This window comes from Leucoraja erinacea, unplaced genomic scaffold (assembly GCF_028641065.1).
Source record: "Leucoraja erinacea ecotype New England unplaced genomic scaffold, Leri_hhj_1 Leri_141S, whole genome shotgun sequence".
Taxonomy (NCBI): domain Eukaryota; kingdom Metazoa; phylum Chordata; class Chondrichthyes; order Rajiformes; family Rajidae; genus Leucoraja; species Leucoraja erinaceus.
Window position 1 is genome coordinate 179,934 of NW_026575693.1, and position 72,089 is coordinate 252,022.

Consider the following 72,089-nt stretch of genomic DNA (forward strand, 5'->3'; position numbering starts at 1 on the left):
ATGGAGAGAGGGCAGGTACAGGATACTGAGTTGGATGATCAGCCATGATCATATTGAATGGCGGTGCAGGCTCGAAGGGCCGAATGGCCTCTACTCCTGCACCTATCGAAGTCTATGTTTCTAAGGAAGGAGGCGTTTCTATGGTTCCCCAGACCGGCACTGCATCCTGAGCTTCCAGTACTTGGTCCTTCCTGATGCCCCCTCTTCAACTAGGCTCAAAGTCCCGATTTACCAAAGGCTGATTCGGGTATGGTCACCTGTTTGGGGGTGCAGTCTATTTTGGTGGAGTTTATAAAGTACAGCAGTGGTTGGAAGGTGTGTGAGAGTCAAGATCTCTGAGTCAGGACAGGAGATGTGAAGATAGCATTTTCCTTACAGTTAAGCTCTTGAGTTTGGCCACATTGAATTCCTCAGCTATTATGAATAAGGCCTCGGGGCACTTTGTTTCAAGACTAATGGTAATGGTGTGCAGTTCCTCGAGTGCAAGCTTAGCATCAGCATGGTGTGGAAGGTAGACTGCGAACAGGATAGTCAACATACATTTCTATGGCAGGTAGTAGGAATGGCATTTCACTGTGAGGTATTCTTGGTCTGGGGAGTGGCAGTTCACTAGGATGGTAGGCATCCTTGAGGATATTTCCAGCCTTCCTGGTGCAACACACTGTATATGAACTGGATGCAAGGAATGATGAGCCTGTGGTGGACTGGGCTGCGTTCACCACTCTCTGCAGTTTCAGGCAGTCAACAGCAGAGCAGTTGCCATACCAGGAACAGGTGTATCCCGTCAATATACTTTCTGTAGCGCATCTGTAGAAATTCGAGAGAATCCTTGGGTAAGTCTTCTCATGCACCTACTGTAAGAAATTAAACGTGCTGATTCACTTTCTTGACCACGAGATCAGTATAAAGGGACCTGGTAAAGTTGCGCGTGACTGGGATACCGAGAAAGCTGAAGCCGTTAACCATTCTGCTGATGCTTTGTACCCATTCCATTAATGAGTACATATTGTGTTCACCCTCACACTCCTTGAGTCAACAAACGCCTTTTTGGTCTTTCCGATGTTGAGGGCTAGATGAAAAAGCATGAAGCAAGATTTCAGTATAAAACATTATTAGGAAAAGCAAATCCATAGTAGTGCATGGAGTGGTCCTTGTATTCCATGCTGATTTATTAGCGTTGTGCAGATTAGTTTAAGAAGCTAGAGTAGACGCTGCTTGACCTGTCGAGCAAATCCACCGTATTTTATTTTGCTTCCGATCTTCAGCTTCTGCACTGTGTTGCTCCAATGAATCAGTAATATCTACGGACTAATATTTTTGAGTAAGTTTATTTTCTTTCACGTTTGCGATTTTGAGAAACAAACACCGCATTTTCACATGGACAAAGTGCATTAGCTGGACACAGGATAACAATATAATTAATTAAAGCAAAAATAATTGGTAAACCCGTCAAGATTACTGTCATGTTTAGTAAAGCACAGTTTTCACATTATAGCTCCAGATGAAAACATTCCAGGCACAGACACAGAGAGGTTATTTTGGAAAAAAAAGCAGGAATGCCAGGAGAATTCATCCAGTCCGACAGGTTCTGTGGTATTTACTGTTTTACCCTCAGATCAGATGAAAGGAACATAATTATAGATCAATAGCAATATATTTTAAAGAATGCAAATTAAAAAAGTGATGCAAGCATGGTAATGTGAAATGAAGTTGGGGAATTTAGTCCATTTCTGAGGGTTGCAAAGTGCCTAGACTTTGCTGAGGTGTTGTTATTCTAGTTTATTTTCGGTTCACAATGTTGCAGTGGAGGAGGTGCAGACAGACAGGTGGTGATGGGAGTGAAATTGAGAATAAATGTGGCAGGCTACAGGAAATTCAGGTCATCTTTGCCGACAGAGTGCAAGTGCCCAGCAAAACGACCACTCAATTTGCGTTTCATTTCTCTAGTATAAACAACACAAAACTGTGAACACCGAATGCACTGCACCTGATTGAATGAAGTGCAAGTGAATCGCTATTTGATTTAGAATGATTATTTCAGGCTCATTTTGTTTTTCCTGGGTGACTAGGGTAAGTACTCCTGTTTGAGTACGGATGGGGGTGACAGCCTACCTGGGGGTAGTGACAGCGGACGGGCCTCCAGCACAGAGACCGGCCCTGTTGCTCCAAAAGGTAGGGAAAAAAAGAGGGCAATAGTAATTGGGGACTCTATTGTTAGGGGGTCGGATAGGCGATTCTGTGGACGCAGTCGGGAGACCAGGATGGTGGTCTGCCTCCCTGGTGCCAAGGTCTCGGACGTGTCTCAACGCATCCAAGATATCCTTAAATCAGAGGGAGAGGAGCCTGAGGTCATGGTACATATAGGTACAAATGACATAGGTAAAAATAAGGGAAGAGGTCCTGAAGGGAGGATTTAGGGAGTTGGGAGGAGAGTTAAGAAAAAGGACCAAAAAGGTAACAATCTCAGGATTACTGCCTGTGCCACGCGACAGTGAGAGTAGGAATGGAGCGAGGTGGAGGATAAATGTGTGGCTGAAAGACTGGTGCAGAGGGCAGGGATTCAAGTTTCTGGATCATTGGGACTTCTTTTGGGGAAGGTGGGACCTGTACAGAAAGGATGGTTGCACTTGAACCCGAGGGGGACCAATATCCTGGTGGGGAAATTTGCAAAGGCTACAGAGGAGACTTTAAACAAGAATGGTTGGGGCGAGGGACCCAAATAGAGAAAGCTAGAAACACATTCTGTAAATGGGCTGGATGGTTTGGAGTTTGTAAAATGTGTGCAGGATAGTTTTTTGCAGCAATACATAGAGGTACCTACTAGAGGAGGGGCAGTGCTGGACCTCCTGTTAGGAAATGAGACGGGACAGGTGGCTGAGGTATGCGTTGGGGAGCACTTCGGGTCCAGTGATCACAATACCATTAGTTTCAATATAATTATGGAGAAGGTCAGAACTGGACCTAGGGTTGAGATTTTTGATTGGAGAAAGGCTAACTTTGATGAGATGCGAGATGATTTAAAGGGAGTGAACTGGGACATTTTGTTTTATGGGAAAGATGTAGAAGAGAAATGGAGGACATTTAAAGGGGACATTTTAAGAGTACAGAATCTTTATGTTCCTGTTCGGTTGAAAGGGAACAGTAAAAATTGGAAAGAGCCCTGGTTTTCAAGGGAAATTGGACATCTTGTTTGGAAAAAGAGGGAGATCTACAATAATTATAGGCAGCATGAAGTAAATGAGGTGCTTGAGGAGTATAAGGAATGTAAAAAGAATCTTAAGAAAGAAATTAGAAAAGCTAAAAGAAGATATGAGGTTGCTTTGGCAAGTAAGGTGAAAATAAATCCAAAGGGTTTCTACAGCTATATTAATAGCAAAAGGATAACGAGGGATAAAATTGATCCATTGCAGAGACAGAGTGGACAGCTATCTGCAGAGCCAAAAGAGATGGGGGAGATATTGAACAATTTCTTTTCTTCGGTATTCACCAAGGAGAAGGATATTGAATTATGTGAGGTAAGGGAAACTAGTAGAGTAGCTATGGATACTATGAGGTTCAAATTAAAAGAAGTACTGACACTTTTGAAAAATATAAAAGTGGATAAGTTTCCAGGTCCTGACAGGATATTCCCTAGGACATTGAGGGAAGTTAGTGTAGAAATAGCCGGGGCTATGACAGAAATATATCAAATGCCATTAGAAATGGGAATAGTCCCCGAGGATTGGCGTACTGCGCATGTTGTTCCATTGTTTTAAAAGGGTTCTAAGAGTAAACCTAGCAATTATAGACCTGTTAGTTTGACTTCAGTGGTGGGCAAATTAATGGAAAAGATACTTAGAGATAATATATATAAGCATCTGGATAAACAGGGTCTGATTAGGAACAGTCAACATGGATTTGTGCCTGGAAGGTAATGTTTGACTAATCTTCTTGAATTTTTTGAAGAGGTTACTAGGGAAATTGACGAGGGTAAAGCAGTGGATGTTGTCTATATGGACTTTAGTAAGGCCTTTGACAAGGTTCCTCATGGAAGGTTGGTTAAGAAGGTTAAACTGTTGGGTATAAATGCAGGAATAGCAAAATGGATTCAACAGTGGCTGAATGGGAGAAGCCAGAGGGTAATGGTGGATGACTGTTTGTCGGGTTCGAGGCAGGTGACTAGTGGGGTGCCTCAGGAATCTGTGTTGGGTCCTTTGTTGTTTGTCATGTACATCAATAATCAGGATGAAGGGGTGGTAAATGGGAAGGGAATGGAGGGTTATGGTATGAGTGCAGGCAGGTGGGACTAAGGGAAAAAAAGTTGAATCTGGATGAAGGTGTGGTAAATTGGATTAGTAAGTATGCAGATGATACCAAGATAGGGGGTGTTGTGGATAATTAAGAGGATTTCCAAAGTCTACAGAGTGATTTAGGCCATTTGGAAAAATGGGCTGAAAGATGGCAGATGGAGTTTAATGCTGATAAATGTGAGGTGGTACACTTGGCAGGACAAATCAAAATAGGACGTACATGGTAAATGGTAGGGAATTGAAGAATACAGTTGAACAGAGGGATCTGGGTAATAACCGTGCATAGTTCCTTGAAGGTGGAATCTCATATAGATAGGGTGGTAAAGAAAGCTTTTGGTATGCTAGCCTTTATAAATCAGAGCATTGAGTATAGAAGCTGGGATGTAATGTTAAAATTGTACAAGGCATTGGTGAGACCAAATCTGGAGTATGGTGTACAATTTTGGTCGCCCAATTATAGGAAGGATGTCAACAAAATAGAGAGAGTACAGAGGAGATTTACTAGAATGTTGCCTGGGTTTCAACAACTAAGTTACAGAGATAGGTTGAATAAGTTAGGTCTTTATTCCCTGGAGCGCAGAAGGTTAAGGGGGGACTTGAAAGAGGTCTTTAAAATGATGAGAGGGATAGACAGAGTTGATGTGGACAAGCTTTTCCTTTTGAGAATAGGGAAGATTCAAACAAGAGGACATGACTTCAGAATTAAGGGACAGAAGTTTAGGGGTAATATGAGGGGGAACTTCTTTACTCAGAGTGGTCGCGGTGTGGAATGAGCTTCCAGTGGAAGTGGTGGAGGCAGGTTCATTGGTATCATTTAAAAATAAATTGGATAGGCATATGGATGAGAAGGGAATGGAGGGTTGTGGTATGAGTGCAGGCAGGTGGGACTAAGGGCAAAAAAGTTGTTCGGCACGGACTTGTAGGGCCGAGATGGCCTGTTTCCCTGCTGTAATTGTTATATGGTTATATGGTTATATGGTTACCGTGGGGAAACCCTACTCTATTTCCAACTACAAGTTTGTAGATGACACCACTGTGGTGGGGTGTATCATGCACAATGAAGAGACAGAATATGGAAAGGAGGTAGAGAGCTTAGTTAGAGGATGGAGGACAATATCCATCCCCTCAATGTCAGCGAGACAAAGAAAATATTTATCAACCGCAGAAGGCGCGGTGAAGTATCAACCCCAACCAGCACCAATGATGCCAAAGTGGAAATGGTTGAGAGCTTCAAATTCCTTAATGTAAATGTTATCAAAAAAGCTGTCGTGGACCAACCTCATTGAAGCGACAACCAAGTAGCCACATTAACACCTCTGCTTCCTCAATAGACTGAGACAATTCAGCATTCTCCAATGGCTCTTACAAACATCCACATATGCACCAATGAAACTGCCGGAGGATTGCATCACAGCTTGGTTTGGAACAGCTCTGCCCAAGACCACAAAAAATTGCAAAGTGTTGTGGAAGAAGCTCAGACTATCGCACAGACCAGTCTCCCCACCATTGACAGTTCATTATACCTCAGGACAGTAGTCAACATAATCAAGGACCCTAGCCCCGCTCTCTGTTTAGGCAGGAGATATAGAAGCTTGCAAGCGCGCACCATCAGACTCACAAATAGCTTCTTCCCCACTGTTATTAGGCTTCTGAATGATAACCATATAACCATATAACAATTACAGCATGGAAACAGGCCATCTCGACCCTTCTAGTCCATGCCGAACACATAATCTCCCCTAGTTCCATATACCTGCGCTCAGACCATAACCCTCCATTCCCTTCCCATCCATATAACTATCCAATTTATTTTTAAATGATAAATGATCCATTCATTAGCTAGATTACAGTTCCAATTCTTCAACCTACGCCAATCTGGACAATGCAATTTTCTCTGGAACATGTGTTAGATGAGATTGGAGAAGCCAATTTCTCTTTGTCCTACTTATTGTACTTCAGTTTAGCTCGATTGTACTCATGAGTGCACTTTGATTGAATAGCATCTAAATAAACCTTTTCACTTTACCTCTGTCCAAGTGACAATCATTATCCTGAAATATTTGTGTTTCTTTACTACCTTCTGGGACAAGACACAGGAGCTTGAAAGCCTATCGTGCAGACTTAAAAACAGCCTAATCCCCTGAACCAACCACCTATTTCACACTCCCTTCCAGGGGTGCTGACATTTTTACTCTTAACACTACCTGATACAGTTATTCCACGATTGCACTTTGATTGTCTTTGCTCTACTTCACAGAGTACAACAATATTTTCCCCAATCTGCTGCTTTGCATTTGCTGTTGTATTTATAGGTGTATCTATCATTGCCATATACTGCTTGCTGTGTAAACTTCATCTGAACAACGAAATGAATTGCAACCTATAAATATATAACCGTAAACTAATCTGAATTTGACTCATTTATTTTATTCACATAAAATATATGTGAGATTATCCATTTTGGTGGCAAAAACGGGAAAGCAGATTATTATCTAAATGGTGGCCGATTGGGAAAGGGGGAGATGCAGCGAGACCTGGGTGTCATGGTACACCAGTCATTGAAGGTAGGCATGCAGGTGCAGCAGGCAGTAAAGAAAGCGAATGTAATGTTAGCTTTCATTGCAAAAGGATTTGAGTATAGGAGCAGGGAGGTTCTACTGCAGTTGTACAGGGTCTTGGTGAGACCACACCTGGAGTATTGCGTACAGTTTTGGTCTCCAAATCTGAGTAAGGACATTATTGCCATAGAGGGAGTGCAGAGACGGTTCACCAGACTGATTCCTGGGATGTCAGGACTGTCTTATGAAGAAAGACTGGATAGACTTGGTTTATACTCTCTAGAATTTAGAAGATAGAGAGGGGATCTTATAGAAACTTACTAAATTCTTAAGGGGTTGGACAGGCTAGATGCAGGAAGATTGTTCCCGATGTTAGGGAAGTCCAGGACAAGGGGTCACAGCTTAAGGATAAGGGGGAAATCCTTTAAAACCGAGATGAGAAGAACTTTTTTCACACAGAGAGTGGTGAATCTCTGGAACTCTCTGCCACAGAGGATAGTTGAGGCCAGTTCATTGGCTATATTTAAGAGGGAGTTAGATGTGGCCCTTGTGGCTAAGGGGATCAGGGGGTATGGAGAGAAGGCAGGTACGGGATACTGAGTTGGATGACCAGCCATGATCATATTGAATGGCGGTGCAGGCTCGAAGGGCCGAATGGCCTACTCCTGCACCTAATTTCTATGTTTCTATGTTTCTATGTAAAATGGCATAACCTCTGTACTCTCTTACACAACTAGTTATATTTTAACTTTTAACTGTATCATTCAGTCTGGCGCTAATCCCAAATCACTTGAAAGAGTTTGTGGCCATCTTTAAGGGCGGTCAATCCATTGTGCAGCCCCTTTCAAGATGTTCTTTGGGAAAGAGACTTTTATAATTGGTTTCTTCTTTTTTTTTTTCATTCAAATGAAGAGTCCTTGACCTGAAAAGTCAATTTTGTTTCACTCCCTGATCACCTTAAACTTTCTTTGGTTTAAATAGATTCAGCATAATATATTGAGAAAGCACCTCGACTGATGGTGTGGCAATTCCAACACCGGAGGTTGCAGAGGGTGTTGACCTCATCCCGATCAATCAGGGGAACAACACATCTCATCACAGAAAGCATCTATATGAATCATCTCAAGTATATGCCATCTATCATCAAGTCCATGCCCACTCCTTACTGCTTCCGCCAGGCTGAAGACTCACACAATCGGCTTCAGACCAGCCGCTTACCTACAACTTTCAGGTGTTTGAAGCAACCCGCATAACCCTAATCCTATAACCATATAACCATATTACAATTACAGCACGGAAACAGGCCATCTCGGCCCTACAAGTCCGTGCCGAACAATTATTTTCCCCTAGTCCCATCTACCTGCACTCAGACCATAACCCTCCATTCCTTTCCCATCCATATACCTATCCAATTTATTTTTAAATGATAAAATCGAACCTGCCTGCACCACTTCCACTGGAAGTTCATTCCACACAGCTACCACTATCTGAGTAAAGAATTCCACCCTCATGTTACCCCAAATCTTCTGTCCCTTAATTCTCAAGTCATGTCCTCTGGTTTGAATCTTCCCTACTCTCAATGGGAAAAGCTTGCCCACGTCATCTCTGTCTATCCCTCTCGTCATTTTAAAGACCTCTATCAAGTCCCCCCTTAACCTTCTGTGCTCCAGAGAATAAAGACCTAACTTATTCAACCTTTCTCTGTAACTTAGTTGCAGAAACCCAGGCAACATTCTAGTAAATCTCCTCTGTACTCTCTCTATTTGTCGAGTTATTTGTATAATAAGGCTCGTACCACGACGTAACCGGAGTATATCTTTATTTAGCAACTCTGTACAGCAGCCACCTGCACCATCGAGAGCATCCTTACCAACTGCATCACAGTATGGTATGGCAACTGCTCTGTCTCCGACCGGAAGGCATTGCAGAGGGTGGTGAAAATTGCCCAACGCATCACCGGTTCCACGCTCCCCTCCATTGAGTCTGTCCAAAGCAAGCGCTGTCTGCGGAGGGCGCTCAGCATCGCCAAGGACTGCTCTCCCCCCAACCATGGACTGTTTACCCTCCTACCATCCGGGAGGCGCTACAGGTCTCTCCGTTGCCGAACCAGCAGGTCCAGGAACAGCTTCTTTCCGGCCGCTGTCAATCTACTAAACAACGTACCTCGGTGACTGCCAATCACCCCCCCCACGGACACTTATTATTTATTTTTTTAATTCAAAATCGTTTGCTATGTCGCTCTTCAAAGGAGATGCTAAATGCATTTCATTGTCTCTGTACTGTACACTGACAATGACAATTAAAATTGAATCTGAATCTGATCTGAATCTGCTCGTGTGCATGCCCGGGCAACTCCATACTGCCACACCCCCGGGTTCCCACATCACCTCTGCCAACGCATTCCTTACACTATTATTCCCATAAATACCACACTCTGTACTCTCTCTATTTTGTTGACATCCTTCCTATAATTGGGCGACCAAAATTGTGCACCATACTCCAAATTTGGTCTCACCAATGCCTTGTACAATTTTAACATTACATCCCAACTTTTATACTCAATGCTCAGAGTTACAAAGGCTAGCATACCAAAAGCTTTCTTTACCACCCTACCTAATCCTGATTTGGCAGCGGAACATTTCGTACCACTTCTTGCAATAACATGAATTTGTTTTGCTCATTGTGAACACTGATGTCGTGCCTTTTAAATATTTTATTATTGTTCTTGGCTTTCACCTCTTGAGGGGGAAGTCAGAAATGTTCGCATAATAGTTTTATTCCGTGCTGTTCATGATGTCAATGGCCAAACAAAATAACTTTTACTGAATACTTTCATTTTTATAAAAATGAGTGTAAAGTTTATTTCGTCTAATGAAGGGTCTGATTACTTGTTGCGCACGGAACAGGAGTGCGTGGCGAATGTGTAATGGGCGTGCCATTATGTAAGGACACATGTACAGAAGGACAGCGAAACTGGGAGGAGACAACTTCCCAATCAATGTTTGAAGCATTCATTGACCCAGGTAATACCAACAACAATCTGTCTCCTGCAGGTAATTTGAAAGCTTCTCGACATCAATGAAAAGAAAATAATTGCAAATCGCAGGTAATTCAACGTCGTCGCGAACTCGTTTATGTTATTATGTTTTAGAATCAAATAAATTGTTCGTGCCTGAAAAAACACCCTCGCGATAAAAGCTGATACAAGGAACCGCAGATGCTGGTTGACAAAGTAAAAGACACGAAGTTCTGGAATAAATCAGCGGGTCCGGCAGCATATCTGGAGAACATGGATAGGCAATGATTCTGGTCGGGACCCTTCTTGTGACTGATTGTGGCGTGGAGGGCTTTTTTTGAGGGGTAGATATTGGTGCCCCTAGAAACAGTATCAGCCCCCACCACCACAATCAGTCTGAAGAAGGGACTCGACGACAAACTCCATCTTATCGATGTTCTCCAGAGATGCCACCAGATAAAAGCTGCGGCTTTGAACTCTCGGAAGTAAACTGGTCGATGGGGGGCTGATTCATAGAACTATTATTTCATGCGTTTTTGACAATATTTAAAGCACGGGGCAGATCATAGATTGACTCACGATGAATGGCGTAACGCTAAATCAATATCACAGGTTGATCAATAAATCCGATGACGGGCGGAAAATTGCGGATGATGCGTGCGGATGTTTACCCGGGGTCTTCATGGGTTCAGGGACTAGAATATTAGATTATATTGACATTGGAACCAAGTGCTAAACTTGACAGCTTCAGCAGAAGTCATGTAACGCGACGGCCGGGTGACCATTTTGTAACAAGACACTGTACTTAACGTAGTGAAGAGACAATTACATACGAAACGTAACTAACTTCATACTCCAGTTCCTTTGCCACAGTTTTACTCCCATTGTCGTTTTGTAAAGTTAACGTGTGAAGCCACGGGCGGAAACCCTCGAGCTCTTAATTGTTTTCTTCGTTGTAGATGTACACGGGATTGCGGGGGCCTCCAACATGGACAAACAAACTACAAACAAACCCACTCGTGTCGGACGATTCCTGATTGTGGCGTTGCTGGCACTGGCATTGGTGTTTCTAAACTTACGGTATATAAAGGTGCGTAGAGAGATAAAACTTACGCTCATGGCTCCACGCAATGAATTGATAACTGTGTGAAATAGAAAGTTTAAACGAGAACTTACCGTTTAAAGTTTGATTTTGAAGTGCCAGATGGGCAACAGCTTGGGGTGGGATGTAGACCGCGGTCAGGTTGATGGAGGTGAATTCGCTTGGAAGGTAGAAGGGGCGGCACTTCACCGCCAGATGTTTGAGGTGTGGAGAGCAGGAGTTGGATAGGACTGCCACGTCTGAGCACCATAAGCTGGATGGAGAACCTTTCAGGCTGCAGTGCTGAGTCTGGGGAGCTGGGGGTGAGCCATGTCTATGGGAAACAGAACACAGAGCATTCTCTCGGCTCCCTTTGTTAAAGCAGCCTTGCCCTTAATGCTTCCACTTTATTTTCAAGGGACTACACATTCGTCAGTAGGAAGTAGGGAGAGGGGAAGTCTCCTGCGCTTCAGTCTGATCAGAAATCCTGCCAGTCGGCCACGTTTCCAGGACACAATTTAGCAATGTTACAAAACGTTGAGATTTTAAAAATCAAGTCTGCAATGTATCCCATCAGATAAAGCATTAAAAGGAGGTTTAATTTGACACCCTTGACATTCCCTTTCAGATTTTCTATATTAAAAACATTATGGCCATTTTCATACTCGGAAATTAACATCTTGCTTTTGCATTGACAACACAAAAGTTGTGATCGAGGACAGTCAAAAGCCCATAACTTTCTTAGAAAATAAGAAAACTGAATGAAATTTTCAGTTATTATAGATTGAAGCATTCTGATACAAATATAAAACATCTTACTTGGTTGATCTGAAATTAAAGCATATAATTAGTTAATTACCTAATTGTAGTCAATTATAAAATTGACCGTTGTGACGGAAAAGATAATAAACACCCAGACTGCCTTGAAAATTCAAAAATGTGATATTCTCCAGATCAGAATTTTAATATTATTGTATTATATGCTGTAAGTCCGTAACAGATAGGTAAATAATTCCAATTTCTAGCAAAAGACCAAGTCTTTATGGAGAAGATCAGTTGCTAACTGGTACATTGGCCTATCATAATCAGTAGCATCATCATACCTCTCAGACTGTAACTGTACACCTTGTTTTTCCTCACCTTTTCAATTTTGGTATTGTAAACTACAAGTTTTTGCTTTTCAAACGACGCGTGACATGCCTTTCTGCCCACTACTTCCCCATTAAGAATGTCCTATAGATTCCATTTCTTAAGAAAAGGATATATTTTTTAAATAGCCTACGTATCCAAATAACAAACTAATCCCATTCGCACAAGAATTCACAATATAACATGATTTTTAAATCTCACTGTCATGAAGTCATATGCCAGATGGAAGGAATTTGATGTTCAATTCCCATAATCCCTCACTATCCCCACTATTATTTGCTCTTGCAATCGAACCCCTAGCAGAAAGCGTTAGCACCCATTCAGGAATATACGGATATAACACTAGAGAAACAAGGAAGAAAATTTCCTTATATGCAGATGATGTACTAATATATATTACAAAGTTAGAAACTAGTATTCCAAATCTATTAAATTTAATAACTCAATTTGGTCACTTCTCAGGTTATAGAATTAATTGAAATAAAAGTGAAATCATGTCAATAACAAAACTCAATCTACATACATTACAACAATCCCCTTTTAAAATAGTTAAAGATAAATTTAAATACTTAGGAATCTATGTAACTAAGACATATACCTCTTTATTAAAACTAAATTTTCCACCCTTACTGAATAAACTACACAATAATATTCAATACTGGAAAACACTTTCCATTTCAATGCTTGGTAGAATTAATGCTATAAAAATGACCTTCCTACCGCAACTACTATAGCTATTTCAATTAATCCCGATATATATCCCAAATACTTTTTTCAAAAGGTCGACTCCATTGTTACAAGTTTTATCTGGGATTATAAGAATCATAGAATAAGTAAAAAACATTTATACAAGTCAAAGATAAATGGAGGTTTGGCTTTGCCAAATTTCTTGTTTTATTTTTGGGCAGTCCATATTAAAAACATGAATTTCTGGCTGGAAGAAATGGATCAACAACCAGATTGGTTAAGGATGGAAAAGGAAGACTGTTTACCTTTTGAAATTGGACCGATCATATTTTCTACCACAAAACTGCACAAAAAAAACCTATAGGGAAAACCCCATAATACATAGTGGAATATGAATTTGGAAACAATTTTAAAAAGTTTTAAAATTGAATAATATACCACTATGCCTTCCCATTGTAAATAATGCCTTATTCAAACCATCCTTTTTGGATAAGGGTTTTACACAATGGAAAAATTATGGAATTAAAAATATTGGACATCTTTATGGGAAAGGCACTTTTCTTTCATTTCAGGAGTTACAACGGAATCATGGACTGCACTCAAATAATTTCTTCAGATATCTACAAATTAGAGATTATGTTAAATCTAACACACACGTCTACAGGACTAGGGAACCAGAAATCCTTGATGAATATTTGAACAAGCATCCTAAAACTGAAAAATTAATAGCTTATATTTATAACACCCTACTAAACAACGAGGTACCACCGTCCGAACCATATAGATACAAATGGGAAAATGAATGAGGTCACCCTATAACAAAAGATTTGTGGGACGAAAGTTTACAACATATACATCAATGTTCGTTAAATGCCAGACATGCTTTAATACAATTTAAAGTCTTACATAGACTACACTCTAAAATAAAACTAAATAGAATCTTCCCACAAATCTCTCCTATTTGTGATAAATGCCTATATCTAGATGCTAATTTAACACATACGTTTGCAAATTGTATAAAAATTAAACATTTCTGGACTGATATTTTTGAAATAATTTCAGAAGTTATTAATACAAAACTGGATCCAAACTCAAAATTAATAATACTTGTAATATCAGAGAAAGGTTTAACACTCACAACAAGCCAAAGAAATTTCATCGACTACAGTATAATAACCGGGAAAAAATTAATATTAAAAATTTGGAAAGGCCCTATGATCCCCACAATTAAAATGTGGGTTGTGGAACATGGAGAGGCCCGGGACCATTGGAGAGCAGTGGAGGAGGGTCAGGGCGGTGAGTACTTAAATGGGGCGCGGGGCTTTATTTCACAGAGGCCCGGGACTGTTGGAGAGCAGTGGAGGAGAGTCAGGGCGGTGAGTACTTAAATCGGGCGCGGGGCTTTATTTCACAGAGGCCCGGGACCGTTGGAGCAGTGGAGGGGGGTCAGGGCGGTGAGTACTTAAATCGGGCGCGGGGCTTTATTTCACAGAGGCCCGGGACCGTTGGAGCAGTGGAGGAGGGTCAGGGCTTTTACCAAAATCCGTAACGTTCCACACTCCATAGTGAGGGTTCTGGTGGAAGCCGCTGATTGATGGAAGCAGACTAGAGGAAGCAGCTGATTGGGTGCAACATCAGGTTAGCATTTGTGCTTTCTGGTTAAAGGTACAGTGCTTTAGTAAAGGTACAGTGAGCTAAAGGTACAGTGGGTTAAAGGTACAGTGGGTTAAAGGTACAGTGCTTTAGTAAAGGTGCAGTGAGCTAAGGGTACAGTGAGCCAAGGGTACAGTGGGTTAAAGGTGCAGTGCTTTTTGTTTATATAATAAAGGTGCAGTTTAAAGGTCACGAGGGAGCAGCTGTTGTGAGTCAGATACCTGCTGATTTCTCCCAGCAGTTTCTATTGTATTATACTGGTATCAGATACAGGGTAAGGCGAGAGAATGACAGCCAGAGCAGTGTACTGTTCTGGATGTCAGATGTGGGAGGTCATGGTGTCGGATGGCTCTCCAGACATCCACATCTGCACCAGGTGCAGCGAGATGGGGCTCCTAAGGGACTGTATTAGGATCCTGGAGCAGCAGCTCGATGACCTCTGTCTGATCAGGGAAAGTGAGGTCATAGAGGGGAGTTATAGAGAGGTGGTCACTCCAAAACCACGGGAGAGAGACATGTGGGTCACGCTAAGGAAGGGCAAGGGGCAGAGGCAGGAACGAGTGAGTACTCCAATGTCGGTACACCTCGCAAATAAGTACTCCTGTTTGAGTACGGATGGGGGTGACAGCCTACCCGGGGGTAGCGACAGCGGACGGGCCTCCAGCACAGAGACCGGCCCTGTTGCTCCAAAAGCTAGGGAAAAAAAGAGGGCCATAGTAATTGGGGACTCTATTGTTAGGGGGTCGGATAGGTGATTCTGTGGACGCAGTCGGGAGACCAGGATGGTGGTCTGCCTCACTGGTGCCAAGGTCTCGGACGTGTCTCAACGCATCCAAGATATCCTTAAATCAGAGGGAGAGGAGCCTGAGGTCGTGGTACATATAGGTACCAATGACATAGGTAAAAAAAGGGAAGAGGTCCTGAAGGGAGGATTTAGGGAGTTGGGAGGAGAGTTAAGAAAAAGGACCAAAAAGGTAACAATCTCAGGATTACTGCCTGTGCCACGCGACAGTGAGAGTAGGAATGGAGCGAGGTGGAGGATAAATGTGTGGCTGAAAGACTGGTGCAGAGGGCAGGGATTCAAGTTTCTGGATCATTGGGACTTCTTTTGGGGAAGGTGGGACCTGTACAGAAAGGATGGGTTGCACTTGAACCCGAGGGGGACCAATATCCTAGCGGGGAAATTTGCAAAGGCTACTGGGGAGACTTTAAACTAGAATGGTTGGGGCGAGGGACTCAAATAGCGAAAGCTAGTAGACAGAATGGGAGGCAGGAAGCAGAAAAGGGAAGCACTCGGACACAAGAGGAGAAAGAAAAAAAAGGAAATAAACAGAGAATAAGAGACGGGGGGGTTTCTTAAATGTGCATATTTTAATGCTAGGAGCATTGTAAGAAAGGTGGATGAGCTTAGAGTCTGGATAGACACCTGGAAGTATGATGTTGTGGCGATCAGTGAAACATGGTTGCAGGAGGGCTGTGATTGGAAACTAAATATTCCAGGATTTTGTTGCTTCAGGTGTGATAGAATTGGAGGGGCAAGAGGTGGAGGTGTTGCATTGCTAGTCAGGGAAGATATTACAGCAGTGCTTTGGCAGGATAGATTAGAGGGCTCATCTAGGGAGGCTATTTGGGTGGAACTGAGAAGTGGGAAAGGTGTAGCAACACTTATAGGGGTGTATTATAGACCGCCAAATGGGGAACGAGAATTGGAAGAGCAAATATGTAAGGAGATAGCAGATATTAGTAGTAAGCACAAGGTAGTGATTGTGGGAGATTTCAACTTTCCACACATAGACTGGGAAACACATTCTGTAAATGGGCTGGATGGTTTGGAGTTTGTAAAATGTGTGCAGGATAGTTTTTTGCAGCAATACATAGAGGTACCTACTAGAGGAGGGGCAGTGCAGGACCTCCTGTTAGGAAATGAGACGGGACAGGTGGCGGAGGTATGCGTTGGGGAGCACTTCGGGTCCAGTGATCACAATACCATTAGTTTCAATATAATTTTGGAGAGGGTCAGAACTGGACCTAGGGTTGAGATTTTTGATTGGAGAAAGGCTAACTTTGATGAGATGCGAGATGATTTAAAAGGAGTGAACTGGGACATTTTGTTTTATGGGAAGGATGTAGAAGAGAAATGGAGGACATTTAAAGGGGACATTTTAAGAGTACAGAATCTTTATGTTCCTGTTCGGTTGAAAGGAAATAGTAAAAATAGGAAAGAGCCATGGTTTTCAAGGGAAATTGGACATCTTGTTCGGAAAAAGAGGGAGATCTACAATAATTATAGGCAGCATGAAGTAAATGAGGTGCTTGAGGAATATAAGGAATGTAAAAAGAATCTTAAGAAAGAAATTAGAAAAGCTAAAAGAAGATATGAGGTTGCTTTGGCAAGTAAGGTGAAAGTAAATCCAAAGGGTTTCTACAGCTATATTAATAGCAAAAGGATAACGAGGCATAAAATTGGTCCATTGGAGAGACAGAGTGGACAGCTATCCGCAGAGCCAAACGAGATGGGGGAGATATTGAACAATTTTTTTTCTTCGGTATTCACTAAGGAGAGGGATATTGAATTATGTGAGGTATGGGAAACTAGTAGCGTAGCTATGGATACTATGAGGTTCAAAGTAAAAGAAGTACTGACACTTTTGAAAAATATAAAAGTGGATAAGTCTCCAGGTCCTGACAGGATATTCCCTAGGACATTGAGGGAAGTTAGTGTAGAAATAGTCGGGGCTATGACAGAAATATTTCAAATGTCATTAGAAACGGGAATAGTCCCCGAGGATTGGCGTACTGCGCATGTTGTTCCATTGTTTAAAAAGGGTTCTAAAAGTAAACCTAGCAATTATAGACCTGTTAGTTTGACTTCAGTGGTGGGCAAATTAATGGAAAAGATACTTAGTTGAACAGAGGGATCTGGGAATAACCGTGCATAGTTCCTTGAAGGTGGAATCTCATATAGATAGGGTGGTAAGATAGCTTTTGGTATACTAGCCTTTATAAATCAGAGCATTGAGTATAGAAGCTGGGATGTAATGTTAAAATTGTGCAAGGCATTGGTGAGACCAAATCTGGAGTATGGTGTACAATTTTGGTCGCCCAATTATAGGAAGGATGTCAACAAAATAGAGAGAGTACAGAGGAGATTTACTAGAATGTTGCCTGGGTTTCAACAACTAAGTTACAGAGATAGGTTGAATAAGTTAGGTCTTTATTCTCTGGAGCGCAGAAGGTTAAGGGGGGACTTGATAGAGGTCTTGAAAATGATGAGAGGGATAGACAGAGTTGATGTGGACAAGCTTTTCCCTTTGAGAATAGGGAAGATTCAAACAAGAGGACATGACTTCAGAATTAAGGGACAGAAGTTTAGGAGTAATATGAGGGGGAACTTCTTTACTCAGAGAGCGGTAGCGGTGTGGAATGAACTTCCAGTGGAAGTGGTGGAGGCAGGTTCATTGGTATTATTTAAAAATAAATTGGATAGGCATATGGATGAGAAGGGAATGGAGGGTTATGGTATGAGTGCAGGCAGGTGGGACTAAGGGAAAAAAAGTTGTTCGGCACGGATTTGTAGGGCCGAGATGGCCTGTTTCCGTGTTGTAATTGTTATATGGTTATATGTTATATGGATTGTGGAAATGTCGGAGACCCTATATCTAGAAAGAATTAGACTTGTCTTAATGGACAAACAAGAACTTTTCATATAATATGGGCTCCATTCATTAATTATCTGACGGGATAGACTGGCCCAGCATGCAAACCCAACTGAAACTTGAAGGATTAGATGAAAAGTCATACTTTATAATCTATGAACCCATCTCCAATGACGTATTATAAGTTAAGTAATCCTTTCCACCATTTAAAAAAAAAATATATATTTGCAATATATTCACAATTCACAATATAACATGATTTTTAAATCTCACTGTCATGAAGTCATATGCCAGATGGAAGGAATTTAATATTCAATTCCCATAAATTAATCTAGAAACATCCACTCAATATAATCAATTTTTTAATTATGTTGCACAATACGTGACTAAAACTGATATTTAGTATAAAAATATTGGCTATAGGCAGACAATAAGACAAAATATCAACGATTTAGATGCTCTTGTGACATGATTGTCAAAAAAAACAATTTAAATCGTCTTGTGAGTGGGTTTATCTGGAACGCGATTGATTGGAACGTTGAATTTATGGTGAATTTGAACCCCATATCAGCAAGAAAAACACTGCCAGTTGGTATGGGGCCCAAATCACATTTTTGCAATTTAAAATTTGATTAATACCATCCCAAGAAGCAAGATTATATGTAAAACTAGACCAAGTGCAGACCCATTGGGTCTGTTCCCCAAACGTGCGGTTGTGGGGGGGGGGGAGGTGGCATGCAACGTCGCGCACTATCTCTCATCCCCCACCACCCCCCCCCGTGCTCACGCTAATTACCCCCTTGATATTATATTAATATTAATAATTTGCTCCTTTTTAGAGGAGGGAGGTAGAGGGTGGGGGGGGGGAGGGAGATGGAGGGGAGGAAGGGAGAGAGAGAGAGAGGGGGGTGGGGAGGGAGAGAGAGGTGGGAGGGGCGATAGGAGAGAGGGACGTGCTGAGAATGGGAGGAAGAGAGTGGGGAGGAGGGGGGGATGGGAGGGGGAGAGGTGGGGAGCAGGGGCGGAGGAGGGAGGGGAGGGGGGGAAGGGGGTGGAGGGTGTGGGGTGGGGGGAGGGGGGTTTAGGGGAGGGACGGGGGGGGGAGGGGATGGAGGGGAGGGAAAAAGAGGGGAGAGGAGAAGGGGAGGGGGAGAGGAGAGGGGGGGTGAGGGGGTGAGGAGAGGGGGGGAGGAGAAGAGGGGGAGGAGAGGAGGGGGGGGAGGAGGAGGGGGGGGGGGGGGGGGGGGAGGGAGGGGAGGGAGGGAGGGGGAGAGGGAGGAGGGGGGAGAGGAGGAGAGGGGGGGAGGGAGGGAGAGGGGGAGAGGGAGAGGAGGGAGGAGGGGGAGAGGGGGGGGGGAAGAGGAGGGGGAGGGGGGTTTAGGGGAGGAGAGGGGGAGGGGAAGGGGAGGGCCTGAGGGAGGGGAGAGGAGGGAGGGGGGGGAGGGAGAGGGGGGAGAGGGGGAGGGGAGGAGAGGAGGGGAGAGAGGAGAGGGGGGAGGGAGGAGGGGAGAGGAGAGGTGGGTTGAGGAGAGGGGGGAGAGGGATGGGGAAGTGGAGGGGGGAGAGGAGGAGGGAGGAGAGAGGGGGAGAGGAGGGGGGGGGGAGGAGGAGAAAGGAGGGGGAGAGGAGAGGGAGGGAGAGGAGGAGAGGGGGGGGAAGAGGGAGAGGGGGGGGGGGGGAGAGGAGAGGCGCGAGGGAGAGGAGAGGGGGGGAGAGGGAGGGGGGGAGAGGAGAGGGGGGGGGGACAGGGGAGAGAAGGGGGAGCAGGGGAGGAGAGAGGGGAGGGGAGAGGGAGGGGAGGGGGAGAGGAGGGGAGGGAGGGAGATGGGACAGAGGAGGGGGGGAGGAGAGGGGAGAGAGGAGGGGGAGGGGGGGAGGAGAGAGGAGGAGAGGAGGGGAGGGAAAGGAGGGGAGGAGAAGAGGGGGGTGGGGGGGGGGGGGGAGAGAGGGAGGAGAAAGGGAGAGGAAAGGAGGAGAAAAGGGGAGGGGGGGGAGGGAGGGAGGGGGGAGAGAGGGGGAGTGGAGGGGGGAGAGGAGGGGGGGGGAGGGAGAGGGGGACAGGAGGGGGGAGGAGAGGGGGAGAGAGGAGAGAGGGGGGAGGGGGGGAGAGGGAGGGGAGGGAGAGGGGGGGAGAGGGAGGAGGGGGGGAGAGGGAGGAGAGGGAGGAGAGGAGAGAGGAGGGGGAGAGGGAGGGGGAGAGGAGAGGGAGTGAGAGAGGAGAGGGGGGGAGAGAAAGGGGGAGAGGAGAGGGGGGAGAGGAGAGGAGGGGGAGGGGACAGGAGGAGGGGGGGAGGGGGGGAGAGGAGAGGGGGAAGAGGAGAGGGGGAGAGAAGAGGGGGGGGGGGGGAGAGAAAGGAGGGGAGGAGGGAGGAGAGGGGAGGGGGGGAGAGGAGGGGGGAGGAGAGGATTGGGGAGAGAGGGGAGGGGAGGTGAGGAGAGAGGGGGGAGGGCGAGGAGAGAGGTGGAGAGAGGAGAGAGGAGGGGAGGGAGAGAGGAGAGGGGGAAGAGGAGAGGGGGGAGAGAGAGAGAAAGAGAGAGGGATAGGGAGGGAGAGAGATTCAACCCAAACAACCATTTGCCGGCAGTGCGTTTTTACTTCAAACTAACTAAATTTTCGTTGTCAAACAAAATTAAGGGTATTCACAGTGCTGTAGACATTTGTTAAGTGTCATTCAGAGCTCAGAGTGACAGAGACTAATTGACAGAGCTCCAGCTTGCAGAGACTATTTGAGGCACACCACTTCCTGGTTTTATAGCCCCTTCCCCTGCCTCCAGCGGGGGCAGCAGAGAGAATAGGGAATTTTGTAAAAACATTAATATCTCTGTCATTTTTCATCGACAGGAAAAATCGTCGGCACACATACGGTGGAGGGGGGTTCTGAGAAAGGTGGCCAAAAAATGACGGCCGTAGGTGGCGGCGTTCTCTCGGAAATCGCAGCACAGATGGCCAAAACCGGTTAAGAACAGACTTTTAGTAATATAGATACACGACTTACCTGGGGTTTTGTCCCGTTCATGCGATTCGTCATGCTGTAGGTGCTGAGGGCGTTAGAAGTCGCATTTTATTTTATTCCAATCATTAAATTGTCTCGCGATTAACAAAAAAAAAGACCGGGAACGCAAGTCTGATCTAATTTTCTTCATCAGCTAGCAGCCCGAGGAAGTCCGCCTCCGACAGCCCGGAGAAAACAGCATTTTAATCCCCCCCCCCCCCTTCTCTCAAAATGGCGCTAAAGTCACGCACACGGCCAGTGGCAGAACTGCAGCGCCGCTGAAGGTAAGTTTTGTAACATCGCTCCACAATGGAAGTCTCTCCGGTGTGTCCAGGTACTGTGCATACTGTACCTGCCGTTTTTGTGAAACTGCGCTGGAACAGGGATTCCCTTCCTGACAGCAGCTCCAGCTCCGTCGCGATCAGGGATTTTCTCACAGTTGGCTGCTCCAGCTCGGTTGCTCCTGGGAGATCCTGCCCGTCGGATCCGGAGGTCCTCCCGCTGTTTCCACGTACAGTGCTTGTGAACCTCAGTTGGGTCGGGTGATCGAGGGATCGTTTACAGTCGGGGGCTGTCGCAGCTGCGGGAGATCTTGATATCGCTAGTGCCTTCAAATGCACAAGCAGCTTATCCGTTACGGCACTGATTTCTGCCGTTTCTCTGATCCAGGTGAGTTGAGTGAAGCTATAAATAATTATCTTCTGTTGAGCTGCTGGCAAAATGTCGCCACAGGCAGGCGTCATCGTTTATGGGTACCTTTCAGAATGGCAGGCAGTGACTAGTGGGGTACCGCAAGGCTCGGTGCTGGGACCACAGCTATTTACAATATACATCAATGAATTGTATGAAGGGATTAAAAGTAACATTAGCAAATTTGCATCTGACAAAAAGCTGGCTGGCAGTGTGAACTGTGAGGAGGATGCTATGAGGATGCAGGGTGACTTGGGCAGGTTGGGTGAGTGGGCAGATGCATGGAAGATGCAGTTTAATGTGGATAAATGTGAGGTTATCCACTTTGGTGGCAAAAACTGGGAGGCAGATTATTATCTAAATGGTGTCGTTGGGAAAAGGGGAAGTATAACGGGATCTGAGGGTCCTTCTTCATTACTCACTGGAAGTAAGCATGCAGGTACAGCAGGCAGAGAAGAAAACAAATGACATGTTGGCCTTCATAACAAGAGCAGTTGAGTATAGGAGCAAAGAGGTCCTCCTGCAGTTGTACAGGGCCCAAGTGAGACCAGACCTGAAGTATTGTGTGCAGTTTTGGTCTCCAAACGTGAGGAAGGACATTCTTGCTATTGAGGGAGTGCAGCGTAGGTTCACAAGGTTAATTCCTGGGATGGCAGGACTGTCATATTTTGATAGATTGGTGCGGCTGGGCATGTATACTCTGGAATTTAGAAGGATGAGAGGTTATCTTATTAAAACATATGATAATGTGGGTTTGGACACATTAGAGGCAGGAAACCTGTTCCCAATGTTGGGGAAGTCCAGAACCAGGGGCCATAGTTTAAGAATAAGGAGTAAGCCATTTAGAACGGAGATGAGAAAAAACTTTTTCACACAGAGAGTTGTTAGTGTGTGGAATTCTCTGCCTCAGAGGCGGTGGAGGCTGGTTCTCCGGATGTTTTCAAGAGAGAGTTAAATAGATCTCTTTGGGATAGCGAAATTAAGGAATATGGAGAGAAGGCAGGAACGGGGTACTGATTGTGGATGATTAGCCATGGTCACATTGAATGGCGGTGCTGGCTTGAAGGGCCAAATGGCCTACTCCTGCGCCTATTATCTATTGTCTATCTTTGTTTGTCTGTGGGGTGCCACAGGGATCTGTGTTGGGTCCACTGTTGTTTGTCATGTACATCAATGATCTGGATGATGGTGTGGTAAATTGGATTAGTAAGTATGCAGATGATACTAAGATAGGTGGGGTTGTGGATAATGAAGTAGATTTTCAAAGTCTACAGAGAGATTTATGCCAGTTGGAAGAGTGGGCTGAAAGATGGCAGATGGAGTTTAATGCTGATAAGTGTGAGGTGCTACATCTTGGCAGGACAAATCAAAATAGGACGTACATGGTAAATGGTAGGGAATTGAAGAATGCAGGTGAACAGAGGGATCTGGGAATAACTGTGCACAGTACCCTGAAAGTGGAATCTCATGTAGATAGGGTGGTAAAGAAAGCTTTTGGTGTGCTGGCCTTTATACATCAGAGCATTGAGTATAGAAGTTGGGATGTAATGTTAAAATTGTACAAGGCATTGGTGAGGCCAATTTTGGAGTATGGTGTACAATTTTGGTCACCTAATTATAGGAAGGATGTCAACAAAATAGAGAGAGTACAGAGGAGATTTACTAGAATGTTGCCTGGGTTTCAGCAACTAAGTTACAGAGAAAGGTTGAACAAGTTAGGGCTTTATTCTTTGGAGTGCAGAAGGTTAAGGGGGGACTTGATAGAGGTCTTTAAAATGATGAGAGGGATAGACAGAGTTGACGTGGATAAGCTTTTCCCACTGAGAGTAGGGAAGATTCAAACAAGGGGACATGACTTGAGAATTTAGGGACAGAAGTTTAGGGGTAACATGAGGGGGAACTTCTTTACTCAGTGAGTGGTAGAAACATAGAAACATAGAAAGTAGGTGCGAGAGCAGACCACCAGGTCCATCGAGCCCGCACCGCCATTCGCTCATGGCTGAACACTAAACAGACACAACACCCCACAAACAGTAGACACAAGACACACACAGAAACACAAGACACTACCCTCCCCTTTATACCGCTATCACCCCTCTCCACCCCAAGCACCTCGTGATCTCCTGGGGGAGGCAAAACACCGGATAAAAACCCAGGTCCAATTCGGGAAAAAAAATCCGGGAAATTCCTCTCCGACCCCAATCTAGGCGATCGACACTTGTCCAGGAGATCACTCAGGTCTTACTATACTAACCATACCTAGGTCCATATCCCTGCCCTCTCCCCGTAGCCCCTTATCCCCTTGGCAGCTAAAAAACCATCTATTTTAGTCTTTGTGTGGGTGGCTGTGTGGAATGAGCTTCCAGTGAAGGTGGTGGAGGCAGGTTCGTTTTTATCATTTAAAAATAAATTGGATAGTTATATGGACGGGACAGGTATGGAGGGTTATGGTCTGAACGCAGGTGTATGGGACTAGGGGAGAATACGTGTTCGGCACGGACTAGAAGGGTCGAGATGGCCTGTTTCCGTGCTGTAATTGTTATATAATCATAACAATTACATGGTTATATGTTTATGATTTAATCGATTGAGTACTGTGTTGCAAACCTGTTGTGCTGCTGCTGCCAGTAAGAATGTCATTATTCCGTTCTAATACATATGACAAGAAAACACTCTCGAATCTTGAATAATAATATTCTAATCATGTTGTAAAAATTCTATGATTGAAACTGAAATTTGAAATTTTTAGTCTTGAGGATTATCCTGATAAATCCTGTAAAATAATTGAGAAAAAAAATCATTGACTTTGCTGTTTTCCATAGTTTGCGCAATTTTCAATTTCCGGAGCAAAGTCAGTGTGGATCAGATACCCAGCTCCGAAGAATCATTCCACATTACTGCAGGAAGTAAAAATGCCGAAGACTGAATGGATCCACAAGCTGATGCAGTATGGCTATCAGACTCATAGTTTCACACTTGAAGAAAGAACAGAGGGGACAGCACTGATGAAAATGATTGAATGGCCAACGCCTCCCGATCCTAGTGTGCCCTATAGGAAAAGCAGCGACCCATTGCATACTTGCTTTAGCATTTTAAATCCTGAGACGACTTTCCACGTTGGAGATAAATTGCAGGTGATGCTGCGAATGTTTGACTTTGACGGAAATCCAAAACAATATGGAGGTGACTATCTGCAAGCGCGGATTCACACCCCAGAGTTAAAGGCTGGTTCAGCAGGGACAGTTATAGATAACCAAAATGGATATCATTACATTAATTTTACTTTATCCTGGCCGGGAAAAGTCCAAGTGTCTGTTTCCCTAATTCATCCCAGTGAAGGGATCAAAGTACTAAAACGGCTACGTGAAGAACGGCCAGATCGAGTTTATATGAAAAGCACTTTCAAAGCTGGAGCAATTTCAAAGACTACTGTTTGCCATCTGTTTAGAAATCCAACTAAACCCCTATGTAACTTTACGATCTCAGGACAGGTGAGCCTTGGTTCTGTTACAAACCAGAAAAATCTTCCATGTTCTACTCGAATCAATCATGCTGGACGTGGATATTTGAGAAATGTTTTAATTGGAGAAGAGAGGCTGTTTATACAAAGGTATTCTATGTACATTTTATCTTTTATATTTTTATATTTCCATTTAGTGTTTGCTGGTTTTATTTCAGATATCTAGCATCTGCAGCTTTTTGCTTTTAAGCTACAATTCATTTTGGTTCTTTATTTATTGATGGGGGGTGAGAGAGGGGGGAGAGCTGAGGGGGGGGGGGGGGGGGGGTGAGATGGGGGGGCGGGGGAAAGATGGGGAGCAGGGACGGGGGTAGGAGCGGGGAGGGGAGGGGGTTTAGGGGGGAGGGGAGGGGAGAGGGGTGGGATTGGGGAGAGGGGGGGGAGGAGGGGAGGGTATGGAGGGGGGGGAGGAGAGGGGGGGGGATGAGAGGGGGGGAGGAGGGGAGGGGAGGAGGGGGTGAGAGGAGGGGGGGTTGAGGAGAGGGGGAGAGTAGAGGGGGAGAGGTTAGGAGAGGGGGGGGAGGAGGGGGGAGAGGAGAGGGGGGAGAAGGGGGGTGAGAGGAGGGGTGGAGAGGAGAGGGGGGGAGGAGGGGGGGGAGGGGGAGAGGGGGGGAGAGGAGAGGGAGGGGGAGAGGAGAGGGAGGGGAGAGAGGAGATTGGGGGGAGGGGAGGAGAGGGTGGGTGGGAGAGGAGGGGGGGGGGGGGGGGGGGGGTGAAAGAAAGAGTGCCCTTTTTACTTCAACCGAAACCCAAAACAACCATTTGCAGACAGTGATTTTTTACCTCTAACCGTATTTTCATTTTCATTTTCAGTGCTGTAAACATTTGTCAGTGTGATTCAAAGCTCTGATTGAGGCACACCACTTGCAGAGACTGATTTAGGCACACCACTTCCTGGTTTTATAGTCTTTCCGCCTCCCTCCAGCAGGGGCAGCAGAGAGAATGGGGAATGTTGTAAAAACATTAATATCTCTGTCAATTTTCATCGACGGGAAAAATCCTCAGCACACATGCGGCGGAGGGGGGCTCTGAGCGAGGTGGCCAAAAATAACAGCCGTAGGTGGTGGCGTACTCTCGGAAACCGCAGCACAGAAAGCCGAAACCGGTGAATAACTGAGTTTTAATAATATAGATTAACATTAAAAAAAATTTAGGTTGTCCAGATTCCTCTCATATCCCAAGTACACGCTGGTTGGTAGGTCAGTTGCTTATTATTAAAGCTGTCTTAAAACACATAAAGGTGGATAAATCCCTGGAGCTTTACCCAGTGTATCCTAGAACATTGTGGGATGGGAGGAAATAAATTGCAGGGGTTCGGGCAGAGATATTTAATTCATTGTTAACCATAGGTAAGGTACCGGAAGATAGGAGGGTGGCTAAAGTTGTGCCTTTATTTAAGGAGAGGATAGGCTAGGGAACTAATGGCTGGAGAGCCCAAGATCAGTGGTGGGAAAATTGCTGAAGGGATTTCTGAGAGATTAGATCCACCAGCATTCTGAAAGTCAAGGACTGGTTTATGGATAGTGAGCATGGATTTATGCATGGGAAATCGCATCTCCTAAATTTGATCGAGTTTTTTCAAGAGGTGGCAGAGGATTGACAAGGACAGGTTAGTAGATATTGACTGCAGGGTATTTAGTGAGGTCTTTGATGAGCTCCCACATGGTAGGCTTGTCTTGAAGGTTAGATCACATAGGATCCAGGGTGAACTGGCAAAATTGAATACAAAATTGGCTTGGTGGTGGAAGTCAGAGAGTGATAGTGGAGAGTTGTTGATCAAATTAGCGGCCTGTGACCAGCGGTATGCCACAGGGATCTGTTGTTTCTCAACTATATGATTTGGCTGACCGCGTAGGTGGCATGGTTACTAAGATTATGGATGAGACCAACATTTTTGGTATAGTGAAGTGAAGAAGGTTATCTAAGATTACAACAGGATCTGCATTAGCTTGGGCTGGGCACTGACAGATGGAATTTAAATCAGACAAGTGCTAAAGATCTCACCCTGGAAAAAAGATTCTGATAATCTGGCCTACCATTATCTCTCATAAATTAACATAATTCTATCTTTTTCTTGCATATGGCGTGCACAGCCTAAAGTTGTAAGACAACTTGTTCTGTTTGTTCTGCTTGTGCATGCCGGGTTGATTGCATTTGTTGAAACAGGGTGGACCACGTGAAGGTTGCAATCTCCCACCCCGACATAATTCTCTCAGGTAGCCCGTCAGCTTCTGACATTCCAGAGAAAACAATCCAAGTTTGTCCAACCTCTTCTAATAACCAATGGTCTTTATATTTAAATGATACTGTTTGTTTGTATTTATAACCATATAACCATATAACAATTACAGCACGGAAACAGGCCATCTCGGCCCTACAAGTCCGTGCCGAACAACTTTGTTTTCCCCTTAGTCCCACCTGCCTGCACTCATACCATAACCCTCCATTCCCTTCTCATCCATATGCCTATCCAATTTATTTTTAAATGATACCAATGAACCTGCCTCCACCACTTCCACTGGAAGCTCATTCCACACCGCTACCACTCTCTGAGTAAAGAAGTTCCCCCTCATATTACCCCTAAACTTCTGTCCCTTAATTCTGAAGTCATGTCCCCTTGTTTGAATCTTCCCTATTCTCAAAGGGAAAAGCTTGTACACATCAACTCTGTCTATCCCTCTCATCATTTTAAAGACCTCTATCAAGTCCCCCCTTAACCTTCTGCCCTCCAGAGAATAAAGACCTAACCTATTCAACCTATCTCTGTAACTTAGTTGTCGAAACCCAGGCAACATTCTAGTAAATCTCCTCTGTACTCTCTCTATTTTGTTGACATCCTTCCTATAATTAGGAGACCAAAATTGTACACACATACTCCAGATTTGGTCTCACCAATGCCTTGTACAATTTTAACATTACATCCCAGCTTCTATACTCAATGCTCTGATTTATAAAGGCTAGCATACCAAAAGCTTTCTTTACCACCCTATCTATATGAGATTCCACCTTCAAGGAACTATGCACGGTTATACCCAGATCCCTCTGTTCAACTGTATTCTTCAATTCCATACACATTATGCTACCAATGTGATGATATTATAATGAATGCTTCTTGGGTTCAGGTAAAATGTATTTTTATTTTGTCTGTTTATTGTTTTTCTCTACTCTCTATTTGGAGGGTACTTTTTACATGCAGGGGTCTGATCCATCGTGACAACATTGGTCTTATTACACATTTGTTACCTTGCACAACCATCTTGTAATTGATCTTTAATTTTCCAAATGGTTCCTCAGTTGAACCCCCATTATCTTGGTCCACTCCTTGAAGTATTATAGGGAGGTATTTTATTTTCCAGCACAAAGATAAGTAAGCCTATCCATATGGAACTGGTTCCTTCTTCGGTGTTTACAGAAATTAATAGTAAGATTAACCGAGAACTTACCAGTTTGAAGTTTGATCTTTATTTTATGAGGAGTTACGTCGAGGGAATACGTGAAGACCCCGCCAGCATGCATGCGTGGCATGCTTCAAAGCAGTGGTGTGAAATCACAGTAATAGTAAGTGAAATAAACATAGTAAGATAAGAAGAACTAGGAAGCCAGTTGACCTTTATGATAGAGGGTGGGCGTGGAGGGCACATATTATCTCGACGTAACTCCTCATAAAATGAAGATCAAACTTCAAACTGGTAAGTTCTCGTTTAATCTTACTATTTTACTTCGGACTCACGTGAGTGACTACGTGAAGATTTTAAAGATCTGTGATTTCATGCCGTGGAACAAATCCGTGCTTCACTCACTGCCGAGTCGTCCAAGGGAGGAAGTATGTTATCGTATTCAGAAATTAATCAAATTCAAACAATACCAATTAATATTAACAAAATGAATGCCCCCTTGGGCTAAATATATTACAGAATTCAAAATTGATTCTGCAGGTTTGGTTATTGCCTTATAAAAGAGATGGAACGTCTTCTCTCTAGACCATCCTGCTGTTGCCAGGATATGGTCCATTGGCACTTCACTGCAAATTTGGCATTTAGTGGAGGTTTTATTGCGCTCTTTGATTTCATACTGGGCAATGCCAGTGTGTCATGTTGAGTGTCAGTCTTCCCTGTACCATCGACTGAACGAACAAACAATGTGATGCTGTAGTTTGACCTCCTGGGTTCTTATGCCAGTCCCACTGTACCCCCAGATCGCATTGTTTACTGCAGGCACTTTTAAAAAAGTAAAGTTCACAGGAGGCATATACTTCTCCGTAGTTTCGTTAACTACCTGTTCCTGCAGAGGATGGAAAGACAGGTGGTCGACGCTGGCCATCAGCTGGGTCTGCAATGGTGCTCCTGATGGCGGTGGTCCGCAAATTTGGTGACCACTCCCTGTAGCTCGTTAGGATCCTGCACCCCCAGCACACTGCCGTATTCTTCAGCCACGTCCCCTTCTTCAGGACCAGCCCAGCCCTGGCCCGCAATGCTCCCCTCTGTCGAGGGAGATGCATTGGGACAGCCCTGGATAAGGTGGCTGATAGGGACTGCTGATATGGGAGTGCGAAGGCTACCATGGTGAGCTTGCTCCATCTCCCGGAGCAAGTCACGCGGGAGAGGCGACATCATGCGGGAGTGGCGGCACCTCTGCTGCACTCGGGCAGCGCATCCTCCCGACCGGACTCACCTGAGTATATCGGCCGGACCGACTCCTGTTGGGCTTTACCTCCAGCCCGCTGCGCTGATTCAGGCTGTACAGCTCGCGGCACTGGGCTCAGCTGTGCAGAGTTGATGTCTGACTGGTGGACCGCAGAGACTGCGTCCAGGTGCCGCTGGTCGCCCCCAGCTGTTGGAACTTTCACAGTCCCCAGCAGCCATACGAGACGCGACCCGTTTTTCTTCCCCTTGTCCATAGTGCTACAACACAAAGCACAACAAGGGGAAGAGATACGACCTTAGAATAAAATGTCTTACCTGTAGGTCTGTTTTTTCAATTTTGCCGCGGGAGAGCTCTTACCCTGCCCGGCCCTCGCTGGTGCAATGCGTGAGATGATATACCGCGCATGCGTGCTGGCGGGGTCTTCATGTAGTCACTCACGTGACTCCGTAGTAAAATAGGCAGCCTGCATTTTCCCCACAGTGGCACACACGCCATGGATCTATCCGATGTGTTCACAAACAGAAGTAATCTCTATGGAGAGCGATGTCCAAACAAGGCCACATTGTTGCTCCAAAACTTGTTATAGTCTTTCTCACCACAATGTTGCACCTTATCACCAACAGACATCCAGTTGGAATGCAGCAAATCTAGTCTTTGCAGGGATAGGTTTATACTGGCAAACCCTTTTGACTGTTAATCACAGCCACACTTTATTAACTTTGTTGTCTGATCCCTCTGACAAAGCAGGGAAGGTATACTGAGTAATGCTTGACGCTGACTTGCAGAGTTTACGCTAACTCATCCAGCCTACCCTAACTAACAAGTTCTCGGCAACTCCTTTTCGTTATTAAGACATCTGCTTTGTAATAGTGAGATGATCACTTGACATGTCCATCCAAGGATGCTGACTGACTGAAACCTCTGCAAGGTGGGGGCTCAATTGATGTGGTGACAAAGAATGCACTGACACAACTCAATGTCTATTAATATTCATATCAGTTTTAAATGAGTTCAACTGTTATAAAGACAGTTAGATCTAGCTCTGAGGGCTAAAGGAATCAAGGGATATGGAGGTAAAGCAGCACGGGGGTACTGATTTTAGATGTGTTCAGATTCAGATTCAGATTCAATTTTAATTGTCATTGTCAGTGTACAGTACAGAGACAACAAAATGCATTTAGCATCTCCCTGGAAGAGCGACATAGCAAACGATTTGAATAAATAATAATAAGTGTCCGGGGGGGGGGGGGGGGGGGGGGGTGTGTGATGGCAGTCACGAGGTACGTTGTTGAGTAGAGTGACAGCCGCCGGGAAGAAGCTGTTCCTCGACCTGCTGGTTCGGCAACAGAGAGACCTGTAGCACCTCCCGGATGGTAGGATGGTAAACAGTCCATGGTTGGGGTGAGAGCAGTCCTTGGCGATGCTGAGCGCCCTCCGCAGACAACGCTTGCTTTGGACAGACTCAATGGAGGGGAGCGAGGAACCGGTGATGTGTTGGGCAATTTTCACCACCCTCTGCAATGCCTTCCGGTCGGAGACAGAGCAGTTGCCAAACCATACTGTGATGCAGTTGGTAAGGATGCTCTCGATGGTGCAGCGGTAGAAGTTCACCAGGATCTGAGGAGACAGATGGACCTTCTTCAGTCTCCTCGGGAAGAAGAGACGCTGATGAGCCTTCTTGATCAGAGTAGAGGTATTGTGGGTCCAAGAGAGGTCATCGGACATGTTGACTCCCAGGAACCTGAAGCTAGAAACACGTTCCACCTCCGTCCCGTTAATGTGGATGGGGGTGTGCGTGCCGCCTCTGGACTTCCTGAAGTCTACAATGAGCTCCTTGGTCTTCTTGGAGTTAAGGGCCAGGTTGTTGTCAGCGCACCATGCTGCTAAGTGCTGGACCTCCTCCCTGTAGGCCAGCTCATCGTTGTTGCTGATGAGGCCAATCACCGTTGTATCATCTGCATACTTGATGATGGTGTTAGTACCATGTACAGGTGTGCAGTCGTAGGTGAAGAGGGAGTAGAGGAGGGGGCTCAGCACACAGCCCTGTGGAACGCCAGTGTTCAGGGTGAGGGTTGAAGAGGTGTGCTTGTCTAACCTCACAGACTGGGGTCTGTTGGTTAGAAAGTCCAGTATTCAGTTGCAGAGGGAGGGGTCGATGCCCAGGTTACCGAGTTTGGGTGATCAGTTTTGATGGTATAATGGTGTTGAATGCTGAGCTGTAATCGATGAACAGCATTCTTACGTAAGTGTCTCAGTTGTCGAGGTGGGAGAGGGCGGAGTGAAGTGCCGTGAAGTGTTTGAGAAGGAACTGCAGATGCTGGAAAATCGAAGGTACACAAAAGTGCTGGAGAAACTCAGCGGGTGCAGCAGCATCTATGGAGCGAAGGAAATAGGTAATGTTTCGGGCCAAAACCCTCCTTCTTCTGAAGAAGGGTTTCAGCCCGAAACATTACCTCCATAGATGCTGCTGCACCCGTTGAGTTTCTCCTGCATTTTTGTGTACCTTCTGATTTTTGATGTTCAGCCATGATCACATTGAATGCTGGTGCTGGCTCGAAGGACCGAATGGCCTACATCTGCACCTATTTTCTACGTTTTCTATGTTTTATGTTTCTGAATTTGCAAGCATTTAACTAAACCATTCAACAAGAGCTTTGTAACTCTTAATCACCTAATTTACTGATATGACTTTTACTATCTTGCTGCCCAATAATTGAAACAACACTCCAGATGTAAGATGAACTGGTTGGGATTACTTCAATGGGTTGTAATCTTCTCTGAGTTAAGATGTCAGGGTTCGCCTTATCTGTCAGTTATCTTCGAGTAATATCACTCCTGGTGTACGATGTTTCTTTGATATTTTCACATCAATCTTCTAGAAGGCTGGGGGCATCAAATCCCAAATGAGACAATTGGAAATTGGAGCTTGGATTTGATTGCTCCTGACAATATTCTCACATGAGTATCATAACTAAGTCTTCCTACATTGCTATTTCCTCGTTTTAACCTGTACATCTGGTTATTCCTTATTGCCATAGTGATAAAGCCCTTTTTCCTAAGTTTGATGCCTTCTTTACTATTGGATTTTCTTGCCTTAATGCAACTAAATGGTCACTGTTGTGTTTTCACTTCATATTGCCTCTGTGCCTGGAAACCCTGTGAGAATAATGAGAAGATGGACTGGTACTTGCTTCTGCTTTTCCTTCTATCATGAAGATCTGATTACAGTCTGTCCCACAGAGTTTAATCACCATTGATGGCCTTTTGCAAAGTTCCCTGATTCTCTATTCTGTGTCAATATTCTTCCAGTTAAGTTGTTGTTAATTATTTTGGTCTTCTTGATAAACTTTATAGACCATGAGCTGAGCATGTGTGAAGTAATCTAATGGAAAATAATGTCCAGTCTATGTTTCACATTTGAGACCCTGCATTAGTTTCAATCTGAGACGACGATCCCTTTGGCTCCACAGATGCTGCTTGATCTGCTCAGTTCTTCCAGCAGTTTATTTATTTGTTCCAAATTCCGGTATCTACCATTGCTTGTGACTACCCTCTGTTCTGGAATTATTATTTTCAACAATTGTCTCACAATAACTTGCTTTATATAAGTGTAGTTGCTAGCCATGTGGCTACAATAGAGACATACAGCTGCTCATTCTTAACTACATTAAACTCCATTAGCAAGCCCTGGGTACATTTGCTCAACTGATCAAGACCCTGCCATAGTTCTTGATAATCAACTTCATTGTTTATGGAATTGTAGATTGGTTTATGAATGCAACCAATCAGATATATCTTAGCATTACTAATCCTGCCTCACTGTATCATTTATACTAACACCCACTTCTCCCGCTACACAGTTCAGTAGCAGGCTGGAGCCAGTGACTACTAATATGTTGTTAAGTGTCAATGTATATTAAAGACTATCTTGAAGTTACACATGTGTAATGTCTCATTTACAGAAACTACCTATTTTAGTACCATTTGCAAACTCGCTTATCATGCCTTGTACATTCTCATACAAATCTTAAACAGATGACAAACAGCGATGGACCCCATACTGACCCCTAAGGAACACCACTATTCACAGACCACCAGTCCGAAAAGCAACCTTCTACCACCATCTACTTCCTACCATGAAGCCAATTTTGTTTCCAGTTAGCTATCTCTCCCTAGATCCCGAGCGGTCTACTCTTCCAGAGCAGACGACCATTGGTTAACCTGCTACAAATGCCTTGATAAAGTCTATATATTCTACATCTTGTTAAGGTTGACCCTGGCCTCATTAACCTTCATAGTTGCTTCTTCAAAAAACTAATCAAACTCAGTTGTTTCCATGGAACAGGAGACTGAGGGGTGATTTATTTGAGGTGGATTAAATTATGAAGGCACTGGAGGAGGAAATAGAAAGAGACTATTTTCCTAGCAGACCATAAACATGTAAATGAGTTACTGGAACAATGGCTGGATATGCGAAATGTTGTCACCTGGTGCATGAAAAGTTGTGACCTGCCAGGCTTCTGACCTTGTTCTAGAAAACGAGTTTTGCTTGAATTGTGAATAATCTCTGATTTTACTTCACGGAATCACTCATGTGACTCCGAAGAAGCCTGCCAGAGCGCATGCGCGTCATTACATCTAGCGTATGGTGCAGCGACTGACTGGCAGGCGCGCTGCTCGTTCTAGCGGCAAGTTTAAACCTGCAGGTAAGTTTTAAAACTTATTTCCAGGTTCTGTGTTTTGTCTTGCTGGAGGCTCTGTTACGGAGTTTGCCTGCTGGATTCGATTTCTGGGCGAAGTCCGGACGGGCCGCGGGGAAACCGGTTATGGACCGTGGGGATATCCCGGTCCGGACCGCGGAAGCGCGGGTAGGCGGCAGCCGTTGGGTTCGCCACCGAAGTCGCTGACAATGGGGTCAGCGGCTCCCAGACCACTATGGTGCCCCAGAAAAGGGGTAAAACCAGGAGTAAGTTGGACTCGCCACCCGAGTCGCTGACAGCGGCTCCCAGACCGCTACGGTGCCCCAGAAAAGGGGTAAAACCAGGAGTAAGTTGGACTCACCACCCGAGTCGCTGACAGCGGCTCCCAGACCGCTATGGTGCCCCAGAAAGGGGGTAAAACCAGGAGTAAGTCGGTCAGGCCTTTGGATTCGGGCCAGGAGGGTTCCCCTCCTTCAATGGGTAGCGACTACGGATGTCTAAACCCACATGGAGCACCTGATGGAGAGGTTGTTCCACAATGATGCGGCAAAGGAGGGAGTTATCAGCGCGGGTCTCCTCGGGGGGCCCGCGGCAGCGACACCTGTTTCAGGGCTGCACAATACCTCCCTCTCTGAGGAGGGGGAGCATTCGGGGTCAGTTCCTGTCTGACTCAGAGTAAAAATCCTGATATAGGTCCGTAGGAGGGGCCAAGTCAGTGCAGGTATCCTCAGGGGTCTGCGGCAGCACCTGTTTTCAGGGCTACCTATGAATCTCCCTCTCTGTGGACCGGGATATCCCCACGGTCCATAACCGGTTTCCCCGCGGCCCGTCCGGACTTCGCCCAGAAATCGAATCCAGCAGGCAAAACTCGTTTTTCCCAGTAGGCGGCGCGGCTCTGGCCAGCAGCGGCCTCTGCAGCCTGTCCGCGTTTTTATTATTTTTTTGTCTGTGTTTTTATGTAGTTTTTGTTATTTTATGTTGGGGTGTGTGTGTGGGGGGATGGGGGTGGGGGGGAGGGAGGGGGGGGGGGGAAAACTTTTGAGTCACTGGAGACCCGACCCTTTCTTGTCGGGTCTCAGGTGTCGTTGAGGCCGCAACGAGGAGCGGCCTCCAACGGGAAGAAGCCGGGGACTCTGGTGCCGACTCACCGTTGCCGTCGCGGAGCTGGCCGAGACCGGAGCGGGTGGAGCGGTGGAGGAGCGCTGCTGCTGCTGCTGCCGCTGCTGCTGCTGCTGCTGCTGCTGCCGATGCCGCTGCTGCTGCTGATGCGAAGGCTGCTACTGCGGGGCTGCGGACGGCGGCACCGGGAGCCCGCGGCTCCCTGGAGGGAGACCGCTTTTCGGGGCTCCTGCAACGGCGAATTCTCCCACCCGTGTTGCGGGGTTGAAGAGCTCCTGGAGCGGGGCCTGACACCACTGCCCCGCGCGACTGGAATGGCCGCGGGACTTTGCGAGCGCACACCGAGGGCTCCAACACCAAGACCCGGTGTGCGACCTCGCACCACCCGGCGTGGCTTTAATGGCCGCGGGACAATCGCCATCGCCAGCCGGGGGCTTTGACTTTGACTCTGACATCGGGGGGGGGGGAAGAGTGCAGTGGAGAGATAAGTTTTTTTGGCCTTCCATCACAGCTATGTGATGGATGTTTATGTAAAATGTAATTATGTTGTGTCTGGGGTCTATTTGTGTGTAATGTATGGCTGCAGAAACGGCATTTCGTTTGGACCTCCAGGGGTCCAAATGACAATTAAATTGACTCTTGACTCTTGACTCTCTCTTGACTCTTGAGTGCGAGTGGACAGTGTGTAATTGACTTCAAATTCGAAAGTATGTCCGTGGAACATACTGGAGCACATGCATATGGCTCCAAGGAAATACTCGCAAACGAAGGGGTTACTGCCGGAAGAGTTGGTTCCAGCCGTTGGCAGAAATCCCGGAAGGGGGCAGAGTTCCCCTCAAGCTATACGTGCCGGCTGTGAACAGCGCTATCAGGTGTGAAATTGGAGGCATGAAATCCAGGAAATGAAACCAGCCACCGAATCTTCACTTCGGGTAAGATTTATCCAACAGGTATACCTGGATGAGGAAGCAAAAGTTGTCGGCCAAATCAAGGTTACAACGCCTCATCAGCAGTAAGGCAGTAAACAGATCACTGAAGCTGGTGGCAGCTTGAAAGCTGGGCAGAGGTATTTCAGGCCAAAGTCCAAGCCGGTCTCAGGAAATATGGAATCCACACACCCTACCAGTCCTACTCTCCAATCAAGGACGGGAATAGAACCCACATGAGGGGCCTTTGTGCTTACCATAAGACCACCGGTAACCATGGAGGTAGGTGAGTCTGGTTCTTCAGAAACATGGGGTATGTGGACCATTTACAAGTTGGTAATATTTACACTTGTTTTTTGTACAAATGGCAATGATAACATGAGATTCAGATCCGTTTATAAACTAAATGATAACATGTGATTGGTTTATTTTGCACAGTATACAAGGGTTCCAAGCATGGCTTGGAATTGGGGCCAGAGTTGTCTTTCAAGGCAGACTCAGTATTAACTCCAGGATTGCCTTTCGAGACAGGCTCGGGAATCTGGTCAGAGTTGGCGTTCGAGGCAGGCACAGAATTATGGCAGTCATGGCCTGTTTATTGTGAACGATGGAGGATGTCGGTTCATCCTTTATTTGACTCGCATGTGCAACATAGACTTTTTAGAATATAGAACTTCCTTACTGTTAAACAACTGATTTCCATTCTCAGGGATCACCGGAGACATTTGAAATTTATCTGGATGGGACAATTATAACAGTTAAAGGGTTGCAAAATGAGCTAAATTCAGCTCCCAGGTTATTTACCAAATTACTAAACCAGTGCTTGGACTGCCAAAAGCTCAAAAACATCTGTTCTGGATGATATTCGAAACGCTGTATTTTGCTAAAATCAACAGTTTCAGCCGCAAACTATAATTGAGAAATTGAGGTTCCTCATCCATCCAGTTAAATTTAAGTTCCTACCAACTAGCGTTATTGATTATTGGGATTTAACTTTAATTATTAATTTGTCTGTGACTCCGCCCTGCGGAAGAGAGTGGAAACAATAGAAGCCTGTAACAACCTTGTTGTTATGAAGCAGCCTTCTATTCATCAAGTGTAATTGGCAATATAGCAGCTGTGTTTCATCTGTGCAAATTGAGCCTTGCATTATCAGAACTTACAACGTGTAAAGTAGGAACCTCTCAGGTGCCATGTAGGTCATTGTTAACAGATCTATGCTATTACCAGCTGAAGCTACCAAAGTCACAATTGTGAACGAACAGTATTCAGCATTGCTCCAGTAGGTTTTGGTCACTTAATCTTCAGTTATATTACAAACTGATGCTAGTGCTCAAAAATGGAAAATTACCAATGCCATCTCTAGTCACGGATGCAGATGGGATTTGCATGAGTTACCAATTCCCCAGTTATTGGTATCAACAACCTAAAGACACTCTGTGCATTCTATAGGTTAAAGGGTTATTGTGCGAATATGCATAAATTGCATGCTCAATTCCATGGTGATACACTGTGGTGGTAGCATATGTTAGTCACATGGGTGCAATCCAGTCATATTTACCTAACCTCATTTGGTGCTGGTGTATCATCACGTAAAATCAATGACAACACAGAATGGATGTTTGATCATAAAGTATTTTATGACATTATGGCTCAATGGAACACCGAATATCGATATGTTTGTATCCAGGCTCATTCACTGGTTGCAAAAATATGTGGTTCACAATGGCGAGAGATACATTCTCGCTACACGGGGGAGGAATGTTCTTTTATGCCTTTTCTCCATTTTGCCTCATCAGTCGGGTATTGCAATAAATTCAGCAAGATCCCGCTTCAGGGTTTTTCGTACTGTCTCACTGGCCTATGCAGCCAAGGTTCCCGCTTATGTTGGGAATATAATATAACCTTATATGGTTATTCTAAGCATAAAACTTTGCTGGTTCAGCCTGTGACTCGGGAAACCAGCCCCTGCATGATAAAATCAATTAATTGACTTGCAGACTCTGAGAAGACTGCTCCTGCGGCTCGGATTGTCAGACCGATCCATGTGTGTGTTCACTGCAGAGTGCAGGGCTAGCACAAAACATCAGTACATTTCCTTTTCAGGAGATGGGAAGCGTTTTGTTTAAATATTATGTTACATATAATATGGTACGGATTACTGACGTCTTGGAGTTCATTTCAAATCAGTCTTTGACAATAAATAACGTAGCCCAAGATGCATTCTCATCATATTTGCTGCAGCGAGCGGGACCCACTCTGTCGTGTCTCTCTCTTTGATATCCAGTTTATAAAGGATATCTTTAACACAAGTTCTCCCAGGCCCAAGCACACAGAAGTATGGGATATTGACATTGTGTTAACACTACTACACCAGGGTTGCTCCAGCTACATCCTTATCTTTAGCCCGGCTCTCATGAGTTAGTTATCCTCAGGGCTCTGGTCTCAGCGCAACGGGTCCAGTGACTACATAAATTGCGACTGGACAGGATGGTTACACCTGCAAATAATATAATATTTTACGTTTATGATTTAGTTAAGTAGAGCAACCCAGGGGCATCAGGTCTCAAACTAGTTCTCACGGCATACCCCATGGACCTTTGGTTATGTGTGGACACACATTTACAACAATACGTCAAGGTAACCTAGAGCCTTAGAGGCTCTGATACTAGCAATGTTTGTTAGTTAAGAAAAACCTCATTAGAAGGTATCAGTTCGGATCATCTCCAGGTGGCTAAAACGGGGTTTTTGCTTAATCAGGAGGTTATACCAATAATTTATAATCTCACTCCACCGAGGCTGCTACAACATCAGCAGCAAGGGTTAGGTACGTTCTGCTGGACCACATCTAGTGACTGCAGGATGATCAAACGAACGAGCTTTCCAAACATTTTATAATAACCCATAGCCAGACCGGGGGTATTTGCCAACTCTATTTTAGGATCTATTTTATAGTTCCTCCCGGATGAGAGGGGTTACTATTATTATTATTTGTTCATTAAATAGCATCAGCATGTTTTAAATCCATGTCATGTCTGTATGCGTTATCAATGTTTCCCTTGTCTGTGGTCAATTGATGCTGTTGTGTTTGTGTGGAGTTTTCCACGGCATGAAATTACAGAGCTTTGAAATCTTCACGGAATCACTCACATGCTTCCGAAGTAAAATAGTAAGATTAAACGAGAATTTACCAGTTTGAAATTTGATCTTCATTTTATGAGGAGTTACGATGAGCGATTACGTGCCCTCCGCTCCAACCCTCGTATCATAAAGGTCATCTGGTAATTCTAGGTTGCTCTAATCTTACTGTGTCACTTCAACTACTGTTATCTGTGAATTCACACCGCTGCTTTGAAGATTGACACGCATGCCCACTGGCGGGCTTCTTCACGTAATCCTTCATCGTAACTCCTCATAAAATAAAGCTCAAACTTCAAACTGGTTTGTTTAATCTTACTATTATCCTCTAACCTGATGTTTTAGTTGTTAGTTACAAAGTCTGATATTTTAAGAAAATCAATTGTTACCAGTAGAATAATGTAATTTAACATAGATCAATTTGGATTTAGATGGATGTGTTAAATTACAGGTTCCATACTATTCAGAAGATGACATTTGAAGCTAAAATTGTTGAAGCTATGTTAATTGCGCTGTGCTAGGTTGGATAAGTAGATTATTTGATTACTTTCTTGGACTGTCCTTTGTATGCATGTTATATTAACATTGTGACTTAATGAATGGTATTAACATTTGCAGTAAAGTCAACCTCAACATACCCATATTACCCTGTGCCATGGGTTATATAATCGTAGAGCCATCACCTCAACCAAGTAAGATCATTTTCAATCATGTCTAAAAAAATTATAGTCTAGAGTATTGGAGGAAATAATAATAGAATAGTGAAGCAGTTCCTCGCTATAAATATGCAGACCTTACAAACAAAATATAGCTTTACAGCACATGTAGTTCTTTCTAGAATTTGAAGAACATTTAAGTTATAATTTAATCAGCAAAATGTATTATTTTCCAGGGCTAGTATTGATTCAATATTGTGCACCTGTCACCTGTCAACCAATACAATCCATTTATTCTTATAGGAAATATGGTTGCCAATTGTATTTTTATAATTTTAATACATGGTTGAAAATATAATCTAAGATAAAACTGCATTTTCTGGGAATGAAACCTCTTTCCTGGTGTGGACCATCAGTAGTGGAGGCAGATCATCATACATACATCCCAACATACATCTAGTCAGTGCAGCTCTTCCATTGAGTTCACCGAGCCAGATCTCAACAGTAACTGTACCAATAAATGAAGGTGTTATCTTTTTAAACAGAAAAAAGGTATGGGCTTGAGTACTATTGGTTAACCTGTTACTAATCACTTTGGTGATATGAAATTTTAAAGTATCAATTCTGTGACCTCCTCTAGCAGTTCATTCCGTATTGAAAAATATGCACCTGAGATCTTTCTTACCCTATGCTCTCTAACTTTAGAATCCTCTAAGTTGGGATAAATACTGGGTGTTTACTTTATTGCTGCCTCTCATGATTTGATATAGTTTATTAAAATAACTCCATCTGCGCCATTTTACAAGGTTCTCCGATTTACTGTGCAAGTCCTGCCCTGGTTGACAGACCAAAATGCAATGTATCACACATATCACAGTTAAATTCCATTGGCCAGTCCTTAGCTCACCTCCCCAACTGAGCTATTCTGTTATGTACTTCAATATTACTGTGAGGTTTGAGAAAGCATAGGGTAAGAAGTATCTCGGGCATCATTTTCACTCTGGAATGAGCTGCCTGATAAGGCTACAGAAGAAGATACAATTGATACTTAATAAGATAGAAATTGATAGGAACGGTTTTGACAGTTAGAAGCTAAATATGGGCAAATGGGACTAGCTCAGAATCCTAGAATGCTCAACACGGACAAAGTAGTCCGAATAATCTGTTTCCATGCTCTATAGCTGTGATTCAGTAGAATATGGGGGAAATGAGCTCTGTTGTGTAAGTATTACTCACTGTCCACCATATCAGCAATTTGGGTATAAATTTATTAACAATGTTATCAAACAGCAGTGGACCCACACTGACCCCGGCCATACACAACTGGTCACAGGCCTTCAATCAGAAAAACAACCTCCACAAATACCCTTTGTCCTCCAAACCAATTTGGAATCCAATGTCTAATCTACCTTGGAATCCATGTGATCTGATCTTGCAAACAAGCTTACCAATGTGTGATCTTGTTAAAGGCTTTGCTAAAGCCCATAAAGAGAATATTCACTGCCCTTACCTCATCAGTCGTTTGTTGACATCGGAAAAAACCTGACAGATTCACGAGAGACAATTTTCTGCAACAAAAGCCTTGCTGACTATTCTCACCAATTCTGTCCCCTAGAATCCCTTCCAACAACTCTCTCACCATTTCATTAGGCGAGAAATAATATTGGGTAGGCTAATGGTACTGAAGAAGGATAAATCCCCTGGGCCTGATGGTCTGCATCCCAGGGTCCTCATGGAGGTGGCTCAAGAAATAGTGGACGCATTAGTGATAATTTTCCAATGTTCAATATATTCAGGATCAGTTCCTGTGGATTGGAGGATAGCTAATGCTATCCCACTTTTCAAGAAAGGATCGAGAGAGAAAACGGGGAATTACAGACCAGTTAGCCTGACTTCGGTGGTGGGAAAGATGCTGGAGTCAATTATTAAAGAGGTAATAATGGGGCATTTGGATAGCAGTAAAATGATTAGTCCAAGTCAACATGGATTTATGAAAGGGAAATCATGCTTGACTAATCTTCTGGAATTTTTTGAGGATGTGACAAGTAAAATGAATGAAGGGGTGCCAGTGGATGTAGTGTATCTAGACTTTCAGAAAGCCTTTGATAAGGTCCCGCACGGGAGACTGGTGACTAAAATTAGAGCACATGGTATTGGGGGTAGGGTGCTGACATGGATAGAAAATTGGTTGGCAGACCGGAAGCAAAGAGTAGGAGTGAACGGGTCCTTTTCAGAATGGCAGGCAGTGGTGAGTGGAGTGCCGCAAGGCTCAGTGTTGGGGCCGCAACTGTTTACCATATATATTAATGATTTGGAAGAGGGAATTAGGAGCAACACTAGCAAGTTTACGGATGACACAAAGCTGGGTGGCAGTGTGAACTGTGAAGAGGATGTTAGGAGGTTGCAGTGTGACCTGGACAGGTTGAGTGAGTGGGCAGATACATGGCAGATCCAGCATAATATACATAAATGTGAGGTTATCCACTTTGGCGGCAAAAACAAGAGGGCAGATTATTATCGCAATGGGCTTAATAAGGAGGAGGTGCAGCGAGACCTGAGTGTCCTTGTAGTGTCCGGAGTTTCCTGCCTCTCGCGTGTCCTCACTGAAAGTTGGCTTACAGATACAGCAGGCAGTGAAGAAAGCTAATGGAATTTTGGCCTTCATAACAAGAGGATTTCAGTATAGGAGTAAAAAGGTTCTTCTGCAGTTGTATAGGGTTCTGGTGAGACCACATCTGGAGTATTGTGTACAGTTTTGGTCTCCTAATTTGAGGAAGGCAGTGCAGCGTCGGTTCACGAGATTGATCCATGGGATGGCAGGAGTGTCATATGAGGAAGGATTGAAAAGACTAGGCTTGTATTCACTGGAGTTTAGAAGGATGAGGGGGATCTTATAGAAGCATATACAATTATAAAAGGACTGGACAAGCTAGATACAGGAAAAATTTCCCCAATATTGGGCAAGTCGAGAACCAGGGGCCACAGTCTTAGAATAAAGGGGGGGTCATTTAAGACTGAGGTGAGAAAAAAAAAATTCTCGCAGAGAGTTGTGAATTTATGGAATTCCCTGCCACAGAGGGCAGTGGAGGCCAAATCACTGGATGGATTTAAGAGAGAGTCAGATAGAGCTCTAGGGGCTAGTGCAGTCAAGGGATATGGGGAGAAGGCAGGCACGGGTTATTGATAGGGGACGATCAGCCATGATCGCAATAAATGGCGGTGCTGGCTCGAAGTGCCGAATGGCCTTCTCCTGCACCTATTTTCTATGTTTCCATGTTTCTATGTTTCCCCTTATATTCAGCCACAGTTCTTGACGAATGTGTCCGGGGAAAACCAATGTCTACACCGTCTGGCTTTTATTATAAGGACCAGTGGATGCCACTGACCTGCAATATTCGTCGCTTCAACACTCCTGCAAAAGTTACCGAGTGCCTTCGAAGAAAAAAAGTTCATATGTTTGGAGATTCCACTATGCGTCAGTGGTTTGAATACTTGACTGCATTTGTTCCAGGTTAGTGTGATTTATCACTCTATACAGATTTGTCTGGCTTATTTGCCTATCCTTTTTATATCCAGATACAAAACTGAAATAAGGAAAAGAGCTAAATGAGAAAGGAAATGAGAAATTTCAGCAATTGTGTGAGTAGCCAGTCTTAAATGTGGTGCTAACAGAGTGCAAGTGGATCAGTGAAATGAACCAAAGTAATTGTAGACAATCATCTTACTGAAATAGTGTGGAACAGGGCAGAGATGGGTATAGAAGTGATTTAGAGAAGTGAAATGCCAAGGACCCTGACGCTATGGTATAGAAAGTTATATGACCTCAGGAGCATAGTCAATGTCAGATAGACAATAGGTGCAGGAGTAGGCCATTCGCCCCTTCGAGTCAGTACCGTCATTCAATGTAATCATGGCTGATCATCCACAATCAGTACCCGTTCCTAGACTAGAAGGGTCGAGATGGCCTGTTTCCTTGCTGTAATTGTTATATGGTTATATGGTTCCTACCTTCTCCCCATATTCCCAGACTGCACTATCTTTAAGAGCCCTATCAAGCTCTCTCTTGAAAGTATCGAGAGAACCGGCCTCCACTGCCCTCTGAGGCAGAGAATCCCACAGACTCACAAGTGCTTCCTCATCTCCGTTCTAAATGCTTTACCACTTATTCTTAAACTGTGGCCCTTGGTTGAGGACTCCCCCAACATCTGGAACATGTTTCCTGCCTCTCGCGTGTCCAAACCCTTAATAATCTTACATGTTTCAATAAGATACCCTCTCATCCTTCTAAATTACAGAGTAAACACGCCCAGCTGCTTCATTCCCCCAGCATACAACAGCCCCGCCATATTAACCTGGTGATAGTGTATCCTCATCAAATTCCTAATCATGTAATTCCTAATTCTTCAGTTCACATCCCACTTGATTCTCAACCTATAACTTCTTTTAATTTACAATGGTATAGATGGTTCCCCAGTACAAACCTCCTTTTCCTCTTATTGGACAGCTAAGAAGTCAAGGCTAGACAGCTGAGATGCATTCACACCGCCACTTGATCTTTCATTCACTGTCACCAGTTTAAATACCGTAGATGTGTGCGTTATATGTGGTATTTTCATCTAGCAAGTCAACAGGCATACAGTTTGTAGTTTGCAGCCAGACAGGTAGAAATGGTAGCCAGGAGGCAGCTTACTGCAGAGGACCTTGCTGAAGGCAACAGTGGGGCAGTTTGTAGAAGTGTAGAAGAAGATAGACACAAAGTGCTGGCGTAACTCAGTGGGCCAGGCAGCATCTCTGGTGAAAAAGGGTGAGTGACATACTGAGTGGGGACCCTTCTTCAGACTGAGAGTAGGGGTAGGTATTATGAAGACCTGGAGCCAAGAAAAGACCAGGACCGATCAGGGCTGGCCACAAATGCCCTCAGACAGGGCGGTACCCTGGTAGGCCCAATGTTGGCTAGGGAAGGTGTGATCTCAAGAGGGAAGCAATGTGGAGACTGGGGAACTGGTTAAATTATTAGGTTGAGGAAGCAGGGGAGAGGGGATGGAGTGAAGTATGTATAAGTTACTTAAAATTATCGAATCATCATTCATACCACTGGGATGCAAGCTATCCAAGTGAAATATGAAGTGCCGTACCTCCAATTTGCGAGTGGCCTCACTCTGGCAATGGAGGAGGCTCAGGACAGAAAGGTCAGTGTGTGAATGGGAGGGGTGTTGAAATGGTTGGCAATCAGGGTATCCTGTCGTCTCCATTTAACCATATAACCATATAACAATTACAGCACGGAAACAGGCCATCTCGGCCCTACAAGTCCATGCCGAACAAATTTTTTCCCCCTTAGCCCCACCTGCCTGCACTCATACCATAACCCTCCATTCCCTGCTCATCCATATGCCTATCCAATTTATTTTTAAATGATACCAATGAACCTGCCTCCACCACTTCCACTGGGAGCTCATTCCACACCGCTACCACTCTCTGCGTAAAGAAGTTCCCCCTCATATTACCCCTAAACTTCTGTCCCTTAATTCTGAAGTCACGTCCTCTTGTTTGAATCTTCCCTATTCTCAAAGGGAAAAGCTTGTCCACATCAACTCTGTCTATCCCTCTCATCATTTTAAAGACCTCTATCAGGTCCACCAATGCCTTGTACAATTTTAACATTACATCCCAGCTTCTATACTCAATGCTCTGATTTATAAAGGCTAGCATACCAAAAGCTTTCTTTACCACCCTATCTATATGAGATTCCACCTTCAAGGAACTATGCATGGTTGTACCCAGATCCCTCTGTTCAACTGTATTCTTCAATTCCCTACCATTTACCATGTACGTCCTATTTTGATTTGTCCTGCCAAGGTGTAGCACCTCACATTTATCAGCATTAAACTCCATCTGCCATCTTTCAGCCCATTTTTCAAAATGGCCTAAATCACTCTGTAGACTTTGGAAATCCTCCTCATTATCCACAACACCCCCTATTTTGGTATCATCTGCATACTTATTAATCCAATTTACCACACCTTCATCCAGATCATTGATGTACATGACAAACAACAAAGGACCCAACACAGATCCCTGAGGCACCCCACTAGTCACCTGCCTCCAACCCGACAAACAACCATCCACCATTACCCTCTGGCTTCTCCCATTCAGCCACTGTTGAATCCATCTTGCTATTCCTGCATTTATACCCAACAGTTGAACCTTCTTAACCAACCTTCCATGAGGAACCTTGTCAAAGGCCTTACTAAAGTCCATGTAGACAACATCCACTGCTTTACCCTCGTCAATTTCCCTAGTAACCTCTTCAAAAAATTCAAGAAGATTAGTCAAACATGACCTTCCAGGCACAAATCCATGTTGACTGTTCGTAATCAGACCCTGTTTATCTAGATGCTTATATATATTATCTCTAAGTATCTTTTCCATTAATTTGCCCACCACTGAAGTCAAACTAACAGGTCTATAATTGCTAGGTTTACTCTTAGAACCCTTTTTAAACAATGGAACAACATGCGCAGTACGCCAATCCTCGGGGACTATTCCCGTTTCTAATGACATTTGAAATATTTCTGTCAAAACCCCGGCTATTTCTACACTAACTTCCCTCAATGTCCTAGGGAATATCCTGTCAGGACCTGGAGACTTATCCACTTTTATATTTTTCAAAAGTGTCAGTACTTCTTTTACTTTGAACCTCATAGTATCCATAGCTACTCTACTAGTTTCCCTTACCTCACATAATTCAATATCCTTCTCCTTGGTGAATACCGAAGAAAAAAAATTGTTCAATATCTCCCCCATCTCTTTTGGCTCTGCAGATAGCTGTCCACTCTGTCTCTCCAATGGACCAATTTTATCCCTCGTTATCCTTTTGCTATTAATATAGCGGTAGAAACCCTTTGGATTTACTTTCACCTTACTTGCCAAAGCAACCTCATATCTTCTTTTAGCTTTTCTAATTTCTTTCTTAAGATTCTTTTTACATTCCTTATACTCCTCAAGCACCTCATTTACTTCATGCTGCCTATAATTATTGTAGATCTCCCTCTTTTTCCGAACAAGATGTCCAATTTCCCTTGAAAAACAGGGCTCTTTCCAATTTTTACTGTTTCCTTTCAAGCGAACAGGAACATAAAGATTCTGTACTCTTAAATGTCCTCCATTTCTCTTCTACATCTTTCCCATAAAACAAAATGTCCCAGTTCACTCCTTTTAAATCATCTCGCATCGCATCAACATTAGCCTTTCTCCAATCAAAAATCTGAACCCTAGGTCCAGTTCTGACCCTCTTCATAACTATATTGAAACTAATGGTATTGTGATCACTGGACCCGAAGTGCTCCCCAACGCATACCTCCGCCACCTGTCCCATCTCATTTCCTAACAGGAGGTCCAGCACTGCCCCTCCTCTAGTAGGTACCTCTATGTATTGCTGCAAAAAAACTATCCTGCACACATTTTACAAACTCCAACCCATCCAGCCCATTTACAGAATGTGTTTCCCAGTCTATGTGTGGAAAGTTGAAATCTCCCACAATCACTACCTTGTGCTTACTACTAATATCTGCCATCTCCTTACATATTTGCTCTTCCAATTCTCGTTCCCCGTTTGGCGGTGTATAATACACCCCTATAAGTGTTGCTACACCTTTCCCACTTCTCAATTCCACCCAAATAGCCTCCCTAGATGAGCCCTCCAATCTATCCTGCCAAAGCACTGCTGTAATATCTTCCCTGACTAGCAATGCAACACCTCCACCTCTTGCCCCTCCAATTCTATTACACCTGAAGCAGCGAAATCCTGGAATATTTAGTTTCCAATCACAGCCCTCCTGCAACCATGTTTCACTGATCGCCACAACATTATACTTCCAGGTGTCTATCCAGACTCTAAGCTCATCCACCTTTCTTACAATGCTCCTAGCATTAAAATATGCACATTTAAAAAAACCCCGTCTATTATTCTCTGTTTATTTCCTTTTTTTTCTTTCTCCTCTTGTGTCCGAGTGCTTCCCATTTCTGCTTCCTGCCTCCCATTCTGTCTACTACCTTTCGCTATTTGAGTCCCTCATCTCAGTGGATCGAGCGTAAGTATTCAGCAAAATAAGTCTACGTTTCGTCAAGAATACGTATGTTAAGTCGCCAAGTCTACATTTGTTTTCACTGATGTACATTGGAGCCCACATTGGGAACGCCAGATGTAGTAGGTGGGGTTAGAAGAAGTACATGTGAACCTCTGTCTCAGATGAAAGGACTGTCGGGGTCCCTGGCCAAAGCCAAGTTTGGAGATGCAAGGACATTTGAGGAGATACAGTATATATCGGCTATAGGCAGTCGGGATCAAGCAAATCCCTCACTGAGTATAAGAAGCGCAGGAGTATACTGAAATCAATCAGAAAGGTATAAAGAGGACATGATCTGGCTGTCAAGATAAAGGCAAATCCAATAAATTCTACAGGTGTATTAAGAGGAAAAGGGAGGCTAGAGAGAAAATAGGTCCCCTTCGGTATTAGCATGGCCATTTTTGTGTAGTGCCACATGAGTTGAGGTAGGTAGTAAATGAAAATGTCTAATCATTTTTTTACTGAGGAGAAGGTCATGGAATTGGGACAAAGATGTTGATGTCTTGGACCATATATGATTTATCAAAGAGAAGGTATTGATGGTTTTAAAGCACTTAAAGGTGGATAATTCCCAATAGCCTGACCAAGTACATCCTCTATGGAGCCTAGGTGGAATATGGATGCCTCTGGTGCAATGGCAGTGTTAGATGGGGAACATAAAGATGGTTGTATCACTTTGAGTTTGGTACTTCAAACGCTCAAGAACGAAGGAGGATGCAGTAAGTGGTGGACATTTTTTAGCCCATTACAGATACTGTCCTCCCCACTATGAAAATTCTATCCCTTTGTTCAACCTTTACCTTGTGTGGCAGGTAAATTGACAGCTCCCTTTGTTGTGATGTTGTTTGGATTGAAGTGCCTATCCCAGTTTCCTCAATATTAACATTGTGACATCAATTTAAGTGTTCAGGTATTTTTCTGTTTAGGTATTAGAAGGTTTGACCTTGGTACTTCAACATTGACTGGCCCTCTGTGTGCCATCGACGTGCAAAACAACATCATGCTGGAATATTTTACTCATGGCCCGCCAATCCAATTCGGCACCATTTTAAGCCAGCATCTGTACTACATTCCAAATAAACTGAATGAAATTGAAGGAGGGAAAGACACAGTTGTTAGCATTGCTATATGTGCCCATTTCAGCACTTTCCCAGCAGAATGGTACATCAGAAGGCTGCAGCATATTCGAAGATCGGTTCTACAGCTGCTCACCAGGAATCCAGATACGGTGGTCGTTATAAAGACTGTGAATGTACGGGCCCTGACACAAGCTGTAATTCTTAACTACAGTGACTGGTTCACTTTTCAACTTGATTCACTGATGAGAAGGATGTTTGCCGGCATCAACATAGCAATTGTGGATGCATGGGAAATGACCATAGCCCACTACCTGCCCCATAACATGCACCCTCTGCAAATCATAATAAAGAATGAAATAGATGTGTTTCTTTCACACGTGTGCCCTTCCAAAAAGAGGTAACGACATCTGCCTACCATGCATCACCACAATTACATTGCAAATCATAGATCTATCTAAAACTGAATGTAATTTTAAATATTTTCAAAATTTTGATTACTAAGTTTTGAATTCATCTTTGTCACTATATCGTTTGCTTTAATTATATTATTTTAATTATTTAGAATTCTTAACTATTACCTGACATTAATAATGTTAGCTTTGATATTAAATCTTTGTTTGAGTGGAATAAATTAATTTGGAGGGAAATTAAAAGAAAAGTCACATGGGGGGCCTGGTCCCCCAACGCAAACCATGCCCCAATGGGGGGGCGGGGGTGTGTGGGGGTGCAGGGGACGGGAGGAGTGGGGGAAGGGATGTTTGTGGGAGAGAGGGGGGATGGGGTTGTGGGGGAGAGGGGGCGTGTGGGGGAAGGGGCGTGTGGGGAGAGGGTTTGGGGGAGTGGGTCATGTGGGGTGGGGGGCAGAGGGGTGTGGGGGAGGCGGGGTGTGCGGAGGGGGTGTGGGTGATGGGGCTGTTGGAGGTGCTGTGGGGGAGAGGGGATGTGGGGCAGGGGCATTTGGGGTAGCGGGTGTGTGTGTGGGGGAGAGGGTGTGGGGGGCAGTGTGGGGGTGGGGAGTGTGTGTGTGGGGGGTGAAGGTAGTGAGGGGGTGTATATGGGGTGTAGGGGACGTGTGTGGGAGAGGGGGTATGGGGGAGGAGTGCATGTGGGGGAAGGTGCGTGTGGGGGAGAGGGGTGTGGGGGTGGGGCGTGTGGGGGAGGGGACGTGTGGGGAGAGTGGTGTGGGGAAGGCGGGCTGTGCGGACGTGGTGTGTGGGAGGGGGGCTATTGGAGGTGCTGTGGGTGAGGGGGATGTGGGTTAGGGGGTATGTGCGGGGGAGAGGATGTGGGGGAGGTATGGGGGTAGGGAGTGTGTGTGGGGGGAGAGGGGGTGTATGGGGTGTGTGGGGTAAGGGGTGTGTGGGGGAAGAGGGGGAAGCAGTCAACATGATCTAAGACCTTTCCCACCCAAGCCATTCATTCTTGTCCTCACTCGGGCAGAAGATACAGAAGGTTGAACGCGCTCACCACCATTCTCAGCTTCTTCTCCTTTGGTATCAGGAAAAACGTTCCATAGGCTAGGGAACTGTCTAATTCCCCTCTACCTCATTGCAAGCATTGGACCTTGTCTCTGGAACGGATGCACTACAATGCTTAAAACTATATTCTACACTCTGGATTTTTCCCTTCACTTTACCTATTGTACATGAGTTTGGCTTGATGGTATTGACATGTAATATTATCTGATTTAATTGGACAGCATGGAAAATAAAGCTTTGCACTGTACCTTGGTACATGTGACAATAATGAACCTAACCTGATGGCATACTTTGCAATTCTGTAATGGTACAGTATGTGAAGGAACATGGATAATGGTCATTTAGTAACAGTCAAGGTCTTGGTCACTGGGTAGTGTTGAATGTTGTTCCTACTGTGATGTACTGCTTAATGATTGCACTCTATCCCAGTCCCATAAAGATTTTCTCCAGGCCTCTGAGCATTTCTTCTGTAGTTCCTCAGAATGACACACGTCTCATTGAAATCACCTTTTAATGTGTAATCTCCAGTCATACCCAGATGTAACCCTGATGAGTCTTTCATCCCATTTATTTCAGATGTAGAATTAAATTGTAGCGAATAAGGAGCGGGACGGCATGATGCCAATCAATGAACAGGGTGGTTCTCAAAGTGGCAGCTGCATCCCTGGCAGGCAGGATACAAGTGGGAGTAAAAGAGGAGGGGGAGTTGTTTTATTGATTGAGAAGAACATCAAGGCAGTTTTCCAAAGCGACATTACCGTGAGGCTTTCTGGGTGGAGCTCAGAAATAAGAAGGGAATGATCACCTTGCTGGGAGTTGTACTTTTGACTCCCGAATAGTCAACAGTAATTAGAGGGGAAAATGTGCAGGAGAGATGGCATGGTTAGTACGTTTGCAGATGACACTAAAGCAGGTGGTCTTAGAGTACTTGAAAGAAATGCATATGGTCGTGTGGAGTATGTTCAAACTCTAACCAGAGATGAGGTCTGGATTGCTGGAACAGTGACAACTGCATTATCTTGATAGTTGGCAGCTATTCCACCAGCTGGCTAGCTTGGTGAGCTGGAGATACATGGGAGGTCACAAACTTTTGGTTTGTACGCGCAACATGTGCAGATGTTCTTGGAAACAAAAATGTCACTGGGATTCTGGGAGGAGACACAAGCTAGAGTTATATGTCCAAATGTGATCAGTGAAAAACAAGACTCACAATCAGTAAGACTGGAGATGTGTATCGTGCTGGTGAGTCTATTAATAGCACAGACTAAAGGCAAGGTATTTTTTATAAGAATCTTGCAAAACCTTTGAAGTGAGATTTAATTCAATACCCTCAGAGATTTTCATGAGTTTTACATCTGACATTCACTAGTAGAACTTAAAGAAATGGTTAGTGACTGGAAGGTCATGCTGAAAACTCTGGTTAAAGGGAGCTACTTCATGTTGTTTTCTTTTCATTGGGCGCTGAGGAATCAGTTAAGGTTTAGTTTTTTAGAGTTTAGAGATACAGTGTGGTAACAGGCCCTTCAGCCCACTTAGTCCGTGCCTAGCTCCAATACAATAATGCTTTAAAAGCAATTATGCTGAGAACAGAAGATCATTCTTAACAGAATAGGTTCATAGCATGGACTTGACAACCTCTTTACCGAATATTTACGCCTCCAAGACTTAATGGATCTCATGGGAGCTCTACATTTCAACTCTCTTTCCCATTCCCACACTGACCTTTCTTTCCAGGCATCTTCCACTGCAAGAGTGAGGCCACATGCAAACTGGAGAAACGACACCTCATTTTCTGCCTGGGCAGGTCGAAAACCAATGGTATAAATATTAAATTCACCAATTTTAGGTCAATAACCCACAAAGCCCCCTTCCCCATCCCCATTTCTCCCCTCCCCACACTACCACCACTCCTTCCCCTGAACCTTGGCTATCCTTGTTTCTCCCCTCTCCCTGTCCATTTCTTTGCATCCCTTCTGGCTACACAATTCAACATTTCTATCCCCAAGCTTCACAATCCACAACCATTCATCCCTCTAGAGCTCACATTTGTCTTCATTCTGGCCTTTGTCCACCAATCTGCCTATCAAAGAAAACCATCATCTGTGATAGACAAATCCCCTGAGCCTGAAGATATATATCCAAGGACACTGTGGGAAGCTAGTGCGGAAATTACAGGAGCCCTCTCGGAGATTTCTGAGTCATTGATAAATACAGGCGAGGTGCCAGAAGTCTTGAGGGTGGCAAATGTTGTGCCTCTATTCAAGAAGGGTTGCAGGGATGCTGGAAACTATAGGCCAGTGAGCTTAACATCTGTGGCTGGAAAGTTACTAGAGAGCATTCTGAGGGACAGGATATACAGGCATTTCGATGGACAAGGGCTGATTAGGGATAGTCAGCATGGTTTTGTACGTGGGAGGACGTGTCTCACGAATCTGATTGAGTGTAGAAACATAGGAAATAGGTGCAGGAGGAGGCCATTCGGCTCTTCAAGCCAGCACCGCCATTCAATATGATCATGGCTGATCATCTAGAATCAGTATCCCGTTCCTGCTTTCTCCACATATCCCTTGATACAATTTTTTGAAGACGTGACCAAAAAGGTTGATGAGGGCAGAGCTGTGGATGTTGTATACATGGACTTCAGCAAAGCATTTGACATGGTTCCACATGGTAGGCTGCTCTGGAAGATTAGATCCCATGGGATTCAAGGAGAGATGGCAGAATCGATAGAAAATTGGTTTCATGGATGGAAGCAGAGGATGATAGCGGAAAGTTGCTTCATGGACAGTAAGCCTGTGACTAGTGGTGTAGCTCAGGGTTTGGTGCTGGGCCCATTATTGTTTGTCATCTATAGCAGTGATTTGGATGAGAACGTACATGGTTAGCAAGTTTCTGGATGACACAAAAGTGTGTGTGGTATTGTGGATAATGAAGAAGGAATGCAAAAATTGCCACAGGATCTTGATCAGTTCAGCTGGTGGGCTGAGGAATGGTTGATGGAATTTAATACAGAGAAATGTGAGGTGTTACACTTGGTTCAGAAACTGCCTGTAGTTATTATCAGACTCAAATCATCCATTCTGGAACATTATAGTATTAATGTTTAGTTTAGTCCTCATCTCCGTTCTAAATGGCTTACCCCTTATTCTTAAACTTTGACCCCTGGTTCTGGACTCGCCCAACATCGGGAACATGTTTCCTGCCTCTAGCGTGTCCAAACCCTTAATAATCTTATATGTTTCAATAAGATCCCCTCTCATCCTTCTAAACTCCAGTGTATACAAGCCCAGCCGCTCCATTCTATCAACATATGACAGACCCGCCATCCTGGGAGATATCCAGTTTATCTTCTGTGTGGAAACTGGGATTGGATCGGTTTGCGCCATTTTATATTAATTCATAGTTCTAACAGCAAAGCAAACTGAAAATCCCAGAAACAAAGTGGAAGGACACTCCTAGCTCATATTTCCAGTAATTGATCAAAATTAATGTCAGTGTTTCAGCGATTCCGACAGTTCTGAACAAGTGTCCCGAATTGAAACGTCGACTATCCGTTCCCTCCAGAGATGCTGTCTGACCCGCTAAGTTATTCTAGCAATTTGTGTTTTGCTTATGATTCCAGCATCTGCAGTTCCGTGTTTCTCCATTCCAGCAGTTTGGCATTACCTTTGACAATGCCTGAATAAAAATTTAGAATGGGATATAGGTATCTGGACTATTGTTTGTGTTTATTTATAATAATAATAATAATAATAATAATTTTATTTATAGAGCACTTTAAAAACAAACATAGCTGCAACAAAGTGCTGTACATCACTAATCATTGACAAAAAAGTTAATACACACCAAAAATAACAATCAAAAGAAATAGTAGGAAAAGACATGTAAAATAAAGAAACATCAAAAACACCACAAACAGAAGCAAAGCCTCAGGCATGGTCAAAAGCCAGGGAGTACAAATGCGTTTTAACACTGGATTTGAAGATGTGGAGTGTTAGCTTTGGAGGGTCATGTTATTTGTAGGATTATGTTATTTATATGTTATTAATGAAACAGATTAGTGTAAAAACATTTATTTTACACAGTTTTTTTTGTGTTGGTATGTGGTGATATAATGTTCCCCAAAAGCGTTGAAAACTACATTTTCAGTTAAAACAAAACATTAGAAAAAGATTACTAAATTTAAATATATATATATATATATATAAAATATAAATATACCTGTATATATATATATAAAATTAAATTAGGCAATCAGGCTCTTAAACAGCTTTAACAGCAAGTAATGCCACCTGTATCTGTGCCTTTTTGTCTTCAAAAAAAGCACTGATTTCATCCCGTTTCTTCTCATTGTGATAAATTGAATGCTATCCAAGACTGTTCGAGGAACTATTTGGCTATTGGGTATATCTGGTTTTTCTTGGAAATATATAAACATTTCCTAATGTTCCAGTCAACGTACTGTTCAATTGCCAAAGGATTCTTCAGTGTAAATTTTCCATCTTCATTAAACTGGCATTAACAAAGTTCTGTGGTGAAATCACTCCCAGTTGTTATGAAAACAACATTTTTTTCAGTGAAATCTTCCGGTCATCCTAAAACTGTTATTAATAATGGTCTGTGGTTGCAGTTGCGGTGGTGGGTTTCCAGCTCACAGGGAAACATTGTGATGTATTTTCCAGATTTGCAAAGTCATCTAACTGGGAATCACTTTTGTACCATTCTTGTTCGTCCTCCTCTCATGTAAAATGTACCAGATAGCTGGAAGGTTGTGAATGAGGAACACAGTCATTCTTAATGGTCTACCAAAACTACCTATAGAGTCATGATCAACACAGGTGTGCCTGGATTGACTTCAAATTGATGGAGAAAACAAAGAGGTAATGACAGTGAAATACTGTCAGAAGGACCTGCAGATGCTGGTGTAGATTGAGGATAGACTCAAAATGCTGGAGTAGCTCAACAGGACAGGTAGCATCTCCAGATAGAAGGGATGGGTAACGTTTCAGGTCGAGACCCTTCTTCAGACTCGAAGAATGGTCTGAAGAAGGGTCTCGACCCGAAACGTCACCCATTTCTCAGTCACCCACTGAGTTACTACTGCATTTTGTCTTTTCCACCAGTTTCCTTAATTGATTCTCACCATTTTGATCCTAGAAATGCACTTTGTGTACATTCCATTAATTCATCTTCCGCCATGTTGCAGCAAATTTGTTCTGTCCAGTCCATGTAAAGGTTAAAGTCTCCCATAATTACCGTATTTCACACATCACAAATGCTGCCTGGCCCGCTGAGTTACTCCAGCTCTTTGTGTCTATCCAGTTTAAACCAGCATCTGCAGTTGCTTCCTGCACAGAGCAACTTGGTTATGGTGTTCCTTTTAACAGAAACCAAGTTTAATTGCTGGGGTTTATTGACTTTTTAAAAAAAGGACTGCTTGGTCTGCTCTGTGATGCTTTTGGCAGGTTCAGGCTGAACTAGATGAACATCTAAAAGAAAACAGTGGATGGGTGTTCTACCTCTCTGCTGCACTGGCAATGATTTGGTCAACAAAAGTGGTGGCATTGATGAATTTGCAGAAGGTATTGGAGATGTTGACTCATCGAGTCCAATGAGCTAACACTTTCCCTATACAGATGCCAAGTGTCTGTTCTCATTTATCGGTTTACAAAGACATCAATTTTCCATTGCAGAGACAATTGGTTTATTCACAAATTCACAGCTGGTGTGGATAGTCTATTCTGCATTGTCTTAAAGGCTACAGTGGTTTGGTTCAGATTCTTCTTTTAAGCTTCAAGATCTGCCACCGAGAATGGAATTACATTTGCTGCAGAAAGCTGCACAGTGGCTCCCTCTATGGGTTGGCTGTGGATGCAGTTAAAGTCTTTACAGGGGCTGTAGGAGTGTTGGATGGTCAGCAATCGAAAGTCAATGACACTGCAATGTGTTAAGGCATTGCAGTACCTTGCCAAAGTCAAAGCAGATGTGACTTTTCTACAGGAGTATGGGCTCCTACTCCTCTGCAGGTGTTGGAGGTGATCGCGATTGTCTCCACATGGATCGCTGGTATGGTCGGCTTCCGCCCTGGGGATCCTGCAATTTCACAATCACAAAATCGAGGAGGTGGTTGGGCGGATGTCTACTTGTGATGGATGTAGTGTACTGTGACTCTCCACTGTGGCTGATCAATGTGCACACCTTGCCTGTGTGGGGCAAACGGTTGGCCATTGTCCAGCAGCTCTCACTGCTGTTGGCAACGTCCCAGTCGCTTCAGCCAGTGACTTCACCTGCACCGTCAATGCGATGGATGATCCGGCGGTGCCCACAACGGATTGGACAGCACCTCCAGGCTCCTGATGGAGATGATCAAAGACACAAAGCTGTGTGATGCTTTCAGTAATCCCTGCAGGCAGAGCATGGCTGCAATTCACCTGGTTGAGACCGGACAGACTTCCACTTCATGTTGAAGGCCGTCATGGTCAGACATACCAACACCACGCCATTGGTCATCTCTTACCACCACTTCCATTGGGCTTCCCGTCACCTACAGTAGAACCCCAGGGTTAGGAGGGAGAGATAGATCAGCCATAATTGAATGACGGAGTAGGCTTTATGGGCCGAATGGCTTAATTCTGCTCCTGTCACATAAAGCCTTATAACCCGACGGCAGGCAGGGTGACGTGGAAGTTAATTGTCAAACTGCTGACCCTACAGAATGTCGAGGAACAAAAGAGGGACTACACAGGTTGGAGAACTCTGAAGCCCTTTTTGACTGCCCGATAAACTAATGGGAAGCACTAAGGTGAACATCAAGGTGTTCACCTTTCTCTAGGAAAGTATGATAGGGTTAGATGGAATTGTACCAACTCCAGACAAACTTGCAGCAACTCCACCTTCTGCATTCGAGGGGAGGGTAAATGTGAGGAACAGAGAGTCGATAAACCACAGATTTTGCCTCAGAATTCTCCAAAATTATCTTACGACCCAAAGTTAACTCCATGGAGCAGGGAGGGATGGGTCACCGAGTTCACCAAAGGTTGACCGGTGTGGACTGATTAGCTATATCCATTCCTTTGCCTCAAAGTTCCCAGAAGTGATGGCTGGCCAATTGGGCCTGCACCTGCTAGAAGTGTACAATTGTGTCAGGGCTAAGGGTGGTGCCGTGGTAAAGTTGATGCCTTGCAGCACCAGAGGCCTGGGTTCGATCCTGACTATGGGTGCATGTCTGTACGTTCTCCCTGTGACCTGCATGGGTTTTCTTCGGCATCTCCAGTTTTCTCCCACAATCCAAAGACGTACAGGTTTGTAGGCTAATTGGCTGGGTATAAATTAAAATTGCCCCTAATGTGTGTAGGATAATGTTAATGTGCAGGAATCGTTGGTCGGTGAGGACTCGGTGGGCCGAAGGGTCTGTTTCCACGCTGTATCTCTAAACTAAATTAAAATAAAAATGTATTTATTACAAAGAAAAATGTCAGACTCCATGGGAAAGGGCATTATCACCCTCATCAACAAACCAAATGGGGAGAAGGATGACATAAGAAACTGGTGATTGACAAAGGTTTAAAGATAAGTGCAAACACTATTCTGTATGACACTGGTAAATGTATAATACTGAGAATGTATGAATAGTTTTTGGACAGTTTTAGTATTGGATTTAGTTTTTATTCTGCTACAATCAGTCTGAAGTAGTCCCAACCCAAAATGTCACAAGTCTATTCCCTCCACAGATGCTGCCCGACCTGCTGAGTTATTCCAATACTCTGTGTTTTGCAGGACTTTGTTAAATCATGTTAAAATTGCGTTTTGCAGGATATTGTTAAATCACAGATTATTCTCAACTTTAAAACAATTGTTTGGTCTGTAGAATTGTCCATGGAAACGGCTTGTATGTTGTTAGAGCAAATGGAAATGCCATGTGGAGTTGCTCTTCAAAGTAACAGGTGATTTATTAAAACAGGTGCTTACCAGGAGACTAGTCAAAGCTGGTCTCCTGAGCACAACTTTTGTACAGCTTTTACATTTGCTTTTACAGCTTCGGACAAGAATGCATAGACAATTGATTAACAGTAAAACTCGGTCCTGATTACAGAATGGAGCTTACAGAAAGACTTAATTATGTAACAAACTAGGTCTTGATATCAGAATAAAATGATTATCCACAGATCTAACTTAGTTGACAGTAGATCCAATTTTCTGTTACAATGATAGGTGCGCGCCATAATATAATCAATGAATGTCTTGAAACTTGGGTGTTATCACTGCTGCATTCCATGTCACTAATTTTAGGCTTTGTCTGTGGTTCCCTGTCACATATTAGTACAGTCCACATCGCTATTTACTAGTTATAGTCACTATTCTTTCCCTTGCAACATATGCATTTGCACATCCCATCAATCATGTTTAACCAACTTTAGTTTTAGTTTAGAGATACATCGCGGAAACAAGTCCTTCAGCCCACCGAGTCCATGCCGACCAGCGATCCCAGAACACTAACACCATTCTACACACACTAGGGACAATTTACAATTTTACCAAGCCAATTACCCAACAAACCTTTAGAGTGTGGAAGGAAATCGAGGCACCCAGAGAAAATCCATGCAGGTCACAGGGATAATGTACAAACAAAACGTACATAATTACCCACAGTCAGAATTGAACCCGGGTCTCTGGCACTGTAAGGCTACAACTATACCACTGCGCCACCGTGCTGCAAAAGTCTTTCAATTTTCTGTTGTCCTGGGTTGGACATTCAGCCTGCAATATTTTCACCCTTTCTAGATATCCAATCCATAACTAGACTGAAATATTCAAGGAATATTAAGTTTCAATCATGTGTACTTTGATTTTCTGTGACAAAATTACTAATGGAAGCACAATAAACTAAATAATGAAAATCAATTTACTCTTAGTAAACTCTGCAGATCCATACTCCTTAATCTCATCATCAATTCATAAGTCAGTGAAGCAGAATTCTGCCCTTCGGCCCATCAAATCTACTCTGTCATTAAACCATGGTTGATCTATCTTTCTGAACTCTCTGAAACGTTCTGAATTTTGTAGTCGGCAGGGCAGTACTCTGCATATTGCCAACTTAGACAATTTTACATTTTTATCAAGCCAATTAATCCAGCCAATGAACCTACAAACCTGCACGTCTTTCTAGTGTTGGGGGAAACCGAAGAACCCGGAGAAAACCCATGCATATCACGGGGAGAATGTACAAACTCCATACAGACAACACACGTATTTGGGATCAAACCCGGGTCTCTGCCGCTGCATTTTGCTGTAAGGCAACAATACCATGATCATATTGAATGGCGGTGCAGGCTCGAAGGGCCGAATAGCCTACTCCTGCACCTAATTTCTATGTTCTATGTTTCTAATACCGCTGTGCCACCGTGACCGCCTCTTTTTCTCTCAACTTCTCCTATCTTCTCCATATAACCTTTTGCACACATACTAATCATGAATTTCTCCATCTCCACATTAAAAATAAATAGACCTTGGTCTGAGGTGATTTTTCGATTAATTTTGTGACCCGAATCACGTATCTACCTGTATGTATCGTCAAGAACAAAACCTGTTCACATTTTCAAAATATGAGAAAAACCTCCAATTTTCCAAGTAGTCATGGCCGTCCGAAGGGGGGGGGGGGGGGGGGGGGGGTGCTCTGGGTGCGCTCGCACCCCCCCCCTTTTCCCCCCACAGTAAGAAAAAAACCTGAGGTAAATACAATTTGGAGCGCAATCTGAGTTTACCCGAAATTCTGGTTCCCGCCCGCTGGATGATTTGGTGGAAAAAAATTTGCGACCATCCGCGCCTGCGCAGTTGGGGGAGGCCGGTGACACAGTAGTGACGCATAATCACGCTGCGTCTCTGCGCGTGCGCAGTGGGTCCGGGCGGGATCAGGTCGCATTTTGTAGTCCACACGATTAGCGATCGCCTGGGTTCCTCGTGTCGACTCTGGTAAGTAGTGGAATATTACGTTGCGGGAGGGGGAGTCTGGTTTTTATCCTGGGTAGCAAACTACCCGCGTGGGTCTAACAGGAGACCGGTCGCCCGTCAACGTGTGGGAGCGGGTACGGCTGGCAGCGGCCGTAACCAGACCTCGACATCAGGCGCCGCTCTGCTCCGGCCTGGCCTTCGCCTCTACCACCACCAGGCTCACGACACCACCCCCCCCCCCCCCCCCACACCACTGCCGCCGGGCCCATGCCTTTCTTTCCCCCCAGCCACGGACCCTCGCGCGGCGGGGGGGGGGGGGGGGGGGGGGGGGGGGGGGAGGGGGGAATAGAGAGAGGGGTAGGAGGGGAGAGAGAGATGTGGGAAGGAGAGAGAGGTGGAGGGGAGAGGGAAAGAGGGATTACCTTTAGTGAGATTGCAAAATTAAGGTTGGTTTTAGATCTATTATATTTTCTCCTCCATATGAATAATATTAAACAATATCAAATAATATCAAACAATTGGAACTGCTTTCTTTTATTGATAACAATACTGAAAAATATGAATTCCATGGTTTGTGACATAATTATACATTTTAATTGGATCATTATGTACTGATGTAACCTTTCCATTTCGAGTTCGGGGGGGGGGGGGGGGGTGGGGACAAATATGCGTCAAGCCGATAGCCTAATCGATAAAGAGCTGAGAAGAGGAATCAGAGCTGCCAAGGAAAGGTATTCTGAGAGGTTGAGGAGCAAGTTCTCAGCTAGTGACTCTTCTTCAGTTTGGAAGGGCATGCAAGAATTACCAGCTACAAGAGGAAAGCCCCCAGCTCTTTGGACAATCGTCAGCTAACCAACGACCTGAATGAGTTTTACTGCAGGTTTGAAAATCACGAACGTAACCCTGGTGCCCCCTCCCCAACAAACACAGCCAGACCCCAGTCTGCAAAGAAAGGACCCTGCACCCTCTCCTTCCCATTCACCACTTCACACCTACTTAGGGCAGTATGAAAAGAGTGAACCCTTTCCCACCCCAACCAACACTTCACAGTCTGACCACAGTCTGCAAAGACTGGGCCCTTCTACACCCACCATAATCCAATCACCACTTCACACCCAATTACCCAATCCCTCCTTGCAGATCAACATCACTTTGTATTTTGTATTGTATTCAAATTTATTGTCATTGTCTCAATTAGAGACAACAAAATGAATTTCCCTTTACAGTCAGTATCATAAAAAATAAATAAATAATAAATGATAAAACATATTAAAAATAAAATAGAATTTAAAAAAAAGCACAAACACAGAAAGTCCACGACACAACATAACACAAATGGAACCAAGGTGGGGAAGGCACCATAGTCCAGCCAGCCTCCCCTCCGATCTTCCCAGATGTTCACCCGTGGTCGGGGCCTTCCGAGCACCCGCAGTCGCCACCCCGGGCGGCCTGATGCTCAGGTCCTCTCGCCGGCTGATGGAACGCCGACGGTGAAAATCCTCCTCAGCGGCCCGGACCTCCCGATCAGCTGCCTACCACCGGAGTCCGCAGCTCCCGAGTCTGCAGGCCGACCACCCTATCTACACGAGATTCCACTTTCAGGGAACTGTGCACAGTTATTCACAGATCCCTCTGTTCACCTACATTCTTCAATTCCCTACCATTTACCATGTACGTCCTATTTTGATTTGTCCTGCCAAGATGTAGCACCTCACACTTATCAGCATTAAACTCCATCTGCCATCTTTCAGCCCACTCTTCCAACTGGCATAAATCTCTCTGTAGACTTTGAAACTCTAATTCATTACCCGCAACCCCACCTATCTTAGTATCATCTGCATACTTACTAATCCAATTTACCACACCATCATCCAGATCATTGATGTACATGACAAACAACAGTGGACCCAACACAGATCCCTGTGGCACCCCACTCGTCACTTGCCTCCAACCCGATAAACAGCCATCCACCATTACCCTCTGGCTTCTCCCATTCAGCCACTGTTGAATCCATCTTGCTATTCCTGCATTTATACCCAACAGTTGAACCTTCTTAACATGGTTGAAGTGGCCTCCAGTGGGTCCTCCACCTCCTCACGGGGCGCAGCGGACAATTGACGCGCCTGTTGAAAGGGGAAGAGATAAAGTTAGTCTTAAAATGTGTGAGCAAAATAACGACTTAACTATGTCATAAGAATTACCTTTGTCCCGCTCTTTCTGCTTATCACTCGCACAATGTGCAAGGCCAGGAATCCCCACTTTTCATTCACCCACTTCTGCCTTGGGGTGAGGTTGCTTCCTGCAGCCCCAGACTTGGTGGCCTTGGTTGTTATCCTCCCAAATATTGTTCTTTGACTCTTCACCCATTAGTAGAGCTGTTCATCTGCATGGGATGGCAAGACACTGTGTTAAAATTACCTCTGAAAGGTGCATTCATTTCTTCCAAAGGAAAAGGGTTTTAGGCACTGCAGGAGGTAAACAATCATCTGATAAAAGACCATTGAGGCATGAGTTAATTGCTGGCTAAAAGCTTCCTATAGATCAGTGATTCCCAACCTGGGGCCATGGCAAATTTCAGGGGGGCACAGAAACAAATTAGGATTTAGGGGGCTACATGTTCAATGAAGGCAGGCGCAGAGTTGCCTCCTAAATTTTAGTTCTAATAAATTTAAATCTATGTAGTTGAAATATTTTTGATGTTTGTGCAATGGAATAAAAGAGAATAGTAAGATTAAACGAGAACTTACCAGTTTGAAGTTTGATCTGTATTTTATGAGGAGTTACGATGAGGGATTACGTGAAGAACCCCGCTTCCACGCATGCGTGTCATTCTTCAAAGCAGCGGTGTGAGGTCACAGGAACCTATAATGATCTAACATAGTAAGATTATCAAAGAGATACCAGTTTTTGATATGATCATAAGAGGGTGGGAGCGGAGGGCACGTAATCCCTCATCGTAACTCCTCATAAAATACAGATCAAACTTCAAACTGGTAAGTTCTCGTTTAATCTTACTATTTTACTTCGCAGTCACGTGAGTGACTTCGTGAAGATTTCAAAGCTCTGTGACCTCATGCCGTGGAACGAGTCCATGCTTCACAACTGCCTTGGGTATTGGGAGAGAGCATCATTAGTAATTTTAAAACACAATTATACAAAGAGTTGTGTGGTATAACGGAAAAATATATAGAATTTTTTAAAATTTGAGAATCATAGCCCTGTAACCTTTCGGGCAAATTATTTTGTTGAACGTAAAATGTTTTCTGAATACAATGATGGCTCCAAAAAATAACTGGTTTATTATAAAACCTGTGGAAAACCCTTTTGAATGACCATCCTGCGATTCTGAGGATTTGGTCTGTGGGTACCTGTACAATTTTTGCTGCGGATGTTGCTGCAGCCCTGGTGGAATGAGAGTTAAAAACATTAGTGTCTATTCCTGCCATCTTTAGGACATATTTGAGCCACCTTGATATAGTTTGAGTCGTGACCTTTTCATGCGGTTTCTTGTAAGAGATAAACAACGCCATTCTCTGACCTCGAATGCTCTTAGTATATTCTATGTATTGTTAGATGTGTCTTGCTATACACAGTCGTTTGTCATATGGGTATACCATAAATTCAAACACTTGACCCGATGAACCTGGTCTGTTTTCTTTTATTAAATCCTGTATGACAAACACCAGTTTCTCGGGTGAGATGATCAGGGAGTCCAGGCTCAGTTTGCTTAATGGCTGGACTCGTTGTGCGGTAAATAACACCATGAGCATAACCATCTTCCTGGTCCGTTGCTGAAGTGACAATGCTGTTATGAGCTACAAGCTCCTCAGCATGTTGAGAAACGACACCCACGTCCCAGATTTCGGAGTACCTGGTTTTCTTACCAGGGGTGCGTTCCCACCGCGTGCCGCTCCGTTCCTTGTGATAGGTAATTGGAGAGTGCACTTGTGGCACTATTGATGGCACTGTAGCTCCATCGATTATCATAATGGAGGCTTGTTAAAATTCCAATACGGCCAGAATGTTCTTGGCCTTTTGGTCGAGGTTGTTGTCCAAGCAGTATATGCCCCATTTCTTGATGTGTCCAAGGTACTGCTTCCGTGTTGACAGTCTTAGTGCAGATGAGATGAGATTCATCGTCCTGTCTGACAGCCCAATGCCGTGTAGTGGGTCTTTTAGACTCTACAAATCAATAAATCCATAGTCTTATGGCATGGATGACTGCCTCCAGTCACTGGATAAATTAATAATTTTTGGCTATGTTCATTAGGGAACATGGTTCTAACACCATCCCCTGTATGACCGAATACCATGATTTAGTAGGCCAGTCGGGTACTCTGAGAATTCCAGATGCCGAGTGTAGTTGAATTTTCCCTAGTACCCCATTGATGGGGCCGAACGGGGGAAATACCTCACCCTATGGCTTTGTTTACATAACAATGCCAAGCTGGTTTTAGAATTTTAGTAAATAATATTGGGGCTGATGATTGCCCCTTGTGTAAGCTTTATATTGCCAAAGTTCCTCTTTTGAGTCAATGCCTGCCATATAGAAAAACCCAGCTGACACCAAGTCTTTATCAGTAATAAGAGTATCCATCTTAAAATGAATATCTTGAACGAATGTGTTTAGGGTTGAAAATCAATGATAATCCTGCAACCCCACTCTATTTTATTTTTAATAAATATGTTTGATACAAATTCTAATGTTCCATGAAAAGTATGCTCAATCACACCTTTTGTGTACAATTTTTGTAGCACCATGTGGGTTTTTAGATTGTTTGGTTTATGTAAGTACAAAATGCCATTCTGCTGTATGTTGTACTGTGGTTATTGGGATGAGTAAATCCTATCAGATAACCCTGAATACTGCTGAGATTATATGAATCTGTAGTGATTGTATACCATACATAACTGTAGTGTTGCAACCTCCCCTCCCCCACCATCGTAGGTCCCTTTTTAACAGAAGAAACCACACCCACCTATCTCCATGGTTACCGGTGGTTGTGTTATTTCCTTGGTTTTTTGAAAAGGAGGTTCTGGTTTGATATCTCTTGTTCGGGGTTGTGTGGGAGGTTGAGGCTTCCGCATCTTCCAGGGTGGCCGCCCTGGCCATACCCTAAAAAAGGATCCTGCGGGTTATATTGATTTCTGGCACTGCCACTGGTATGAGCCACATTTTTTATGGCCTTGCCTGTGGCTGGTATCGTGCTCCAAAATAGGCCCTTGCGCTGGCCTTGATGAGCCCCAGTGTCTTGGCTTCGTCCACACATGGTTCTTTGTTTGCAAATGGTAGCATTTTTGGGGTCCCAGTGCTGGCTGAATGGCAGCCTTCCACATGTAGTTCAGGTCATATTGCATATTACTAAACAGAGCTAGTGCGTCTTGATGGTCTTTGGTTGCCTACGTTTAGTCCAGGGTGCGGGTGTATGCTATGATGCCTTCCGTCAATTCCTTTAAGGTTCTCTGGATCTTGAGGTCCTGGTTCCTGATGTTCATCCCCATATGCTGCCAAATGCATTGGTTTACACTGGGCACCTGTAATGCCTCACCGTTGCCAGGTGGCAGATGTCTGGCCAGTCTCTGTAAATATTTCTTGTTGGCGTTTGTGGCCAGACATATAGTAATACTATTGCCATCCTGGATCCAAGTCTACCCATGTTTGACTTGGTTAAAGTAATCAGCCACCATGTCCAGCAGAGACCCTGCTGTGTGAGGATCATGGGATGCTGTATTACCAGGCTCTGGCCCATCAGGGTCCTGCCTACTCTTTTTTAGAGTTAGAGATCTCTAGTGTCCCGCACGGGGTACCCATGTGGGGCTTAACTGCTGCCCACTTGTCTTTTGTTCTGCGGACCCCTATTGCAGGTCAGCCCAGAACTGACCCACAGTGCTCCCCTCTGATGGGGTAGAAGCATTGTGCAGCCCTCAAAGAGGTACTGCTGTGGGTTTATCACATTGGAGCAAGGCTCCATACACCGCTTCTCCCTGCTCCAGCGCTCTCGGGCGCTGGTTGCCGGCGGTTATGCAAAGTCGGACCCTTCTGAGTCCACTACCTTGTTTGATTTGTGTCTAGCCTTACCGCTCGGCCGCATGGATCTGGCCCGTGCGGGGCCGACATCGGGCACAGCTGATCCCACTACGGTTGATCCAAGTGCCGCTGGCTGCTGCTGGCTGCCCGCTGTTCCACGGTCCTCTTTCTCCAGCTTTGTCCTTCCTTCCGTGGAGTGGATATGACCGGTGTGGAGGACATCTGGCACAGCTGATTCCATCTTTAACCCGGCTCCAATGCTCTCAGCGCTCCTGGCTGCTCCTTTATCTCAGACCCCTGGGACCGACCCCCGTACTGATGGTACTGGTCCCTTGCGGTCGTTGCAGCCGGTCAACCCCACTCTAATGCCCTCAATTCTGGGCACTCCTACTTATATGGTCCTTAGATAAGGGACATATAAGATATTAAAACTGATAATAACAGCTACTATAGTTGATCTTAGTCAAAAGGCCCAAGAAGCGATATCTGTAACTAAAAAACCCGCTGGGACCGACCCCGGTACTCACATTACTGGTCCCTCGCGGTCGGTTGCAGCCAGTCAACTGCACTGCAAAGTCCTTGGCCTCGGCGCTGGCCGTTAGTGCTGCTGCCGAGAAATGAATTTTCCCCTTCGTGCTGGAGCGAAGTTGGGCACAGGTGTTTTCCCTCTCCGGGAATCGATGTGCCCATGCTGCTCCTGCCGCTGCCGGCTGCCGCTGCTGCTCCTGCCGCTCACCGGCTGCCGCTGCCGCTGCCGGCTGCCGTTGCTGCTCTCCTGCCGGCTGCCTGCACTCCGCGGTTCTCCCGCCGGCATTCTGCAGCTTACATGGACCCGGTCCATGTCTGCACCTAACGGGTAAGTGGAAGGAAACGCAGAGTCTCTTACCTGCTGTTCCCGACTTTTCATTCTCCCGCTGGTGAACGTCGTTCCCTGCGTGTCGGTTTCGAGCCGCTCGGACCGACCCCGGTGTTCACGGGCCTGGTCCTTCGTGGCAGATCCGCAGCCGGTAAAATCCGGCTGTTCCTAGGGACCCCTTGGACCAACCCCGGTGCTTACCTTTTGAAGAAGGTTTTCGGCCCGAACGTCCCCAGTTCCTTAGCTCCATTAGTGCCGCTGCACTCGCTGAGCGTTTCCAGCCCTGCTGTGTACCCCGGGTACTTACAGCGCTGGTCCGTGCTCTCTGTCCTGCTGCCTCCGCGCTGGCCGCTAGCGACTGCTCCCAAGCCAGTCTCGCTTGAGACTGGCATACGGGACCTCTTTGCTTTGCTTCCCGCCCGGCCGAGAAGTGAATTTTGCCGGTGCGGGAGCGAAGTCGGGCACAGGTTTTTCCCCTCCAGGGAAACGCGTGCTGTTGCTGCTGCCGGCTGCTCGCACTCCACGGGTCTCCCCGCCAGCTTTCCGCAGCCTCCTAAATGGTAAGTAGAAAAAAGGAACGCAGAGTCTCTTACCTGCTGTTCCCGACTTTCAATTCAATCGCCTGTTTCAGTCTCTCCCGATAGAATTTTGTCAGCTGGAACAATTGGTACTCGCTCCACTGTGTCAGGAGCTCAGAGAATGCAGACGTTAGATCTGTGTATTCAAAGAGAGAAACTAAACACCATCTAAACCAGTCCCATTGGCTCCCGCTATAACAGCAACCCTCATACTGACTGTTCCTGCCCCCTCATTACAATGATCAAAACTGAATATCGGAATAAGACAATGTGCTGGAGGAGCTCAGTGGGTCAACCATCATCTCTGGAGAACATGGATAGGTGACGTTTGGACCTTTCTTCAGGCTGATTGTGGTGGAGGTGAGTGGGGAGAAATATGGACAAGAGGAGGGACAGGTCAAAACCTGGTAAGTAAGGTGAATACAGGTGAGGGGAGTTTTTGATAGGCTAATAATTGGACAAAGACCAGAGATGAAAAGGTGGATGTGAAACAAGAAGTGAAAAGTTGCAAATTGTGAAGCGAGACTAATTAATGTATGTGGAAAGAGAGGGGAAGGGTGAATTCTGCGCAAGGAATAAAAATGGTTAGCAACCTGAAAATCCAGTAGGTCTTAGCGGAATGTTCAGCAATACAGTCACCGAAAATCCCAGTCGCCGAGTCTATGCATTGACTCGCCAATTGCCAACCATTGTAATTCTCTTCCCATTGACATTGCAACCTCTCTGTCCTTAGACACATGCTTACTGGAGGAACAGCGCCTTAAATTCCGCTTGGGTAGCCTACATTCCAATTGTATGAACAATGAATTCTCCAATTTTAATTGACAATCCAAACCGCACACCCGCCTTATTTCCTCCCACTCTCTCCAGTGTCTTGCACCGCTTACTGCCTCCCCACCCCCCCCCCCCCCCCCCCCCCCCCCCCCCCCCCCCCCACCCCCACCCCCACCCATTTTTTTCTCTCTATATTCCTTTCATTATTTACGCAATTTCCAACACTCAATCCTTCTGCCTAACATCTTAATTTTCCAACTTTATCCTTTGGCGAACCACCTACCTATCAAAAAACTCAATTATATCCATCTCATTTGCCAGGCTTTGTGTTGCCGTTCCTCTCTGCCAGCTTACGGCTGCCCCCTACAATCAGTCTGAAGGATCGTGGAGGCCGAGGCAGCGTGAGAGCAGGGGAGGATTTGACAGTGTGTGACCCAGGGGGATGCGACAACGTGGGTCCCAGGAGGATGGGACAGTGTGTGACCCAGGGGGATGGGACAGTGTGTCAGCATTAAACTCCATCTGCCATCTTTCAGCCCATTTTTCCAAATGGTCTGTAGACTTTGGAAATCCACTTCATTACCACAACACATCTTGGTATCATCTGCATACTTACTAATCTAATTTATCACACCTTCATCCAGATCATTGATGTACATGACAAACAACAAAGGACCCAACACAGATCCCTGCGGCACCCCACTAGTCACCTGCCTCCAACCCGATAAACAGCCATCCACCATTACCCTCTGGCTTCTCCCATTCAGCCACTGTTGAATCCATCTTGCTATTCCTGCATTTATACCCAACCATTGAACCTTCTTAACCAACCTTCCACGAGGAACCTTGTCAAAGGCCTTACTAAAGTCCATATAGACAACATCCACTGCTTTACCCTCGTCAATTTCCCTAGTAACCTCTTCAAAAAATTCAAGAAGATTAGTCAAACATGACCTTCCAGGCACAAATCCATGTTGACTGTTCCTAATCAGACCCTGTTTATCCAGATGCTTATATATATTATCTCTAAGTATATTTTCTATTAATTTGCCCACCACTGAAGTCCCTTTTTAAACAATAGAACAACATGCGCAGTACGCCAATCCTCGGGGACTATTCCCATCTCTAATGACATTTGAAATATTTCTGTCATAGCCCCAGATATTTCTACACTAACTTCCCTCAATGTCCTAGGGAATATCCTGTCAGGACCTGGAGACTTATCCACTTTTATATTTTTCAAAAGTGTCAGTACTTCTTTTACTTTGAACCTCATAGTATCCATAGCTACTCTACTAGTTTCCCTTACCTCACATAATTCAATATCCTTCTCCTGGGTGAATACCGAAGAAAATAAATTGTTCAATATCTCCCCCATCTCTTTTGGCTCTGCAGATAGCTGTCCACTCTGTCTCTCCAATGGACCAATTTTATCCCTTGTTATCCTTTTGCTATTAATATAGCTGTAGAAACCCTTTGGATTTACTTTCACCTTACTTGCCAAAGCAACCTCATATCTTCTAAATCCATGCTGACTTTGTCCAATGATTTCACCACTTACCAAATGTGCTGCTATCCCATCTTTATCAACTGACTAGTATTTTCCCCACTACCGATGTTAGACTAACTGGTTTGTAATTCCCCGTTTTCTCTCTCCCTCCCTTTTTAAAAAGTGGGGTTACATTAGTTACCCTGCAATCCTCAGGAATTACTCCAGAATCTAAAGAGTTTTGAAAAATTATCACTAATGCATCCACTATTTCTGGGGCTACTTCCTTAAGTACTCTGGAATGCAGCCTATCTGGCCCTGGGGATTTATCGACCTTTAATCCATTACCTAAATTACCTAACACCACTTCCCGACTAACCTGGAATTCACTCAGCTCCTCCATCTCATTTGACCCCCGGTCCCCTGCTATTTCCGGCAGATTATTTAGTCTTCCTTAGTGAAGACAGAACCAAAGTAGTTATTCAATTGGTCTGCCATGTCCTTGTTCCCCGTGATCAATTCACCCGTTTCTGACTGTAACGGGCCTACATTTGTTTTAACTAATCCTTTTCTCTTCACATATCTATAAACGCTTTTGCAGTTAGTATTTATGTTCCCTGACAATTTTCTCTTTCCTAATTAAGCCCTTTGTCCTCCTCTGCTGGACTCTGAATTTCTCGCAGTCCTCTGGTAGGCTGCTTTTTCTGGCTAATTTGTATGTTTCATCTTTTGTTTTGATACTATCCCTGATTTCCCTTGTTATCCACGGATGCACTACCTTCCCTGATTTATTCTTTTGCCAAACTGGGATGAACAATTGTTGTAGTTCATCCATGCAGTCTTTAAATGCCTCCCATTGCATATCCACCGTCAACCCTTTAAGAATCAATTGCCAGTCTATCTTGGCCAATTCGCGTCTCATACCTTTCTTTAAGTTCAGAACCCTTGTTTCTGAATTAACTATGTCACTCTCCATCCTAATGAAGAACTCAACCACAATTGAAAGACGGACCTAGCAGGTAAGAAGAAATTTATTCTAAAGTTTTATTTCTTCCCCTTGCTGTGCTTTCTGTTGCAGCACGTTGGACAAGGGGAAGAAAAAACGGGCACCTGGACCGCAGGCTGTGGGGAACCAGGTAGATCCCGGCAGCCGTCAGCCATGAGTGACCAGCGGCTCCAGGACCGCAGGCTGTGAGGAACCAGGAAGGTTCCGGCAGCCGACAGCCAGGTATGACCGGCGCAGGCCGAGCCCAGC

The 72,089-nt window shown here is 44.6% G+C and overlaps 1 long non-coding RNA gene and 2 pseudogenes across 1 annotated transcript in view; 1 reads left to right on the forward strand and 2 right to left on the reverse strand.

The window, feature by feature from the left end:
• Nucleotides 1-9,840: 9,840 nt before the first annotated feature.
• Nucleotides 9,841-50,309, forward strand: LOC129715804 (NXPE family member 3-like; annotated as a pseudogene).
• A 17,207-nt stretch (nucleotides 50,310-67,516) lies between these two features.
• Nucleotides 67,517-67,621, reverse strand: LOC129715810 (U2 spliceosomal RNA; annotated as a pseudogene).
• Nucleotides 67,622-68,612: 991 nt separating this feature from the next.
• Nucleotides 68,613-72,089, reverse strand: part of LOC129715806 (uncharacterized) — a 20,122-nt gene continuing 16,645 nt past the window's right edge. Inside the window, exon 3 of the long non-coding RNA XR_008726558.1 lies at nucleotides 68,613-68,707. This is a non-coding gene — a long non-coding RNA (uncharacterized LOC129715806). The remainder of the gene's footprint in view (nucleotides 68,708-72,089) is intronic.